Raw genomic sequence first — 72,089 nt, forward strand, 5'->3', positions numbered from 1 at the left:
AAGAGATCAGACGCCACGTGTTAATGTAGTGGTTACATGTCGGTTATACTAATGCTCTCCCACAGATATTTTACTCATGTTATATATATATATATATATATATATATATATATATATATATATATATATATATATATATTCATGTTCATGCCCGTGACCAGGTTTAAGTTTCAGTTTCAACTCTTATCATGTTATTTCATGTACCCTGCTTATTTCATTCAGTACCTTACATACCAGTACATTCAATGTGTTGTCGTTCCTTTTCTATTGCTAGGGGCCCTGCATTTCACGATGCAGGTACAGATTTACAGAACGCTGCTTCTGCTCAGTAGGATTTGCTCGTATCAGCTTGTTGGTGAGCCCCATCTTATTCAGGGTGTTATATTTATTTATTTTCATGTCATGTTTAGCAAGTTAAGGTATGTTGGGGGCTTTGTCCCAACAAGTATGTTTTACAGTTAAAATTCGTGATAGAGGTTTCATAGACTAGTCAGTCAGTCATGTCAGATACTCAGAGTTGTGCAGCCATCTTTGGCTCAGTTTATGATATTTCCGCATTCACTTTCTATACAAGTATTTATTTAAATATATTATGACTTCTCAGGTTTTGTTAAGGCTCATCATGTTTCATGTTACATTCTGCTCATGTTTATGCCCCATGTTGATTTAGCAAGCCATGTGGTTCACTCGGTCACATGCAGTCAGGCACTGAGTGCCGTGTTATGCCCAGGCCATGGTTCGGGGCGTGACAGTTAACCCAGAAGTACAGTAAGAAGGAATTGAACCAATGGAGAGTCATCATTTCCTAAGTGTGAACTACATATGACTGACTTTGGAAGAGGCCCGATATGTAACGAAAAGATTGATTGCTTTACAACATTCATGAAAGCACTTGCCTCTCTTTGGTGGGCCTTTACCTTTCAAATAGAAGAGAGGTAGTCGCGGCAGGAGAAGCACCCTTAAACCCTTGAGAGCACTCTACCCCGAGTTATATATTCAGGAAATTGTAAGCCTACATGGGACTCCAGTGTTAGTCATTCGAGAAAGTATGATCCCAAAGGGGAGATTTAATAACATGTCGTACTCCCGAACTATAGTATAGAACCATGAAAGCAGAAGAGCGAGATTTTTAAAGTATTGTGAGGGAGAGAGAGCTCGATGCGCGAGCTCAAAAGTGAGAGAGGATCTCGCTATAGGCCTCGCTCAACGAGGCACAGGGTACAAAAGTTTTGAAATCAGGAGGGCTCACTGAATGAAGCCCAAAGCGAGGCAGTACCTAGCTATAAGGTTTGCTGAGCAAGCTCCAAAGTGAGGCAGTACCTTGCTACAGGGATTGCTGAGTGAAGCACATGGAGAGGCTGCCCCTCGCTTTGTATATCGCTCAATAAGCCAGCCCATCTCGACCACAATCTTATAAATTCAACACTTAACCTGAAAACTCATCTTTCAGTCATTCTAACTTTGTAGAAAAAACTTTGAAGGACGTTTTCCTCTCCTCTCAACCTTCCACATTAAGGTAAGAACATTCCTACGATTCTTAATCAATTCAAGCACTAAATAGATGATTCTTAAAATGATTTTTAAACGAAAACATAGGATTTCCTAGGTAAATCCTTCTCAAGCAACCAAGTTAGGGTTTTGGTGTTCTTCGTCAAAAAAGCAATCTAGTTCGTTAGATGGAGCGAATACATGTATGTAAGGCTAACTCTCTATGTGTGAGAATGTTAAATTGATCTTGCGCATGCTCGTTCTTCATGATTACTACGAATTGCATCAAAAATAGAGATTATGCCCTAGTTTTATGAAAAACTTCAGCATTTCTATTCTTTAATGACATAGTTTCATAGTTGTTCATGATTTTCATTTCGAAAATCGTAAAATTAGTACATAATCAGTGTATGCTCATGTTTGACATATCAGGAGTCTCTGTCACAGACCACAAAATGCTTATTAATAGTAATAGACAAAATCCCATGAACTATTCATGAATTCATGTCTCAGTTCAGTATAGTAATAGTCAGTATTCCATATCAGAACCTCAGTATGATTTCATATTTCAGTATAGAAATTCTCAGTATCCCATGTCAGTATTACAGTATGACTCTTAGATTCATGTTAAGAACTGCAGAATGATTAACACAATTTAGATAAACAGGCGATTTCCCCATTTATTTAGCAAGGGGAAATTGTCATTATGATTTATATGTTCAGTTCAGTAATCCTTATTCCCAGTTTAGTTCAGTCTTAGTTTCAATTTCAATATCAGTATATTTCATGTTATTTGATTTGAGCTGCCATTTCCCCGAGCACTCCACAACTATTTATTCTTTCAGTTGGTTTTACACATAAGTACAATTCAAATGTACTTACGTCCCTTTTGCCTAGAGCCTGCATCGTGATTTACAGGACGACGGACGTGCTCGTTAGGACTTCATTGTATCAGCTGATTGGTGAACCCCACTTCCTTTAGGGCGTTTGATATTTGGCATAAATATCTAGATTTAGTGTCATTTGCACTTTACTTCTTAGCACTTTAATCGCAGTTTTTAATGTAAATTGTTGTATATGAGCTTATGTTGGTATGCTTGTATGAATAGGTACAACAAGGACCAATGAAGGGTATTCCGAGCAGTTTTTGATTGATTCCGAGGCTGTGCACGCTGGTTGAACGTTAGGAAGGAAGTTCCAACACTTGAAGGCAGAATCAGACCACTGAAGGATCTCATGCGCTGGCCATGCGTCACACAGCCAACGCACAAAAACGCCATCTCTGAATATCAGACAGGCCATGCGATGATCGTGTGCCGAACAAACAAAACACAATGAATGTCATGCACTGGCCATGCGACGAATAGCCAGCGCACAAGAGGCGTCAGTAATCCTAATTTGATCGGGATTGGGCCAACTTATCTCATATTTTCCCTAGCTTATAAATAGTCATTTTAAACATTACGTAGGTGGCTTAGATGATTTTTGAGACTTGTGAAACTCTTTCTAGGTTTTATTCCTCTTCTATTATTTTTCTTTACATTGAAACCCTATGTTATTCATGAATTCTAGCTTCCATTCTTGAATCATGTGTAACTAAACACCTAAATTTTGGGATTGTGGTTTAGCCATGAATATTGACGTTTGACAAGTATTTTAATCTTGGTAGCTTGTTCGTATGCAATTGTTTCTTTACTTCTGTGCTTAATTTCTTGATCGTCTGTGCAACAGTTGAGTTCTATTTACTAATTGATATATGTGCTTTTTTTTCCAAGAGTTCCATCCTTATGATGGAGGAATTAGGCATGACTCCAACTTGTATATTTACCAAAAATCGTAATTACACGGAGGAGGACATAGACCTTAGCCTCATTTACATAGTGGAGGTTGGATAAATCCATCCTACTTCCCATTTGTATACTAATATTAAGCTGAAAGTGCTGATTAGTATTGCCTCTACTGTTTGGTTGAAGCCAACAGTAAAAGGATACAAAGTACATCTAGAGGTGCCACAAAAATTCAAACAAGTCAGCTACCATTCGATATGAATTTATTTCTTTTGCTTCTAAATCTAAAATTTGGGAGCCCATCAAGTTCTAGCTTCATTGAAGCTCTAACCTTAGTAGGAAGGAGGGAAGCTTCAGTGAAGATAGTAGAAGTTTTTGAGTCTTCTCCCAAGTTAGCAAGTAGGTCCGCTGTAGAATTTCCCTCTCTGTATATATGTTTGAACTCAAAATCACCATGTCTAATTAATCTCTGAATCTTAACAATAATCTCAGTTAGTTGCCAGGGTGGTTTTAGCTTTTCTTTGATCATGTTGACGACCATAAGAGAATCAGATTCCACCATAACATTCCGAAAACCATTATCCTTACATATGTTAATCCCTTTCCAAATGGCCAATGCCTCGGCTATATTGTTGCTGCATTCCCCATAAAATTTAGCAAAGGCATAACTCATTATACCTCTGTGATCTCTTATGATGCCTCCTCCTCCAGCTGAACCTGGATTTCCTTTACTATAACCATCCACATTGAGCTTGACCCAATTAAAATTGGGTTTATACCAGTACACTTCCTGAGAGTGAGTTAGGTCTGAGCTTTTCCACCAAATTACATTTCTCCAACCAAGAAATAGGAAGTTGCAGATCAGGGAACTGTGCTTTAAGAATTAAAGAAATAAGATGGTTGACTTGTTGAATAATGTACCAAGATGACATCTTCTTTTCTTCAAACCTGGCCCGACACCTGTTTTTCCAGACTTCCCAGCATATAGCAATTGGTATACACTGAAGAATGCATGAGTGAACTTCATTCTTGCCTTTAGCTATCCACCATTTCATAGTTGACAATCTTATTTATCCCTGAACCAAACCAATACCACATGTATTGCAAAAGAATTCCCATACTTGTTTGGCAATTTTCCCTTCACTCAAGAGGTGTTCAGTGGTCTCTATTTTATGAACTGGACAACAATTACAAATAGAAGGAAGGTAGATTCCAAACCTTTTCACTGCATCATCCGAGGGGATCTTATTTTGTAAAGCCCTCATTAAGAAGAATGAGATCCTAAAAGGAACTCTTCTGTGCCAATTCTTTGAGCTAACAAGTGTTGATTCTCTTTTCCTTCTTACAATCTGCCAAGCAGTTTTGTTGCTGAATTTCCCTGTAAGATCAGGAGTCCAGATAGGCAAATCCTATCTCTCAGTGTTAAACTCAATGGTGATAATAGAGTTGATTACACTTTGAGGTAAAATCCTCCTGAGTTTCACAATATTCCAGGTATTACCCCTGTAGAAATCCTTGACCATAGTTTTTTTGGGAGTTCTTTGATTCTGAACTAGGTTTGCAATAGGACCTAGATCAGTCCAATTGTCCTACCAAAAAGATGTCTCTCCTTTGCCGATTTTCCATAGAATAGAGGGTTCCACCACTTTTTTGCTATCCATGAGCCTCTTCCATATGTGAGATTGTCCATAAGCCCATTTTCTAGCAACATGGTGATATCTTTTGCAGTATTTGGCCTCAAGAAATGATTTTAAGGTAGCATCTTGAGTCCTGAATTTCCACCACAATTTTGCTGAGAAAGTATTACAGATATCCCTAAGGGATCTGAAACCTGCACCTCCTTCACTGATTGGGAAACATAAGTCCTTCCAAGAGCACCATTTTTTCTTCTTTCTGTCTCCATCCATTCCCCAAAAAAATTGGCAATGATCATTTCTATCTGTTACAAAGCAGTCTTGGGAGGATATACAACAGATAATAAATATAGAGGAAGATCCTGGAGCACTGATTTAATAAGGACTGCCTTTCCTCCATAAGAAACAAGTTTTCCTTGCCATCCTTGTAGCCTTTTAGCAACTTTTGTCACCATAGTATTGAAATAAATAATTATTTTCCTCCCAACATAAATGGGGCATCCGAGATAGATCATAGGGAACTGGCAATGATTAAAACCAGTGATCCCTTTAATAATATTGATCCTGGGGTCATCTTCTTTAAAAGTCACATAGAATCCAGATTTTCTCTTGTTGATAAGTTGTCCAAAAACCTCTTCATATTTCCCCAATTTATTCATCAGCAGCTCTAGAGATTGGGGATCACATGAAGAGAATAAGATAGTATCATCTGCATAGCATAAATGAGAGATATTAGGGTCATTCTTATCCATGGAAAATGGAATAAAATTTGATTGAGTTAAAGAGTCCATCATTTTAGAAAACAATTTAGCTCCTATAATAAAGAGAAAGGGGGAAAGAGGATCTCCCTGTTTGATGCTTCTAGTGGAGCTGAAAAAACCATGTCTAGTGCCATTAATATTGACAGAATACCAGACATTAGTGATGAGTCTCCAAACACTGTCAATCCATCTCTCAAAGAACCTAAATTGTCTAAGTATTCTACAAAGATAATCCCAGGTAACCCTGTCATATGCTTTAGTCATGTCCAGTTTAAGCACCACATTGCCATGTGTAGAGGTTCTGTTGATGTTATGAACCATCTCTTGGGTTAACATGATATTGTCTGTGATTGATATGCCTTTGATGAAGTGCATGAGGCAACTGAGTCTTTGATTAACTAATTTTGAAAGGATCTTGACTGAAAAATTACTAAGACTAATAGGTCTTAGTTCAGTAAAAGTCTGAGGATTGTATACTTTTGGAATAAGTATTAGACAAGTATGAGTGAGGGCCTTAGGAATCTGATTACCTGCAAAAAAATCAAGAACCATTAGTACCAAATCATCTTTTATGATTTCCCAACAACTATGATAGAATTTCCCTGAGATCCCATCAGGGCCAGGAGCACTGTGGGAACTCATGGAATAAACCACATCTTTCAGTTCATCCACAGTTGGATTGGCAGTGAGACGATCATTATCATAGTCATTTAGTACTTTAGGAATGCAATTAACACTAGAAAAGTCAGTAGTAGAATTCTCTTTGGAGAATTGATTTGAAAAAAAGGATACAGCTTTATTAGCAATTTATTCATCGCCTTCAATCCAGCTTCCATCTTCTTTCCTCATCTTATTTAGCGATAGTCTCTTTTTCCTGCCTTTGGCAATAGAGTGGAAGAATTTGGAGTTGACTTCTCCTTCCACAAACCATTAGATTCCTGATTTTTATTTCCAATAAGCTTCCTGTTTTTTGTAAGCTTTGACAAAAAGAGCATTAGAATAATTCAGAGTAGCTCTATTACTCTCAGAATTGTCAATGAGGATCCTGCTTTCAATGTCATCCACATTCTTTTCCAAATCAGTAACTTGGTCAAAAATATTCCCCACGGAGTTTCTGGACCATTCAGACAGTTTCCCTCAAGTATTTTTCAGCTTTAGGTGGAATTTCCACATAGCTGAGCCCTGAACTTCACTATTCCAAGCATTTTCCACAGTCTTATAGAAATTCTCCTCCTCGGTCCATAAATCTAGGAATCTGAAATATTTAGTATGATTTCTCTGATTTGTGAGAGCAATAGTTAGGAGAAGAGAATGATCAGACCCTGTCCTTATTAGGTGATCAACCGAGGTCGAATCAAACAGGTTCATCCATTCATGATTAACTAGAACTCTATCCAATCTCTGCCAAACTCTCTTATCCGGAGACCATCCATTACACCAGATGAAATTGGATCCAGAGTATCCTGGATCCACCAGATCACATTCCATGATGCATTGCAGGAAAGAAAGACTTTTGGACATTCTATGAGGAGTACCACCTTGCTTCTCAGCAGGATCAGTAATATAATTAAAATCCCCAGCAATATACCAAGGTAAGTTATAATTTGCAGCAACATCTCTCAAGCTATCCTATAAATCTTCTCTAAGAACAGCTTCACATTTGGCATATACAGAGGTGATAATCAAATTGTTGCCCATCCAATTGATTTTGCAAGTAACTTGTTGGTCAGTTTCTTCTACCACACTACAATCTATTATATCATTCCAAAATAGCCATATTTGACTATTACAGTTGGCATATGCATTAGTGAATCCCAGTAATCTCTTGAATTTGTCTATTTGGTCAGCCTTATAGAAAGGCTCACTAATAGCTATGAAAGGTGGATGTTGAAGCCTGATGATTTGTTTAAGTCTGTCAAAAGTACCATTGGAGTTGATGCTTCTGATATTCCAAAATAAGGACTTAAACATTATAAACTAACTGGAGAGATTCATCTCCTGTGTGTTGTACACAGGCTGTTGTGTGGTGATCCTGCCACCTCTTTCTCTAGCATTTTGTCTTCCACCTCTGTTGTTGTTTCTGCCTCTTCCTCTGCCCCTAGGAGAAATATGAGTTTTGTCTATAATCTTGGCAAATTCTGAAGTAACATTTACATCAACCAATGCTTGAGAGCAAAAGGATCCGGTTAAGATATCGGCATGTTCATCACTGGAAAGATTCATATTGTCATGATTGTCTGAAAGGTCTTCACCATTAAAACTTTCACTGTCAACACTAACATAGTCGTCACTGACTTCAGTGCTCATTTCCTCTTCATAATCCTGATCTTCAGAACTATCCTCTTCTTCTTCCTCAGAAGATGATTCAGATTGATGTCCCTGTTTACTGATAAATATTTCATCACTTTCTTGGTCTTCTTCAAGACTAGTCCCACTGATGAGTTTGAGATAATTATGTTGAGCATCTCCAGGATCAATAGGGTAAGTCTCCTGTTGTGTGTAGTTGTCATCTTGTTTGGTAACTTCTTTTTTTGTTGTTATCTAATTGGTGATCACTTTGTTTGTTCAAAATTTTGACACTTGTTTTGGACTGTATGGTGATTTGGTTCCTATCCTGTGCTTTACTATTGAGATTAGTATCCTTCTGGTTTGTTGTTTTGGTGTCGGTATTGGGCTGTTGGGTGGAAATGTTCTTGTCTTGAGCCTTATTGTTGATAGTAGGACCCTTCTTTATGCAACTGGTTTGCCCTTTCTCTGTATTAGTACTTTGTTTGTAAAATAGCTTGCTTCCTTGGTCATCAATAGCCCCAGTGTGTTTTCTTCTGTTATTCTTCCTCTTTTTCTTTTCATTGACTTTATTAGTAATTTGATGATCACTTTGAGTCATATAATTACCATGATTGATTTCTTCAGCTCTCCCTTTTCCTTTCCCATAAACCTCAGGAAGTTTATTCTTTGTATTTTCCTCAGGTTCATGGATATATGTGCTTGGGAAAGACATTGTTAGTTTAGAGAAGGAGTAAAGAGATTGTGATATGATCATCCCTAAAGTTGGGCTAGGATTTGTGACTAGGATAGGAATATACTTAGTTATCGCAATCAATTACTTACCTTGCTTTTATTGCGTTCTTGATAATTCAAGACCATAGGAATATAGGAGGCGAATTATCTTGAATCGGCGAATAGTGATTCGAAATAATACTACAAGATTAATAATCCGGTTAATTAGCAATTATGAACAGAATTACTAAGGTAGGATGCTTGAATGACTCAATAGGATTGGTGAACCAACCACGACCCTAGAATATCTCTAAAATCTTAATAAAAGCAAATCTCAAAGTTATTCATAGCACAATTCTAGTTTACATTGTTAGTTATTTAGTTTTCAGCATTAAGTTACAAAATAAACAAGACTTTTATTCATTACTTGCATAATTAGTAGCAATAGTTTATTTTTGTAAAAGTATTGGTCATAAGTCTCTGTGGGTTCGACATCCAATTTTATATAATCACTATATTACTTGTACCACCACGTACACTTGCGTGTACATTTGGACGCAACAATTTTTTGGCCCTGTTGCTGGGGACCTAAAAATCAATTATTTTTACCAGAGTAAATTGTATTGCTTTATTTATCCAAGTATTAACGTCTTGATCTTAGCTGCTACTTGATTGCAGGTACTTTAAATCGAATGCGAAGGACTGCGAGTCAAAACAATCTTGAGGAATTCAATCCTGAGCCTGAACGTACTTTCAACCGGCGTAGGAGATGTTATACCCTATTTTAACCGAAGTCAAAATAGTTTACAACATCCCGGTAATTCCGGGGTTAATTAAAGTCAAGGAGTCGCCACCTAATTATTTATGGTGAATTAGGACACCTAAAGTTCATTAAAGTGATTATCTAAAGTTAACTCCGTTTTAAGGTCTACTAACTTAAGCTTCTAGGTAAGGGTTCAACTAATCTAGAGGGAAGGTATTAGGCATCCTCTAAGATCCATTAATAATGGTTAACCGACCGGACTTACGATTAATTAGGCTAAGTGTAAAATGTGAACATTTTATGAAAAAAAGTATGTTGAAGATTTGTTTATAAATATAGTATAGAGTGTAAATTGGTTAACATGATGTTTTAACAAAAGGGCCTGATATGATTTTGAAAGTAGAATTTTGGTTTGGCGAAAAGTATGGGAAGCTAATGACTTGAGAAATTGGATAATGGGGAGTTTTGAAATGGTATTGTGGGAACTTTTAAAATACCCCTTTAAGTTTCCGGGAATAAACTTGAGCTCAAAGTTGGACTCACACCATAAATCATTTTAGAGTTAAAATGTTTGGTTGGCAAATCGTTTTGCAAATTTTAGTCATCGTACACCTATGTAATCAGCCAACTTTGATGGGAACTTCTAGTTAGACTAGACTGGTTTTCTAGATCCTAAAAATATGCTCTCTAATAAATAAATTACTCTTGCTATAAGGCTAAGGAAAGATTCCAAATAATCACGTGAGACAAGGTTAGTAGCAGCTAATCATCCAACTAACAGTATAAGTCACACCAACACATAAACAACATCAAAAAATGTAAATGAGATGATTAGAGCCATATTTGGCTCCCGTAGGAGGACGAAGTTTTCGGTGATTCGCCGCTTGGCTAGCCATTCTCTTTGTTTTCTTGTTCAGATGAGCGTCGAAAGAATGAGAGCTTTGAATGATAGAGTAGGTGCACGTTCAAGCCTTTGCGGGGTGACGTCGAGTCTTAAAGTAAGACTCTTTGACTCCGGTGTGTCATGCAAAAGAAAAAGAAATGAAAAGAAAAGGATTAGCAACGGGAAATTTAATTTCTCAACAAAGCACGATAAATGCCAACAGACAATTAATCCCAAGTTGTAACCTAATAGCTTACTCACGCCTCATATGAACAATGACAAATAGGGAAGGCATCACAGCTGTTGCTTAGATAATCAGTCATATAAAGATAAAGTAAGGACATAGCAACAACTATTTCCACCAGAAGATGGGGCTCTAGAGAACAATAATCAGCCCACTCAAAAGCAGTCCAACCAGCACTCATGGTGCAGCGGTTATTCCTCTAAAAAACACACCATCTAACCTCTCAAAATCCACCAGTTATTATGTTCAAACAACAACTAAGCAACAAGCCAAATAAAGCAGTTTGAAGCTTCAAAATAAAGCAGCAATGTGGCAAAAAAAATTATCCCAGGAACGCAGTTGGTTTTAATTTCAAACGTGCAGCTCAGTTGGATAAAAATGTAGCAATTGACTCAATGACCGAAATCAACTCAAAGTACCCAACATTCAGTAACATTCGGGCTAAAACCGCAGCAACAATCTGCCCTTAAAGGAAGCAACGAATGGCCATACCGCAACAGTCATTTGCCTCAACAACAAACATATTCCTCCAACAATGAAATAGAGTCAAACACAGAGGTATACTTCACAGATTTGAGTCACATATGAACATACTAAGATTGCCAGATATCCATATACATCTTACAGGATGTTTTAGACTGCTGAAACCTAAAACAACACATGATCATCTTGATTCAATTGAATCAGATTCTGTTTTTTTTTTTTTAAAAGACAACAAAATGATGCTGAAAAATACACAAATTGGACTTCTAAATATAATCCTACCAGTAGCTAATAAATTTCTTGCTCCAGATTCATTCTAGGACTACAAACAATAAAACTAATATCTTAAACAGCCTTAGTCACATACAAGCAACACGCTTTACAATAAGATATTTAACAACATTAATAAGCAAGAATTTGACCAAAATAGGATTTGAAGCTATTGCTACTGTATTTTGTCATAACAGGAACTGACTCCTTAAACAGAATTGCAGAGAAATGCCACTACGCAGAGTTTGAGTTAAATGTACACCAAACCAGAACAAAATAGACAACCCATCAATTGAAACGCCTAACTACATGTTGATCCTTGATTAAACAGGTTTAGGCTAACAATACCACACGAAAACAAATCACGAAGGCTCTTTAAACATACTTAAACTCATCAAATGAGAACACATAACCTAAACAGGACTGGTACACATTTCAACTTGACTAACAACACTATCATTATACTGTTCAATCTACATGGTTACATCTGAGAGGGTTAAGAAACAAGACCATAAGTATGAATACATAATCATCTTATATAGATAAGCAACAAGAATGTAAAACCCACAGTATTAACTAGACACAGATATACACGAATCCTATCAAGCTACTAATTAGAATTAGATTAACTAATAACAGAATACACATGAACGAACTAAAATGATTGAAACGACATACATGTGTAAACACATAAACACTTACTAAATTACTAAAACTGAAATTAAACTAGTTAAAGAAGGATTGTTTGCCTTCTGTTGGTGCAGTGAATCGGGGCGCGAAGCCGCGGATCTATCTTCGACTCCAAAGTAAAAGCCGAATTGATAAGAATGAGTAATTTAATACTCCAAATGAGTGCTTCCAGATATAGATATAAAAATATGAATACTTTAAGATGGGTTAAGGCCATCGAAAGAACTCCCCTTTCGGCTATGGACTTAAGGCCATTTTATAGTAGACGAAAAGCTAGGGTTTTGTTTTGAACTTGAGATTTTGGCTCTAAACAAAGTTCAAGGAGCCGTTGTAAGTCAAGAATCGAATCTTTAAAGTTGATTTGTTTCGAAAAATTCAGAAAGTACCTTTGGCCATTTGTGTTTGACTAGATCGTGTATAAAAGGCAAGGCAAAATCTGCCATGGTTGAAAACAAAATGGTTTCTTGTTTGGAAGAGAAAAGAGGAGAGGCGTGGCTGCTTTAATCCGAAAATGGGGGTGGCAAAGTTTGTGAGGGTGAAAGGGGGTTTTGTTCATTGCTGGAAATGGAGAGGAGAGCAGAATATTGTGCACGAAAATGGAATGATTTTAAACCTGCCATTGTTGAAGCAGGTGGAGCTTTGCTCAAAAGAGAAAGAGATGAGAGGGAGAGGGATGCGGCTGATGTTTTCTTTTGGTTAGGGTAGATGATGAATAGGTTTAAAAGAAAGTGGGCCGATCGGGTCGGGTAATGGGTAATCGGCTGATCGGGAGTTAGGGTTAATGGGCTGGTCTCGCCTGGTGGGTGATGGGCTGGTCGTTTGAGTTCAAATATTTAGGCTTCAAATAGCTGAAATTTGTGGTAATTAATTAACTCCTAAGTGATATAACTTGTATAATATGTATCATGTGATTAGTGATTAATATGTGGAAAATAAATACTTAATAAAGTATAATTAATTTAACGAGTATAAAAAAATCCGAAAATAAAATGATGACAAACCATTAAAAATTGTGATAAAACAAGACTAGTAATATTGATAGTAAAATAGTGAGGATGAAAGTAATAAGAGGGTAACAATATTAATAGTAGTAGCAATAAAAATAGTGGTAAAATAAAATATTTAGATTGTTAATAAATTCAGAAACTCAAGGAAATAAATTAGAATAATGGAGGGACGAAATTGGGTGTCAACAGGAGAGACTTGAACTTAGTGCAGAATCCACAGGCTCTAGCCGAATTACCTGTGGTCATGGCTAATAATCCACCAGCGAAAGTGTGAGAGGTTGCAGTACCTCATGTGGTAAATGTAACTTCAAGCATTGTCAAACCCACCATCGAAGGGCATTTTGAGCTAAAGCATCCTATGATTCAGCTACTTCACTCTAGTGGGCAATTCATGGGAATGTCATACGAGGATCCTCAGCGTCACATCCATACTTTTCTGCAAATTGTGGATACTTTTGCTACTGGAAGGGTCACTAAAGAATATGTGCAGCTGACACTGTTCCCCTTTTCTCTGTTGGGGAATGCAAGTAACTGGTTGTTAGCGGAGCCCACAAATTATGTCATTTCATGAGATGACCTGGCGACGAAATTCTTAACAAGGTTCTTTCCACCAACAAAGACAGCTCGACTTCGAAGAGAGATCATGTCATTCAGGCAGAAAAATGGGGAAAATTTGTATCAAGCGTGGGGAAGGTTCAAGGGTCTTCTCAGAGATTGTCCTCACCATCATCAGACGAATGAAGTTCTGGCACACACATTTATTGAGAGTCTGGATGCCCAACATAAGTCATCACTAGACACTGCTGCGGGAGGGCAGGCCTTTGATCTGAGCTATGAAGAATTATTCACACTATTGAACAGGTTTACCCAGAGCACTCCAGACTGGCAAAATGACACAATTAACAATTCAGCTAAGAAGGCACCTGGTGTTTTTGAAGTGGATAATTTTACAACACTGTCAGCACAGATTGATGCCATGCGCACTGAAATCAAGAAGTTAACTACTGCACAAATTGAACCACTGGTGCATGCAGTGCAACAAGCCATCGTCTTTTGTGAAGTTTGTGGAGAAGGTCACGCCAGCGATGAATGCCCTGCAAATCCTGTATCCATATACTTTGTGGGTAATGCAGGCAAGGGGTAAGGAAACAACAATCAATACGAGAATTCCTACAACCCGAATTGGAGGAATCATCCGAATTCCAGGTGGAGTGACAATCAAAGAAATCAGAACAAAACTATCAGCTAACACCTGTTCCTCAAGCCCTACGAACAGTATGGAAGAGATGATGAAAAAGATGATGAGTGATATGCAGAAGATAATGACAGACTAGCAAAGTTTGATAGCAGATAATCAGAATCGCGATTTAGTGGTGCGAAATTTAGAGAGGCAGATGGGACAGATAGCTGGTGCACAAAATACTACACCACCTGGAGGACTTCCAAGTGATACGGATGTGAATCCTAAGCCCTGTAATGTTGTGACTCTTCGAAATGGGAGAGAAATAGAGGAAGTGGCTAAAAAAAAAACCAATCGAGTAGAAGCTGAAAAAGAGAATATTGCCGAGGAGATAATTGAAAAAGAGAGGATAGTCGAGACACCGGTGGCAAAGCAGCCACAAGCAATGGTTACAAAGCCACCACCTCCATTCCCTCAATGTTTGGCAAGATAGAAAGAAGAGGCTACTTACAAGAAGTTTCTTAATTTGCTTAAGCAGGTACACGTGAACTACCCATTGGTTGATATGCTGCAGGGTATTCCAAAGTATGTTAAGTACATCAAGATATTGTTGCAAACAAGACCCGATTCACAGAGTATGCCACTGTTACACTTACTGAGGAGTGCACTTCTCGTATTCAAAACAGGTTGCCCACTAAATTGAAGGATCCTTGAAGTTTCACGATTGAGATTTCTATTGGGAAGCAGATTGTTGCTCAAGCACTATGTGATCTAGGTGCAAGTATAAATTTGATGCCTTTATCTATCTTTAGGAAGCTAGGTTTGGGAGTGCCCAGACCAACCACTATAGTTCTTCAGCTGGCAGACAGATCGTTAGCAAGACCTGAAGGCATTATTGAAGATGTATTGGTGCAAGTAGGGTCGTTAATAATTCCTACAAACTTGGTGATTTTGGACTTCGAGCTAGATCTGGAAGTCCCATTTATTTTGGGGCATCCATTCTTGGCCACAGGGAGAGCACTTATTGATGTAGGTGTTGAGCAGCTCACCATGAGAGTACACGACAAAGTTGAAGTCTTCAATATATACAAAGCTCTGAAGATGCCTGCAATCTATGAGGAGCTATCAGCCATTACTGTTCTAAATGATAACACACGAAGGCCACTCATCACTTCTCATGATCCATTGGAGAGAGCCCTAGTGGGTGATGATATTTTTGGTATGAGATGGTGCAGATTCTAGATATGGCGAGCATTTATATTCGTGAAGGCGAGTTTGAGCCTTTAGACAGAAAAATGGGAGTAACTCTGAAGTTATCAATTGAAGAGCCTCCGTAGCTGGAGTTGAAGCCCTTACTTGCACATCTTAAATATGCCTTCTTAGGCGAGGATAATACCTTGCCAGTGATATTAGCAGCAGAGTTGACCACCGAAGAGGTTAGTGTTTGTCTGGAAGTATTAAAGTCTCATAAAAGGGCATTGGGGTGGCAGATATCTGATATTCAGGGAATTAGCCCCACGCTATGCATGCACAAGATACTCATAGAAGATGATCATAAGCCTAGCGCACATCATCAACGGAGACTGAATCCTGTAATGAAGGAGGTTGTCAAGAAAGAGGTAATCAAGTAGTTAGATTGTGGCATTATTTTTCCTATTTCGGATAGCAAGTGGGTGAGTCCAGTGCAATGTGTCCCGAAGAAAGGAGGGATGAAAGTTGTGACAAATGACAAAAATGAGCTCATTCCTACTAGAACAATCATTGGATGGAGAATTTGCATGGATTATCGCAAGTTGAACGAGGCAACCAGGAAGGATCACTATCCCATTCCCTTCATTGATCAAATGCTAGACAGATTAGCTGGGCAAGAGTTTTATTATTTTCTAGATGGCTATTCTGGCTACAATCAAATAGCTATTGCTCCGGAGGATCAGAAGAAGACCACATTTAAATGCTCATATGGCACATATGCCTTCAAACGCATGCCATTTGGGTTATGTAATGCACCCACGACTTTTCAAAGGTGTATGATGGCTATCTTTTCAGAAATGGTAGAAGATTTCGTAAAGTGTTCATGGATGATTTTTCTGTATTTGGGAACTCTTTCGGGGTGTGTTTGAAGAATCTAGACCGAGTACTTGCGAGATGTAAAGAGACTAACCTGGTCTTGAATTGGAAAAAATATCACTTTATGGTCCGAGAAGGTATCCTCCTTGGGCACAAAGTTTCAAACAGAGGGTTGGAGGTCGAACGTGCTAAAGTGGAAGTCATTGAGAAGCTGCCACCCCCCGTATCAGTTAAGGGCGTGCGCAGTTTCCTCAGGCATGCAGGATTTTATAGACATTTTATAAAGGATTTATCGAAGATCTCTAGTCCGATGTGTAGGTTACTTGAAAAGGAGGTGAAATTCCTATTTGATGATGCATGTATCAAGGCCTCTGAAGGTCTGAAGAAGAGATTGGTAACTGCACCAATAATCATCGCACCTGATTGGAACTTGCCATTTGAATTGATGTGTGATGAAAGCGACAATGTTGTGGGAGCTATGTTGGGCCAGAGATGAGAGAAAGTATTTCATTCTATCTACTATACTAGCAAGATGTTCGACGCTACCCAAATTAATTACACAGTAACTGAGAAGGAGCTGCTAGTTGTGATGTATGCTTTTGATAAGTTCCGTTCCTATCTTGTTGGGACACATGTTATTGTATACACAGATCATGCGGCCATTCGCTACTTGTTCAGTAAGAAGGACGCTAAACCCAGGTTGATTCGGTGGATTCTTCTTTTGCAAGAATTTGATATTGAGATTAAAGATCGTAAGGGAGCTGAGAACCAAGTTGCAGACCATTTGTCTAGATTAGACAACTATAATCATTTTGTGAAGGATGTTCAAATTTGAGAGTCGTTCCTTGACGAGGAGCTATTTACTATTCCTGCTGCCGAAGTCCCATGGTAGACTGATATTGTGAACTTGATAGTAAGTGAGGTGTACCCACCTGACGCCACTTCACAGCAGAGAAAAAAGTTGTATCATGATTCACGGTTTTACATATGGGATGAGCCATATTTGTTCAAGCAAGGGACTGATCAGCTAGTGCGGAGATGCATTCCACAGATTGAGGTAAGTCAAATGCTGGAGAGTTGTCATTCTTCCCCATACGGGGGGCATTTTCAAAGTGATCGTACTGCGGCTAAGGTATTACAATTCGGCTTCTATTGACCCACTCTTTTCAAAAATGCTCATGCATTTGCTAGTAGTTGCGACAGATATTAACGAACGAGAAACATCTCTAGGAGGCACGAGATTCCTTTGACAAACATATTGGAGGTAGAGATATTTGACATCTGGGGCATTGATTTTATGGGGACTTTCCCACCATCCTTTGGCAACAATTACATTCTGCTTTCTGTCGATTATTTTTCGAAATGGGTAGAGACAGTCCCTCTTCTAACCAATGATGCAAAGGTGGTGGTGAATTTTGTGCAAAAGAACATATTCGCAAGGTTTGGAACCCCACTGGCGATGATTAGTTCTGCAACAGTTTGTTGAAGAACCTTTTGGCAAAATATGGGGTGAAGCATAATATTTCTACAACTTACCACCCACAAACATGCGGACAGGTAGAGGTCTCAAATAGAGAAGTGAAGCAAATCTTAGAGAAGACTGTGAATGCCTAGAGGAAGGATTGGACAATGAAGTTGGATAACGCCTTGTGGGCGTATCGCATAGCCTACAAAACCCCTATCGAAGCTTCTCCTTACAGGTTAGTTTACGGGAAGGCGTTCCATCTGCCGGTTGAGTTAGAGCATAAAGCATATTGGGCAATCAAAAAGCTTAATCTTGATATGAACCTAGCGGGAGAGAAGAGATTGCTCCAATTGCACGAGCTTGATGAATTCAGATTGAGGGCGTATGAGAACGTAAAGCTATACAATAAGAAGGCGAAGAGATGGCACGATAAGAATATTCAATATTGTGAATTCGCGCCAGGGCAGCAGGTATTACTCTTCAACTGTAGGCTGCGGTTGTTTCCGGGAAAGCTTAAGTCTCAATGGTCTGGACCGTTTGTGGTAACAAGAACCACACCCCATGGTGCTGTGGAAATACAAACAATGGATGGGGTACGCAAGTTCCTGGTAAATGGATAGCGTCTCAAGCGATATTAGGGTGGTGCTTTTGACAAATAGAAGGAGCAAATGCTCTTTGATGATGAATAGAGAAGGATCTACATCGTGCCGCGACGTTAAATCAAGCGCTTCTCGGGAGGCAACCTGAGTTTGTAATGTAACAATTCAAAATAAAAGAAAAAAATACAAAAAGTGTTGTGCCATGACTATAACCAAGGCGCTGGTTGGGAAGCAACCTAACTTTTGTAACATATATGTCACGTTTGTTCATGTTGCAAGGCTAAAGAAGGAACGAGAACTCGAAACGAGTGCAAAACAACAGGAATTGAGCTCCGGGTTTATATTGTACTGGGCCTATGCGTCGCATGACCATCAAACAACAGGTAAGCAGGCCAAAAATTCGGCTAAGTAAAAGATTCAGAGAAGGTTGTTTTGTGCGTTGGGCATGCATCACATGACCAGCGCACGGGTTTTACTCAGAGCTAAAATTTTAGCTAAGTAAAAAGTTCAGAGAGAGGTGTTCTGTGTGCTGGGCATGCGACGCATGACCAACGCATGAGGTTTAATCAGAGCGAAATTTTTTCTAAGTGTCAAGTTCAAAGAGTGGAGTATTGTGCGATGGCTATGCGGCGTATAGCCAACGCACGGGTCGACTCGGTTAAAAAAAATAGATTTAAAATACGGACGACCCCCCAAATTCCCGCCACTTCTCACAAATACTTTCTCTCTCTCTAAACTCATCCCCAACCGAACCTAAGAACTCAAAAACCTTCCCCAAATCCTCTCCATCCCTCAAGAAATTCGTGTGCATTGTCTCATATCTCAACAAAGGTAATTAATCTTCATAAATTTTCCATGAAATCCCATTCCCTTTTCCCCCTTTGTGTTGATTTTGAGTTTGATGAACTAAGGTTTATGGGGTTATGCGAATTTGGGTAGGGATTTGGTGTTGTTATGTTTGAAATGGTTGTTAGAAGCTAGAAGAATGATTCCCAAACAAAAGAGAGGGTCGGTCAATGGTACAAAGATTTCCCGCTAGCTGATTGATACATTCATGAACGGCCTGTCAACAAGATGGCATTGAAGAAGAATTTCAAGGGGATTTACAACCAAATAGTCAAAATGGGCCGGAGTTCGGTATTTGAAAACCCAGGGCCGGTGAATATTGATATAGTTTTGGAGCTTTATGCCAACATCATTTTGGCAAGAACAGAGGGTGGTGAGCCCCATCCTTATATGAAACTGAGAGACGAATGGGTGCCATTGACAGCATCCACTTTGTGTGCACAGTTGGGAGTTCCTGACCATCCCGTGGAGCCATTGCTCAAGTTGATCAAAAGGCCTAACTACAAGGCCGTTCGGAAAACTTTATGTGGGCCTGATTCGAAGTTCAAGTGGGCTAGATATAGAGAGGACCCGAGGAAGCACAAGACGATGCTAATGAGTGATTTCATAAAGGAGGCCCGAGTGTGGCTAAGGCTACTGAACTACCGTATCATGCCACTTGACCACTTCACTATTGTGCTGAAGGACAGAGTGGCTATTGTGTACTTCTTCTTGACGGGGCAACCTGTCAGCATTGGGTATTGGATGCTTCAGGATATGATTCACATCAGGGAGGGCAAATCCCTTAAGATCAGCATTGGAAACACACTTAAAACATACTTGAGGAGATTGGCCCCTCATTTGGAGAGTAAGTATGACAGGATGCTTGAGTGCCCAGACAATGTGATTGACATCTCTAATGTCAAGTCTCCTGATCAGTGCACTAAGCTCAACTTGACCCCAGCCTAAGAAAGATCAGCCCAATCTACTGTGCTATAGCAACTTTACAAGATTGCGATGATAGCTTGTGATCACTTTGAGTTAGATGTCTCGAGTGTGTTCGCAGAATGCACTCACACCACTTACTCAAGAGTTCTCATTGGAGAGGAGGGAAAGCTGCCAGCTGATGAGAATTTGTGCTCCGCAGACCTCATAGTAGCCGAGATGGAGGAAGGTAGTGAAGAAGAGTCCCACGCACGGGATGCTGATGATGATGAGGAAGAAGATGTCGAGCCGTCTGATGGTGAGGCTGAGTATGATGACTAGGCCCTAGTGGGCCTCATGGAGTATTTCTTGCCTTTGTTTTAAATTTTTCCATCTATATGCTTCGAGGGCAAAGCATAATTTAAGTGTGGGGTGGGAAATAAGTCCCTTGTAACAACATTTTTGAGGTTGAGGATGGTGATCAAGTTGTTGTAGGTTTCTTTTTGGTAGTTTTTGAGTCTTAGAGTCGGAAAAAAAAACTCAAAAAGATTTCTAGTTTTCTTGTTTAGGTTTTCTTTGTAGCTTCTTGAGTCCCTCGTTAGTGGCACACACCATCCACCCCCTTGGGTTTTCTTATGGCCTCGGTTCTTTCCTAAGGGGGGGGGGGGGGGGGGGACCTTTGAACAGGATTAGTTTTTTCTTTGTACTTTTGTAAAAAAAAAGTCATAGGAGTCAAGCCTGTTAGACCACTTGAATGCTAGGTGCTCGGGTTAGGTGGAATGTGAAAACCATGAGCTGTTCTTGATGATTTTTAAAAGCATGCATGAAACGAAGTAACCTCTCTCGAAACACTTTTGTAGTGAAGTGCATTGACTCATGTATGACCCACTTGGCATAATGTGTAATAGTTGCTTGATTTGAGGGCTGTACGAATTTGTTTTGTATTGATTGTGTGTTGTGTGTGATGTGAGGAAACTCTTGTATGATCCATGCTGGATATTGATGACTAGAACTTGCCCGGTGTGTTCGTGAAGCGAAATTGAGTGAGAAGTTTAGGAAGATCTAGGCATTTCTTTGTTATCCGAATTTTGAAACATTGCTTGCCTACCCTATATATATATCCCTAGTCAACCCCGTTGAGCCTTTAGCTTTTTCTTTTAACAACAGCTAATTAGGCTACCCCTTTTGTTCTTATTGACCAATAGTTGATCCCTGTTTACTCCTTAGGCACTTTTAATTGCACATTAATGGAATTGGAGTTAGGATGTGAAATTAAGGGAGGGTTTGTTGGATGCAGTTGAAATGAAGGCTATTAGTGTACTTGAGTGTTTTTGAATGCTAGTTAGTGGGAAATATAATCGTAAACTGAAAGGAAAAAAACAGAGAAAAGAACTGAAAAACAGAAAATAGAAACTTTCTAGTTAATAATTTGCTTTCTTAGTATTGTTTCCCACTAGCTTGACGAAAATAGGATGGTGCTTAAAGTTGAGAAAATAAATGGGTGTTGAGGGGATAGAATGGGTAACTTGTGGTTGAAAGTTATGGTTGATAAAGGATGGTGCAAAATGAACTATGTTGTAAGGTATTAAAAGTGCTTAGGGAGGTTAGTCACAAGTTCCAAAATATATCCTACCCGTCCCTTAGCCTACATTACAACCATACAAGTCCTAAGTGATCCTCAATTAATCTCACTCTTATTTGCGGAACGGTTACACTAAGGGAAAGCTTATGGTTCGTCATGTTTGAGCATTGGATGTTCTTTGTCAGAGTGAGCGATATTGTTTGCATCTTATGTCCGTTGAAATAATGTCATTAACTTTGTGTGAAATATGGACAACTCTGTTTTGGGTGAGGACACATAATCAATAGGAGATAGGTGAAGTACTACTACTCGGTAAAGTAGCATACTCGTTGTGTTTTGAGTGGTGTCGGGAGTCATATGCTTGTTTTTTTTAAATGGATCGTTTCTTGAGAGGTCTGGTTGCTAATGTTTTGAAATGTGAGAAAATGGTTGTTTTGAAGCAGTTGGCATGACTTTTGAGAGAATTGGCTCAATGTGTATGTTTTAATGAGATTTCGAAACTTTCATATCCGCCGAATCCTGATGTAGACCTGTTCGAGTGGCATGGCTGTGTAAAGTACTAGGGAATGTTTGATAAGTGGTTGCTTGAGGGCAAGCAAAGTCTAAGTGGGGGGTGTTGATATTTGGCACAAATATCTAGATTTAGTGTCATTTGCACTTTACTTCTTAGCACTTTAATCGCAGTTTTTAATGTAAATTGTTGTATATGAGCTTATGTTGGTATGCTTGTATGAATAGGTACAACATGTCTTTACTTTTCAACAGTCATGTCATATTAGACAGTCAGGTATATTGGGGGCCTTGTCCCAGTAGCAGTTAAGTATTTCAGACTCATATTAGATGTTTCATAGACTAGTCAGTCATGCCATGTTGAGTATTCAATTATGTTCAGCCTTGTGGGCTACACTATCATGTTTTAAGACTATTTCTGCATTTATGTTTTAAAACAGTATTTTCAGTATTATATGATGTCACATGTTTTATCCAGATTATTCATGTTTCTAATTTATTTTCCGCATCAGTACATGTCCCATGTTGATTTAGCAAACTGTGTGGTTTGCTCAGTCACATACAATCATGCACCGAGTGTCGTGTTATGTTCAGGCCTAGGTTCGGGGCGTGACAGAAGGATTGTGATCTCCGTTTGTACGAATAGTGTGATTCAGACTGGGCAGATTGCTCGTTGACCCGATAATCTCTTACCAGGCGATTTATCTTGCTCGGTCATTCACTCGTGTCTTGGAATACGAAGAAGCAACTTATTGTCTCCCGCTCTTCAACGGAGGTAGAATACCGAGAGATGGTAATGACAGTTTGTGAATTGAAATGGTTGAAAGAAACTTTGCGAAGTTTGGGAGTCGAACATAAGAATCCGGTTAATATGTACTGTGACAGTCAATCGGCATTGTATATTGCCCGAAATCGATGTTTCACGAATGGACCAAACATATTGAAGTAGACTATCACTATGTTTGGGATGAGCTCCAGTCCGGTACTATACCCCTCAGCTACGTGCCAACCGGTGAGCAGTTGGCTGATGTATGTACGAAGGCATTGGAAAAGTCACAGTATGAATATTTACTTAACAAATTGGGCATTCGGGACCCTCATGCTCCAACTTAAGGGGAGTATTATGACTGAAATTAGACCGAACCAGTGTGTCCGGTCACGTCGGTGTGAGAAAACCCCATTTGAAGTATAATATTCTAATTATAGTACAAATGTAATTATGGTAATATAAGTTCAGTGAAGCACCTCAGGAGGCTGGCGTGGAAGTGAGGTTTGGTACCCAGGTCATCCATAAGAAAAGTAGTTTCAAGTATCTTGGATCTATTATGCAAGGCAGCGGGGAGATTGACGATGATGTCACACATCGTATTGGGGCAGGGTGGATGAAATGGAGGCTCGCTTCCGGAGTGCTATGTGACAAGAAGGTGCCACCACAACTTAAGGGCAAGTTCTACAAAGTGGTGGTTAGACCGACTATGTTGTATAGGACGGAGTGTTGGCCAGTTAAGATCTCTCACGTTCAAAAGATGAAAGTTGCCGAGATGAGAATGTTGAGATGGATGTGTGGGCACACCAGGAGTGATAGGATTAGGAATGAGGCTATTCGGGACAAGGTGGAGTGGCCTCGATGGAAGATAAGATGCGGGAAGCGAGGCTGAGATGGTTTGGGCATGTGAAGAGGAGAGACACAAATGCTCCAGTGCGGAGGTGTGAGAGGCTGGCCATGGATGGTTTCAAAAGAGGTAGGGGTAGGCCGAAGAAGTATTGGGGAGAGGTGATTAGACAGAACATGGCGCAGTTACAGCTTACCGAGGACATGACCTTAGATAAGAGGGTTTGGAGGACCCAGATTAGGGTAGCAGACTAGTAGATAGGCTTGTTATCCTTCCTTATTAGTAGTCGCATTATCGCAGTATAATTTCTTGTGCTCTGATTTTTGCTATTATCTGTTATCTGTGTCACTTTGATTTCTGCTATTTCCTGTAATATGATTATCCTATTTTATCTGTGTAGCTTTCGTTATTTGCATTTCCACATCGCTTTGAATTTCTTAGCCTTATCTGACCTCTTTTTATACTTTTTATTGAGCCGAGGGTCTTTCGAAAACAGCCGTCCTACCTTGATAGGAGTAAGGTCTGTGTACTCTCTACCCTCCCCAGACCCCACGTTGTGGGATTTCACTGGGTTGTTGTTGTTGTAGGATTTGTAGTCCTATTAGAAAAGGGATAACTTATTAGAATATGATTTAAGAAGGAGACTAACTTGCATACAGTGGCGGAGCCAGGATTTCAACTAAGGGGGTTCAAAAATATAAAAGAGTAAGAAATGAGGAAGCCAAAGGGATTCAACATCTACTATTTGTACATAAAAAATGATTTTAACCTTGTGTATACATGGTAATTTTTCGCCGAAGGGGGTTCGGGTGAACACCCTGGCCAACACTTGGCTCCGCCCCTGCTTGCATATAAGGAGGTCATTATATGAATACAAGGGTAGAGAAAAATTCTTCCAAAACATTCTTGTTTCTTTACTGCTTTCACGCCACTTTGATTTTAGCAATACCAAACTCAATAGGGGAGATTTTTTTAGCAGAAGCTCAAATCTGAAGATATTCCTTTCAACATCTGTATACCAAGTCATACCATGCTTAACTTTCCCACAAAAAAGAAAAGAAAAAAAAAAACAATAAGAATAACAAAGTAAAAGTGCAAGAGGGGGGTGAAAACTTTTTCATAGTTTAGTCGACTGCTAGTAAGTTGTAGTTGACTTAAAATTTACTTATGAAGAACAGTAAAAGGATTGCAGAATTTAAATTGCAGAACAGTAAAGTGACACGGGATGTTTTTGATCTTAGTCCAGCCCCTTGGTTGCAAGGTGTTCTCTGTAAGCTCTTAAAGTTGTCTTGTACAGTGATGGTGTGTTCCCTACATGTCAAAATCAGTTCTTTTTTTCTTTCTAGCAACACTCCATACAATCCCTCACCAAACAACTTTTTGTCTCTTCACTCTTTTGTTTACACAATACATCACTATTGAAATACAATGTTTGTTAAGAGTAGAATAAAGAAGTTGAGATTGGTATAAGACGAAAGTATTTTTTTTTTTTCTCGTCTTTCACTTGATAGCTTTATCGTCTTCGTGTGAGGCTTGGAGGCTGGAACGATCCTTGATTGAAGCTTTGATTGGATCTTGTACAGAGAAATCAACCCAAGGGATTTGATCCTTGGAAAGATATGAATATACTTTCCAAAAATAAAGTACGAGCTTACTTTACTCGTTTTCCAATATTTAATTCTTGCAGCTTCTTCCTTAGCTTTTTTCTTTGATCTGACCTTGATTGATCTTCTCTCCTTTTCCTGATTTGTGGTTGATGCAAAAATCAGAACTTCTACCTTGATTTGCTGCGGCTGTTTTGCTCAGAAATACGTCTTCCTTGATTCTGGGAATGACATATATTCTTCCCTTAGCAGGTGTACTGGAATCATTTTTCTGCTACATCTTGATTAGGTCACACTTCGAAGTCAACTAAGTTCTTCATCTTTTGAGTAGTGACACTTTGCCCGTTTTTTCTTTTTGTACCTGCACATAATAAGTCATCATTAAAATCCGTGCGCTAACAGAAAGGATGTCAAAAAATGGAGAATGCTTATTGCAATTTTGGCTAACATACGTATTTTTACCAGATTTTCCTTGACCATTCTAAGAAGTCCCTGAGAGGAAAGTGATATAGCTGCTTAGAGAGTTTCTCATTCCTATTCCGTTCATATTCTTTGAAAGTAGATGGGAAAAGCTATGGAGATTTTCTGTATTATGAGAAAGAGTCATTACTAGAAGAATCAGTCAGATTAACAACAAATTTGATTATTAAGCGATGCTTGTATTTTAGGATAGTTCTGCTGTCTATAGGCACCTTTAATCGCCAAAAAAAGAAGAAGAAATTGAAAAGAAGTCAAACTGGAAAACAGTGCTTAACCACAACGGATAAACCACACATCAGGAATACATCCATCATTTGAAGCTTCTACAGGTTGATGTGCTGGCAAACATTTATATGCACTCTGCAAACAAGATTATACTGGTTAAAGTAATTGGACAGAAATATTGAAAAGCAACTTAATGTGCAAAAGAAGTTAATAAATACTCTTTCATTAGCCTTTTTGGCTACGGTTGTACAAACTTCTGGATTTTTTGATAAAATTTATAAAATTAGCCCTAGGCCAAAAGCCTAGTGGACTTGAATTTAAAAAAAAAAAAAAAAAGTTAATAAATACTCACAGAGGTTTACCTGGAGATAAGGACTTCCACTTCACCTCAAGCTTGTCTTCTCCCGTCATTTCTGCAACATATTCCTTTATATTCAGGGCTGAATCTCTTAGTCGAAGGTCCCTCCACACATTGATAGACTTCAATGAAGCAATATCCCCAAAACTGTCCGGAATCTCCTTAAGCTTAAAACATGCATATATTTCTAATTCCTCGAGCACGGGAAAGGATTCCTCTGCATCAACCTTCCATTCAGAGAAAGACACCATATACAACATCAGAAATTTGAGACTCTCGAAGGTGACTTCTTCCAAGTTCCATTCTCCCCCCTGGATGGTTGTGCATTCTAGACTCAGGTGTTGAAGGTTGGGTAGTCTTCCAATTCTTGACATTGAATCGGATGTCAAATGAAGCTCTAACACCTCCAGTTTATTTAAGCTCGAAGGCAAGTGACAATCCCATGGTTTATCAAACCAAGTACCACCAGAACTTATGGAAAGTTCTTCAAGTGCATTAAAGACATCAAATCTGGGAAAACAAAAATCCACTGGGTTTCCAACGCTGAGTCCAAGGGTTCGAAGATTGGGAAACCTTTTGAAGATGTCCTCTGTATTTCTTGGAAAGAAAAAGAAGAGACCATCTAATATTCTCAAATTCTCCAACTTTGAATCCATTGGTTCATCCAAGAGAGAACAATAATTGATTTTCACACATCGTAGCTTTGCAAGACTCCAAATACCAGGTGACAGTTCCATGGTTTCTTTCTGGTTATTCACCACCAAAGTTTCTAGATTCCTGAGGTTCGAAAATGACAGAGGGAGAGCTTTTACCTTCGTCTGAATTTTTAAGCACTTCAAATGAACAAGCATGCCTATTTCATTCAGCAAAGAATCTGTCAATCTTATTTCCCGCAGCTCCAACCTTTTAATAAGCCTCAAGTTTCGTAGGTAAATGTTGTAGGGAAGATGATACCCATGCCAATATTTACTACGAGTCATGTCTACCTTCAAAGAGAGGAGGTGCTTAGCATAATTTCTCTTTTCTAGATTGAGCTGGACAGACTTTTGATTGTAGTGAATCATTCCACGCGGCATCAGTTCCGAAGAAGAAGACGGACCACTTGGACTTATGAAGTCAAACAATTTTTCTTTTCTAGCTTTTACCAAACAAAAATCATGCACAAGATCATGGATTCTGCACCTCGGGCTCCCACCTGTCTCACTAAAAACTACTACCAAGCTACTGGAAATTAACTCATCCAAATAAGACTCCATTACTTCTTCCACACTCTTCATCTCAGTCTGTTCCATGAGTCCTTCAGCACTCAATAAATCTTTCAAATCAGAGGTAAAAATATATTCGTCCTTTGGATAACTTGCGAGGTAAAGTAAACATGGCCTAAGGTGATACGATAAATGGTCATAACTTAATTGTATAACCTTCATCACTTCCACTTCATCCTTGAAAATAAAGGAACTCAAATTTTTTAAAACTTCAAGCCACAAAGCCTTTTTCTTTTCCTTCCTTGCAATGACTCCACAAATCAGATCAAGTGCCAAAGGAAGCCCTTTACATTTTTGGGCTATTCTTTCTCCAACGCCCCTTAGTTCGCGAGGGCAATTTTCTTCTCCGAATACCCTCTTCTCGAATAACTCCCAACTTTCCTCTGGCCTTAGCAATCGAAGGTTAAGAGGATCGCTGTGGCGTTTTCCATGCACAGCCACTTCCTTTTTTCGACTTGTTAAGATGACTCTACTTCTTGTCGGATATTCAGGAAAAGACATACTTAGCTCATCCCATATTGCAGTATCCCACATGTCATCCAAGACAATAAGGTACCTCTTTCCAAACAATTGTCTTCGTAACTTATCAGCAACATCTTCATCTATGTCATCCTTCTCACTGAATCTTTTTACTATCATTTGTCTTCGTAACGTATCAGCAACATCTTCGTCTATGTCATCCTTCTCACTGAATGTTTTTACAATCATTTGTCTTTGTAACTTATCAGCAACATCTTCATCTATGTCATCCTTCTCACTGAATCTTTCTTTCAAACCAATAACTTGATTGTAAATTTTCTGCAATAACCTTTTCACATTACGTTCTTGGTCGACTGTGCACCAAACACGAATGTCAAAATGATCAACAACAGACTTGTCATTATATACTTTGTAAGCCAACGTAGTTTTTCCAACCCCTGGCATACCAAATATGGAAATGACATCTAACTCAGTTGGTCTGAGGGTGAGCTTCCTAATTATCCACTTTGTCTCCTCCTCAAAACCTACAATTATTTGAGCAGTTGTTGGTGACTTTCTAATTTCAACTGGCTTGTTGGGAGAGCTTACGACGAGGCCACTATTCGTGGAGATCTTCTGTTGTACCTCTTCTTTGATAAGCTTAATCTTTCCGATGGTATAGGGAAGTAAGAAGATAAGGTGCAAGACACCATGATCTCTGACAAGAATTGAGTTAATGGCATGTTCTGCCTCATATGCCACATCTAGAACACGAGTCCAGAGATCTCTATTCAATTCTTGGTCAACACTCCCGACGAGGGAGCTTATGAATTCTAGGTCGTCTTTTACCAACCCAATTTCTTCCTTTATTAAAGCTACTGAATAAGCATTGGATCTGAACAAATCATTTAAGTTTCCGAGTAGAAGAGTCATGAAGAGTGGTCCGTCACTCATGGGGAAACAGAGCTGAGATGAGTGTGCAGGGGCTTTTAAGAAAACATGCTTGAGATCTTTCTTCAGGAGTTCGATATTTTTCAGCAAGTCTAGACTTGCACGGCTTGCTTCATTCATATTCTCTTCATTCCTTGAGTTCTCTTCTATGTTGCCAACAAGAATGGATGCCTCTCTGGTATGTGCTCCAATACGTGTCAAGAGAACAAACAATTTGTCATGATTAATAAAGTCCTTGGGAATATCAGCAAGAATAATCAATAGAAACTCTATCATGACATGAATGTTCTGAGCTGAAGTGCTAGCATTAAGACCAGTTACCAAGTGCTCTTGTAGATGGATTAGATGTTCTCTAAGAATGTCTGGACAGGCTTCTTGGAGCTGCGTAATGAAGCGTCCAACTTCTGCTGACTTTGAAGCTTTCAAATTTGTTGAACATATGTGCATAACCTCCAGTTCAACCGGAATAATCTTCACAAGTAGATCAGCTAGCATAGAAGTGGCTTGAGGGACTTCAAGTTTTCTATCAACTTCATCTGCTTCATCAGGTTCGTCTATTTCACCAATTCCACATGTTTCATCAAGTTCATCTGTTTCATCAAGTTCATCTGCTTCACTAAGCTCAAGTGTTTCATCAAGTTCATCTAGTTCATTTGTTACATCAAGTTCATCTGTTTCATCAAGTTCATCTGCTTCACTAAGCTCAAGTGTTTCATCAAGTTCATCTGTTTCATTTATTTTATCCAGATACAACATAAGGACAATACAGAAGTGTCCTACTCTCTCAGCCATAAGTTGAAACTGAGGTAAGACATATTCAACTGTCTCATGCTCAATGCAGCCATTTACTTTCAGCTCATGGAAATCTCTTAAATGGCAGCATACATTCTGAAGAAGCTCATATTGAGTCATTGATAGGAAAAGATGCTTGGGCAGATAATTAAGAACCACGAGGAGGGCGTCCAAAAGTTCAACCAACTGATCCTCACACATGGTTTTACTTGATTCAGAATGATGATCTAAGCTGATATTTTCCTTTAACTTAGGCATCATGTCATCTTGTCCACTCTGATGAAAAATTGACTGAACCAGATCATAAGCAGTCATCAGATCATGAGCCTCATGTGATACACAAGACATTTCGGCATCAGGCTTATCAGAAATGAAATACAAAATCCGTAAATTTGACAACAGAAACGTCAGCTTCTCAATTTTGCCCATGTCAAGAGCAATTTGATCTCTTCCATTCTTTAACCTCTCTATCAAATCCAGGAGATAGTCAATGTCCTTGCGAAGTACAGCAGATGACACCTGCCGAAAGAAAAAATGTTGTATCAAATTTTCAACAACAACAACATACGCAGTGAAATACCACAAAGTGGGGTCTGGGGAGGGTAGAATGTGTGCAGGCCTTACCTCTACCTTGGGAAGGTAGAGAGATTGTTTCTGGTAGACCCTCGGCATAAGAACAAGCAATTCCAAGCAGGATGAAAAAGAAATAATGATCTAACCATGGAAACAAAGTAATACAATAGTCAAAGGACAAGAAATAACAAATAGTAACGGAAATCGACGGGTAAGAAACTACAAGAGTAATATCAAAATTCTAACTTAACAGGCAACTAACGTAAGTGTAGAGGGCTTGAAAGCATCTACAGCGGGAACAGATTTGGTTCAGTTCTAGAGGTTTTACATAAGCAGTATACCATTCTGAGCAACTTCAGTAAATTTTATCTTCAGTTTTTACTTATATAATGGTAATTACACTCAACTTCCAGTCTTATACACTGGTCTTTCAATCTGATTATCGACATTAATTTACATGAAAATTCAGCTTTATGAGGTTATTTGTAGCAAGCTATGGAGCCACAAAATCAAAATTGATTAGTTTGTGAAACACGTCCGCGTGCAATGATCAGGATAAATATTATTATACTCACTATTTAGTAGTAATAAATTAATGCAAGAAAAGGGTAAATATCCTATTTATAGGAGCAGAAATTATGGACAAGTACAAATGTCCATGGCATAATTAGTGGGCTGTATTCTATAATTCTTATTTACAACGAAAATTAGATAATAATGTGGAAGCTTGTTTCTGAATGAAGACAATAAAGTATATGTACATGTATAAATGCAAAAGATGTGTCGTTTGTATTGTGCCAGTTGACCAGGAAAATTGTTCATGAAATTAAAGTTTTTTAAGATGCCCATTGGGTGTCTCCAATAGAATTGAGCATTATGGAATTTGAGTTTGATCTCAGTAGAATACAACTTCCTGTCGTTAACCTTCATCCATATCATTCAAGTAAACAACCAGGTAAAACATTTACACCCAACAGTCGTCAAGTTTATTATATTTTCTATTAAATAACCAAATGTATATACAAATTCTGACAGAATATTACTTAATATACTGTTGGAAGAAAAAATTTACGGACTGCAATTATAGAATTGCACAACATCAACAGAACCAAATTCCGCTAGTTGACATATAATACAACAACTACGCCTAAGTCCTAAACAAGTTGAGGTCACCTATATGAATCCTCACTAGTATACATATCATGAGTAAATTAATTCTAGCCAAATATGTTTTCTTAACAGGTATATAATTGGTCTATGTGAACTAATTATTTTGTAAGCTGGCCTAATTATTTAGCTCCTCAATGTTGGATAAAGAGTTGAATTTTTTCTCTGCATCTGTTATGTACATGAAGTCCCCGTACACCAAAAGTGCAGCTTCTCCTACTCGAAGGTCCAACCTTAGGTGGTTGAGTTATTCATGTGCATGCTTGTAAATATTCTTATTTCTGGAAATATCAGAAAGGAACTTCTAAAGTATAAATCTCACCTCTCCCTAAATTTTCAAAATCATCAATAATGAATGAAGTAAGCTGAATCATGTTGATATGAAAGGAGTGGACTTTAACACATACCGGAACAGATCCTGTCAGTTCCCAAAGCTGGCACATAATTGTGATTCTGCCCTTCAGATATGGAATTTCTCCAAGTATAAATGACTACGGTCAAACAAAATTGAGAACTGATCAGCGCCAAGATTCACAAAATCAAAATGGATCTAACAGAGAAAAACATCAATTTATTCTTTTTTCTTAGATGAAGTAATAAAGTATTATGATGGGAGCATCCAGATGATGCAAAAGCAGTAGGAAAAATGGGAAAATGGAAATTCCTACTCAATTTAAGGAGCTGAGACCAAAATAAGATTGTACTTGCAGCATTCACAAGATCATGTTGTCTGTCACTCTTTTTGCCATCCTTAGAGAGTGCTTGAATACTTCCATAACTTTGAATGAGTGGTAAATTTTCAAGACCTGCAGCAATTACAGGACATATTGCCGCCGAAGGTGTTTTGTAGTAGTGTGTGTATACTGCAAAAGATTTTCCGATAACAACTTTATTATCTTGTTGTTGTATGTAGATGATATGTTGGTTGCAGGACAAGACAAAGAGTTGATTGACAAGTTGAACAGAGATTTGTCCAAATCCATTGACATGAACGACTTGGGACCAGCACAACAAATTTTGGGGATATAGATTGTTCGAGAACGAACAAGAAAAAGTTGGCTATCTCAGGAGAAGTATATTGAACGTGTACTAAAACGCTTCTAGATGAAAATTGATAAACCCGTTAGCACGTCTCTTGCTAGTCATCTGAAATTGAGCAAACAGATGTGTCCTCCAACAAAGGAGGAGAAAGAGAGCATGAACAAAGTTCCTTAGTCTTCGGCAGTCGGGGGTTTGATGCACCAGACCTGGTATTGCATATGCAATTGGTGTTGTAAGCAGGTTTCTCGAAAATCCTAGAAAGAACATTGGAAAGCAGTCAAGTGGATACTTAGGTACCTAAGAGGTACTGCAGGAGACTGTTTGTGTCTTAGAAGATCCGATCCAATCTCGAAAGGCTATACATATGCTGATATGATAGGTGACCTTGATAACAGAAAATCCAGTACGGAATATTTGTTTACCTTTTCAAGGGGAGCTATATCATGATAGTCGAGGTTGCAGAAGTGTGTTGCACTCTCTAAAACTGAAGGGGATTATATTGCTGCAACTAAAGCTAGCAAGGAAATGATATGGTTGTAGCGGTTCCTTCAAGAGCTTGGCTTGCATGAGAAGAAAATGTGTATGTTGTACCGGTCAAAGTGCAACATACCTGAGCAAGAACTCCATATACCATGCAAAGTCCAAACATATTGACGTAAGATATCACTGGATTAAAAAATTGTAGAGAATGAATCTCTACAAGTTTTGAAGATTTCTACAATTGAGAATCCTGCAGATATGCCAACCAAGATGGTAGCAAGGGACAAGTTTGAATTGTGCAAAGAACATGTCGGCGTGCACTCAAGCTAGAAGTTGGTATTACCTCCTTCAGGTGAATGGGTATGGAGGGGGTATTTGTGAGGTCCATCCCCATTAAATGAAGAAAAAAGAATTTTGGCCAGAAACATTTTGATTCGTGGAACCAGATTTGCAACAATGCAAATCGGCAAGTTGCACACAATTTGCAACAAATCCAATCCTTCTGATTGGTTGCAACAAATATTGGCTACTTCTCCTATAAATAGAAGCCATCGGCTTCTCATTTCATCATCACCCAGAGAAAGAAGCAATGAAGGCTTCAAGTAATTATTTCACAGATAGAGAAATAGTCCGTGAGGTAAAATGGAGAGTGTGAACATGTAATAATGAGGTGGGAATATCAAAAGAAGGTTACTTCTTTTGAGCATGCAGAGATTCATGGTGTATTTAAAAGGCTTACTATTTGTGCATGTTCTAATCAAAAGAAAAAAAGTAATTTATTTTTATTATATATGGATAATTTGGTAAATTTTACATTGAATTATTAGTTTCTTAATATGCGTGTTTCTGACTAAGATGACACTTATTATGTGACGGAAAGAGTAGTAAATAAGATAGAATTATACAAAATAAGATAAATCAATGCTGAAATTAACCTCGATAGAAGAATCTTAAAAAGTAAAGATGGTTCTTTTGAGACCACTGTAAATACAAAAGATAGCTTAAGATCCCAGCGATTTCACTTTTTTTTTACTTTTCACTCGGTGTCTGGTATCCACATCGAAGTCATACCATATTCGATCCAGATTCGCGCCGCGTAGGCAGGATCATCTCAACATCATTGGGGGCCTAAAGCTAAATTTTAGAGAGAGGCCCTATTATTTTTTAAAGGAAAGATCGTCATATATATTTTATTTAAAAATTACTTTTTTAGCTTTTTTAGATGCGAAGTCATTAATTACTGATTTCTAATCGATTTGTTCTAACTATTCATTTTCAATTATCCATACAATCTATCTTGAGACATTGTTGATTTTAGATAAGATTTTATCAATTTTAATTTTGAAAATCTTCTTTCGGCTGAGGCAATAGTTGTATATATATAAAATAGATCTTTAAGGAGAAAATGGGGCCCCAACAAGCGATTACCTTATTGGTCTTATAGGCGAGCGATCCCTGCGCGTAGGGCCTCATTCGGAGAGAAGCGCTCCCTATTAAATTGTTTTTTAATATCCAGGATTCGAACCCGAAACCTCTAATTAAGGGAGAAACAGCCTATCCGCTGCACCACATCCTTTGGTGGTCCAGCTATTTTACTTTCTCACACGCAACAACAATAAGGAAAGAATTATAGCCATATTTCCATTTTTCTATCAATCCATGCAAAAAGATAAAGCACTAGAAGATACGGAAATCTAATTGATATTACCAAAACATTAAAATTGATTCTCTCCAACCAACGATCTGACTACTCTTTAATTCATAAAACCTCAGTTTTTTTAAATCGCTTTGGATATTAGATATTGGCAGACAAAAAAGGGAAAAACATCCGATGTAGTACGAGTTAATTCCCTTAACTAGAAAATCATATAAAATATCAGTGTGTAACAACAAATATCTAACTTAATTTTGATTATCCATCTTAGAAGGTTCTAACAGTATCTAATATTTGAATGAACATACATTCAAGGTTACTACATTCAAATGAAATGATCATTTTTAATATAAATTTTATAAAATCGATAGGGGATATACATGCAACGCATGTATTTAGAAACTAGTGTATATAAATGTTATAGTATGGCATACCAATGAGTTGTCTGCTTTCCCTTTCTTTCCTTTTTTCCCTTCATTGTCTTCCCCTCTTTTGACATATACATGTGGTAACGTTTCCCTTCCATGTATTATTGCTTGCAAGTTCTCGAGATCAGGTATGTATATAAAAACCTAAATCGGGAAAAAGAAGTAGAAAAAATAATTAATAAAAGAAACTGAAACAAAAAGAAGTGGATAAATTGACCACAGTACTCACACCTAAGATAATATCTAGGAGTACGTATTGTGACCATAGTGGATGGGCCACAAATTAAATTAGATCATACAAATAGGCAATAGCAATATTTTGATGAATAGTAAAGAGCATCATGGTGCACTAAGTTGCCCCTGTGTGCGGATCCCGGGAAGAGCCGGACCACGAGAGTCTATTGTACGCAGTCTTACCTTGCATTTCTACATTAAATTTTAGGTGCAATTAGTCTCTAACACCAAAAATGTCAATCTTAACCACATATACAACAACATACCCAATGTAGTCCCATATAACGAGGTCTGGGGAGGGTATGATGTACGCAGACCTTAACATATATATTTTATTTTTAAATGAGTTTATAAGATAAAGAAGAAAATATAACACTAAAATATTCAGGAAATAAAAACAAAACCATCATATATGTCTTCCCTAGTCCTGCTCATTTACCATGGCTTTTCGAACAGAGCTAGATATGTACTAGGGGTGGGCACAGTTTGGGCCAACCCGAAATCTGAACTTTTTAAATATTTGGTTTGGATATTTAGATTATGGATTGGACTTCGAATTTTATTTTTAAAATTTATGGATTTTGGATTGGATATGGATTTAGTACTATGAATTTTTGGATATCCAAAAATCCGAAATTTTTATACGTTATATCTAGCCCTACCTATATCATATGTGCCCAATGTTAATAAGTGTAGTTTCTAAAGATCCAATATATTAGTATCTAAGGCCCTACCCATTAAAATATTAAGTCCAATATATAATTCTCTACTAAATCAAATATAATATAGGGTTTTCTTACTTCTCAAGTCTCCAAAGTCTCATGTTAGTGTCACCTACGGCAGAGTTCTTTGTTATTTTTCCAGATGACTTCTTATATTTTATTTTGTTCATTTCCACTTTCCAGAATGCTTTTATTTGGTATGGATTTACTATGATGGACATGACTTGAATTTGTTAATCCTAATTTGAACCGGAAGGCTTTTTTACTGAGCAAGTAAGATTTAGATTTATCTCTGTGGAACTAACACATGAATTTTGTTCCTAATAAGTTTGGCTTAAGTCTTAAGAGTCGAATCCGAAATATCCAAACCGAATAATCCGAAACGAACTTAAAATATTCAATCCAACCCGAACTTGTTTGGATTGGATTTGGATTGTAATTTCTTCAATCCGAAAACCGAATATCCAAACCGAAAATTTTATATCCAATCCGATGGTCCGAACGCCCACCCCTAATATGTACTCGTCGAAGAAATTATTATGTTTGACCTACGTAGGTTAATAGGCAGTAAATAGGATTCTACTGCTCGTCCCTTTCACTGCCTATTAACCTACGTACAAAGACAAAAAAAGGTGAAATTGTTTTCTCAAGAACACAAAATCAAGTACTTCCACTCAAATTATTCAAGATAATACCAATAGATTCAAGTACATTTTCTTGATTGAAGTATTTATTTTAAGTTTTGTGAAATTAATTAAGTTTATGACCCTGAAATTATTAATAGGATTTTATGTTAGATTGTTTATGAACCACAATCTAGAATTAAAAAGGCACAATATATAAACAAGTCCTTAAACTTGGACTCCGCTGGCAAGTATGCCCTCCAACTTTGGGTGTGCACAAATAGACACCTCAACTTGTATAAAGTTGAACACGTAAACACAAGTGTTGACGTGACACATAATTTTGGAGGTTCTAGATGATCGTTTTGTAAGTTAAAGTGTTCAATTGACAAAGTGGAGACCAGTTGAGGTGCCTACTTGTGCACACCCACAGTTGGAGGGCATATTTAAAAAGTGAGACCAAATTTAAGGGCCTATTTATGTACTATGCCAATATAAAATAGCCACAAATTTGATTTCCATAGCAAAAAAATTAGGTCTTTTGCCATAATAGAATATGTTGTGGCTACAATATAAGATTGCTACAGCTTAAAATTAAAACCTGTAGCAATCTTTATATTGCAGCCACAATGTATTCTATTGTGGCAAAAGAATTAATTTGTTTGCTATGGTAATTCAATCTTTGTGGCTAATTTTAGTAAATTAACTAGCAGCAGTGGAAGGCGATGACAGTGGCATAGAAAAAAAAGGGGAAGTGGTGGTTTGATGGAGAAGAAGATTAGGTATAGTAATTTTCTTTTATAGAAAAAGAAAATTACATGGCAAAATTCAATTGGTATAATATAAAATAAAAGAAAAATTATATATACACATGGCGTCTATGTGGATAAATAAGGGCTTCTAGTCAGCAATCCGTTAGTGATAAGGGCAAATGTAACAAGTTTCTTAACGGGAGGGGTAAATATGAATTAGAACTCTAACGAAGGGTAAATCTACACTATAAACGATAGTTGGAGGGTAAATTTGACACTTTTCTAAAAAATATACCTTCATATATCTAGAAAAGGCATCTATAAAAGTGGCATAACATTTTTTTCCACCTCTGGTCATAGTTTGTTCGGAATAGGGCCAAATATATCCTTGTACTATCGGAAAAGGGTCAAACATAATCCTCGTTATACTTTGGATCTAAATATACCCCTGTCGTGATACTATTGGTTCAAATATATCCCTCTTCCATTAAAGTAGTCCAAAAAGGACACATTTTATGAGGTGGATGTCACATGGCATGCCACCTCAGCACCCCTAATAACCCATTTTACCCCTCCTTCTATTTGTTCTTCTACCACTAACATTTCGTCCCCCCCCCCCCCCCCCCCCTCCAACCATTTTGGTAGATGGGTATTGTTCTTTTATTATTTACATTTGGCAATTGTGGTGGAGGGGAAAGGAGATGTCAGTGGTGGAAGAACAAATAGAAAAAGGGTAAAATGAGTTAGGGGTGCTGAGGTGGCATGCCACGTGGCATCCACCTCCTCAAATGTGTCCATCTTGGACAATTTTAACTGAGGAGAATTATATTTGAACCAATAGTATAACGACAAGGGTATATTTAGACCCAAAGTATAACGAGGGATATATTTGACCCTTTTTCCGATAGTACAGGAGTATATTTGGCCCTTTTCCATAGCTTATTTCATCTTCTTCATTGTGCACTAAATTCAATAAACCAGATTCTCTAAAAATCGAAGCATGTGGTTTTTAAATTTTTTAGGTTCAGCGCAAATTTCACATATACCAATACTTGAAAAATTAACATTCGAAAAAAAAGATCTTCAGAATGCATTTTCTTAATAGAAAATAAACTAACATTTCCAAGTCTAGTATACCATAAATCAAAAGAATTAATCAAATAAGCAGAAGCATTAGTTTTTTTCATTCTTAACATGAAAAATTATTGTGTACAAATAAATCATGGTTACAATATTCCATAAAAACATTACTTTTTGTTAAAACAATCTTAATAGATTCAAATAAAACCTTCACTCCTACTTTAATTAATAATCTCACAAAGACCAAATTGCCTCGGATATTAGGAATGTGCAACACTTCAGTTAAAGCCAGTTTTTTTCCAGATGTGAGTTTAAGAAGAACTTTTTTTTTTCAAGAACTTTAGTGGTTCTTGAATCACCAAGTTATATAAATTCTTCTCCTCCATTGACTTAGATGTAAGCCACAAATTATTTTTATTTGCACAAATATGCTTAATAGCACCAGAGTCTATCACCCAATCACTCACATTGGCCGCAATGTTCACTTGAAAAATGACCGCAACAATAATATTGTTTGCTTCATCCAAACTAATTTCTGTCTTAGCAGTATTGTCAATTTTCCCAACTCTTTTCTCAAAGGTTTTATTAATGATTTTGGGCTCGCAACCATGTTTCTTTTCATTAAAAAGAGTAGAGATCATAGTATAGCTACATACCTTAGTAGCATAATTCCAAAAGTTGAGTAGTATAGCGAAGACGATTATAGTTGAAAATATAACAAGAGTAGAACCTCCAATGCCAAACGTTTTACCAGCCAATCGAGATTTGTATTCACAGCAACAACAAATCACGTCACTAATCTTGTACCCTTCACGCTTGAATACACCATAAAGTACAATCATCAAGAATGAAAACAAGGCTTTGTTTGGCAATTCGTTCTCCATGACAACAAAATAACAAGAAATATTCTTAAGATTATTATACAAAACACGAAAACAATCGGGAATTTTTGAAACCTTGAGGTGTGTGTGATACTATCCTTAAGGATATTTCACTCCCTAAGATTTAACAAGTTGTTCTAATATAAACTATGAGTAGAAATAACAAAGCTTATATAATATAAACCCAGCAAAAGAAAATGAGAAGAGGAAGAGATTTTGATTCTTGGTATCACTGTCATTGAAGTGAAGAACTTGGGAATTTATAGCCCAAGATATGGACATATCATCTGATGACTTTTGCCAAAGGAATATTGTGGCTATATATAGCGGATTAATCCCTCAAACAGAATTATGCAAGTTAATGACAATAGAGTCAAAAACTTATTCGTCCAAAAAGACGTTAAGGCAGCTGTCAATTTTCCCCTAATGAATGTCTTCAAGGCAATAAAGTAAAAGCAAACATTAGAAAATAAAAGGCTTAATGCATATGTGGCCCCTAAACTTGCCTTTTTTTCTTCATTTTGACAACTCAACTAAGTGTTGTGCCTATTGAATTCCTAAAATCGTCCTCAAGTGTGTCTATCAAACCCCCTAAATCTGATTTTTATTAGAAGCAGAAATTTAATTGGGAAAATGTCGGTGGAATAATAATTTAGACATGTGGTAAGCTATTCTTCAGGTCATGGATGTGTCAGTTTCTGCTGGTTCAACTTTTCCACTGTTAGCTTAATTAATAACTACTCTTTTTTCCCTATCAATTGCTGCTAATATTAGTTAAAAGATGGCAATTCTAAATTAGAATATATATATTAACATATTGCTAAATTGAAGATGGAATACTATATAAGTCGGACTGTGTTTGATAGACGCATTTGAGGACGAGTTCAGGAGTTCAATATAATAAAACGCTTAGTTGAGGTGCCAAAATGAAAAAAAGGGACAAGTTTAGAGGGTCGCATATGCATTAAGCCAAAATAAAACTATTCTTTTTGGGATATTAAACTAATTGTTTTTCCAACACAATTGACCTTTTTTGCTCTAAATCTTTTATGTTGGCTAATTAAATATTTCTTAACAGTTAAAACTATAAAATTAATCAAGTAAAAGTAACAACCACAACTTCGACAAAAAGTTTGAGAAAATCACGTTTAAAGCAAACGTTTGTACAATCTGCATGCTTAGTTGAGCAAATTGGCCAAGATTAGAACCTCTAATTGCTAGTTTGAGAAATTAAAGAGACAGTTTTTTTTTTTTTTTAAATGGGGGAGGAAATTATAAGATGGCAAATTGAACGCGCACGTAGTCAACTAAATAAGCTACTAAAAGATTCCCCAAAAACAATTTTAGGTGAAGAAAGTAATTAAGCTAGCTATGTGTGATTTTTTCGTTGAGAGAAGTTGAAACCTTTACCCTCTGTTTGGATGGTTGTTTCCCGCGGTTCATTAATGTCCAGTATGGTGTTGTATTGTATTGTACTGTATTAATGAACACAATGTTTGGATAGACTGTATCGTTTGTTGTGGTTTAATAACATTTGTATTGTTTGGGTTGACTGTATGATACTGTATAATAACTTGTAAGTTTACTAAAATACCCTTACCTCTTAATTAGAAATTAATTTATATATATTAATAAAACTCGGGTAAAGAATAAAATAGGAACTTTAAAAAATAAGTAAGTAGTGGGTGGGGGTGGTGGAGGAGTGGGTAGTGTAAGGTGGGTGGTTGTGGGATAAGAGTGAGGGTAGTGGGTGGTAGGGTGGGGGTGAGTGGTTGTGGGGGTGGGGTTGGGTGGTAGCGAGAGGTAGTGGGTGGTGGTGGAGGAGGGGTGGGTGGTGTGGGATGAGGGTGGGGGTGAGTTGTTGTGGGGTAGGGTTGGTGGTGGTAAGGGGTAGTGGGTGGTGGGTATGGGTGGCAGAGGAGTGGGGTAGTTGGGGGTGAGGGTGGGTGGTAGAGCAGGGGTGGCGTGGGGGTGAGTGGTAGGGTGGGGCAGTGGTGGGGTGGGGGTGAGTGGTATGGTGGGGGTGGGGTGGATGGTGGGGTGGGGTGGTGGAGGGTGGGGTATAATGGAGAAATGAAATACGTAACCACGGAAAAAACACCAAATCCGTGGTTTCAAAAACTGGGATTGTTCATGGTTATATAACCATGAAATGAACCACGGGTTTACAACACTATACCACATAATTTTAAGAACAATGGAAACAAACATGATTTCATAGAAAACCATATATTAATGAACCACGGTAAACCACCATCCAAACAGGGGGTTATTAGCTAATCCATCACATGACATTTGCTACTGATTCATTTTGTCATGGAGTCTCGGTTGTTTGTGACGGAGCTATAATTGAAGTTATAAATTCAGTAAAATTCATTAACTCTATATTTTTTACAAACAAATTTATTTACTATATATAAATCTGAGAAATTTTTCTAACATATACAGCCCAACACAATAAATTGTATCTACGTAGCTATATTTTCAATTTATATTTGAATAGCCAACCTTTTCTTTTCTCAACAATGTATAAACACTCGGTACACAGTATTATAAACTTACATTATACAATGTACTAATCTTATATAAAAGTGTATAATAGAATATATGAGGTATTTATATACGTTTTTACATTGTATACAAAATTATACAATACTTTGTATCATTTCAAACGAACCATGAAAATGGGTCAAAACTATAATCAAATAGCTCAAGTCTTTATTGAATAGCTTTAAATTTTATCCATAACTTTAAAAATTACATTCCCGACGGACCCCAATGATCAATGTCAATGATTTCAACAAATCACCGAGCCCATTTGTGAGCTTTCAAGCTAATAAAAATCCGAACAATGAAATTTTAGCTTCACTTTAATTCACACAACAATTTTTAAATATATGATGATAACAAAAAATCTCAATCAGTTTTTAAACATAAAAATGAAAATAATAACAAAGTAAGAAATTATTGTCTTTTCTCTAAGCACTTCAAATTATATACAAAATTAATTTAATAAAGTAAGATATAAAAATATGATTAATTTTGATTATACCCTTGGGTTAAGCGATGTAAAAGAAAAATCTTAAGTTATTCAAAACCTAGCACGTCGTAACTCTGATCGAAGAACTCATAAATTTATGAATTTGTCTCTAATTAATTGGTTGAAGGAAGAGAGAGGTGAGCTAACCAAGACCAAACCACGTGATTAATTAATTTAATTTTGTCTTTCATTGGTTTTACAAACAGAAAAGATAGAGCAACAATCGCATCATTCATTTTGTGCATCCATCTCCAGGTGACCCACTTAAATAGGGTTTAATTGCTTCCCTCTCTTTGCCTATGTACAAAGGGAAAAGAAAGGAAAAATTGTTTTTTGAAGAAAACAAAATTTCAGCTCAAATAATACCAACAGATTCGAATACTTTTTTTTTATTATTTTATTTATTTTTAAATTGAAGTACTTATTTTAAGTTTTGTGAAGATAATTAAGTTTTTTTAGCCTATTATTATTAATAGAATTTTATGTTAAATTGTTTATGGAGGACTCAGATTAAGGTAGAAGGCTAGCAGGTAGTCTACATATCCTTTCATACAAGTAGTCGCAGTTTTGATCTATAGTCTATTGTCCTTTGATTCTTGCTACTATATGTTGTTTCTTGTACTTCAATTATCTTATTTATCTGTGGTAGCTACTGCTTCTTTTCCTCAGACTTCTTAATCGTGACTTTTTTCAACTTCGTTAGTTTCATTTTCATATTGATTTGAATTGCTTGTGCTTATCTGATCTTTTCTCGTCATCTTTTCTCTTAAGCGAAGGGTCATTCGGAAACAACCTCCTTATTTTTCGAGATACGGGTAAGATCTGCATATACTTTACTCTCCCCAGATCTCACATTATGAAATTTCTGTTATAGCTAGTTAATGATTGAAGCTAGCTAAGTTGGTGTGAATGAGAAATGGAGGGAAAAAGATAATGGAAGGAAAATGAAGTTCAAAGCAAAGTTCTGTTGAAAAAGGAGCCTTGTACCACATTGGTGGTAGAAAGGGAAAGTTATGTGCTTATATTAGAAAGCACTTCCTCTAGCTCTTAAAGGGTCAAGAAGAGGGGTTCCCCTCGCGCCGTCGTCGTCGCTCGGCTCGGCTTCGGATTGGGATTGGGATTGATTGGACCAAATTTATTTAAATTCAATTTTCATTTTCTGAAAATGTTATTTCCGCCGTTAATTAATAAATAATTAAATTTTCGCGGAATAAAAATTTAAAGGAAAAAAATTAAATTTCCCAACGTTCTTATTTTTTTTTCGGAAAAGGCATGGCCTTTCCGAACAGCCACCAAGCCTAATCTGAAGAGGCATGTTCAAGGCTATATAAACTGAGGCAATGCCTCAGTTTTCGACTACTGAATTTTTCACTGCATCTGCATTCTTTCACAAAATAAACAATCGAGTCTTTGTACCGCCACTCCTGCGACAGGTACATCCGTTTTATCCTGGGAGGAAATAATCCGCAACCTCGGGTACAGTGAGGGGGTTAAATTCCTTAAGGACACACAGTGTATTCTGTGGTCTCGGATGCTTCTACATTATTTTGTTTTTCCAACAGTTTCTGTTTTCCATCCTCGACCTACTGGTTTTTCCAGTTTCTGATTTTTTTTTCTTCTGTTTTTGAACACGGGAGACAACAAGCTTAAGGAATTTAAACAAATTATTTCTGTGTTCATTAGTTGTTGTTTAGCGATTACAGAACGTTATACGGGAAACAAAAGAAAGGAAAAAAAAATGTTTCTTTATCATAAAACAGTGCTGTCCACAAAATAAAATAAACCTGTTTCTTTCTTGTTTGCATGTAACGAACTTGTATGTTGTTTGGAGATTAAAATCTTCGGATTTCTACTCCTCTTGAGATTAAAGTTTCAGAACTTTCTACTCATTTGGATACTTGATTTGAAGATATAAAAACTTCATCAAGTGTACAACATACAGTTTTCTACATTCTGTTTGAATTTTTTTTTTTTTTGTGTAAACTTGATTCGGTTTGAAGAAATCAAATCTTCACCGTTGTGTATTATGCAGTCAAAACAGATTCAGTTCTAAGTATTTGTTCTCTACAGTAAACTGGTGTTTATTAAATTTTTCTGTTGTTCCTGCGACAGAAATGGGAGAACAAACTCCAAATTTGAATGTTAATGCTACTGCTACTGTCACACCAGCCCCCGTGGTTGGTTCTACGAGCAATGCCGCGTCCTCCAGTCGTACTGCACCAGCACCGGCTCCGGCAGAGAAGCCCGGAAAATTCACCGGGATTGATTTCAAACGATGGCAACAAAAGATGTTCTTCTATTTAACTACTTTAAGCCTTCAAAAGTTTATTAAGGAGGACGTTCCGGTTCTGCCAGAATCAACTCCTGAGAATGAACGTTTTCTTGTAACTGAGGCATGGAAGCACTCAGATTTTTTATGTAAGAATTATATTCTTAGCGGACTGGAGGATGATCTTTACAACGTCTATAGCAATGTGGGAACATCAAAAGAGCTATGGGATGCGTTGGAAAAGAAATATAAAACAGAAGATGCAGGACTAAAGAAGTTTATCGCTGCCAAGTTTCTGGATTACAAAATGATAGATGGCAAGTCTGTTGTTACTCAAATTCAAGAGTTGCAGGTTATCATCCACGATCTCCTCGCTGAAGGTATAAATTTGCTTAATACCTTTATCGAAAGTATTCAGTACACTATTACTTACATATTGTTTGGTGTAGGTTTGGTAATTAGTGGGGCGTTTCAAGTTGCGGCAGTGATAGAGAAGTTGCCTCCTTCATGGAAGGACTTCAAAAATTACTTGAAACACAAGCGAAAGGAGATGACACTGGAAGACCTCATCGTCCGGTTGAGAATCGAGGAAGATAACAAGGCAGCGGAGAAGAAGGCAAATGGGAGATCAACCATAGGGGGAGCACATATTGTTGAAACTGCCTCAACTAATCTGAAAAAGAGGAAAAAGGCATCGGGACCAAGGAACTATCCCAACAAGAAGAAATTCAAGGGAAACTGCCACAATTGTGGAAAAATCGGACACAAAGCTGCAGACTGTCGTGCTCCAAAGAAGGAAAAGAAGAAGGGTCAGGCTAATATGGTTGAAACAAACGATGAAGTTGAAGACTTGTGCGCTATGTTGTCTGAGTGCAACCTAGTGGGAAATCCGAAGGAGTGGTGGATTGACTCTGGCGCCACTCGCCACATTTGTGCTGTTAGAGAAACCTTTGCTTCATATGCTCCCGCCGGGCCCGACGAGACCATTTACATGGGAAATTCTGCAACAGCCAAGATTGAAGGTTATGGAAAGATCCTGTTGAAGATGACCTCTGGCAAGGTGGTGACTCTCAATAACGTTTGTCATGTTCCTGAAATTAGGAAAAATCTAGTATCTACCGGACTTCTAGTGAAGAATGGTTTTAAGTGTGTCTATGTTTCTGACAAGGTTGTAATAAGTAAGAATGAGATGTACATAGGAAAAGGTTACCTTACAGAGGGCCTTTTCAAACTGAATGTAATGGTTGTTGCTAATAATAATAAAGTTTCTGCTTCGTCTTACTTGATTGAGTCAAATGATTTATGGCATTCACGTTTAGGACATGTCAATTATAAAACCTTGCGAAAAATGATTAGTTTGGAAGTATAGCCTAAGTTTGAATGCAATCAATCAAAATGTCAAATCTGTGTTGAATCTAAGTATGTAAAACATCCTTATAAGTCAATTGAAAGGAATTCAAGTCCTTTAGACTTAATCCATACAGATATTTGTGACATGAAATCAATCCCATCTCGCGGTGGAAAGAAGTACTTCATAACTTTTATTGACGATAGTACGCGGTATTGCTACGTCTATTTACTTAATAGTAAAGATGAAGCAATTGAAGCATTCAGGCAGTACAAAACTGAAGTTGAGACTCAACTTAACAAAAAGATTAAAATGATAAGGAGTGATAGGGGCGGTGAATATGAATCTCCTTTTGAACAAATATGTTTGGAATATGGTATTATTCATCAAACGACTGCCCCTTACTCGCCACAATCAAACGGAATTGCAGAAAGAAAGAATAGAACACTAAAGGAAATGATGAATGCCCTGTTAATAAGTTCTGGGTTACCCCAGAACTTGTGGGGGGAAGCTATTCTAACAGCTAGCCGAATACTCAATCGAGTGCCCCATAGCAAAACAAAATCAATTCCATACGAAAAATGGAAAGGAAGGAAGCCCAATTTGGAATACTTCAAAGTGTGGGGGTGTTTGGCGAAGGTGCAAGTTCCTAAACCCAAAAGGGTAAAAATAGGACCTAAAACCGTTGATTGTGTTTTTATAGGATATGCCACTAATAGTAAAGCATATCGGTTTCTGGTTCACAAATCTGAAAATCCCGACATTCAGGTGAATACAGTAATTGAATCAGATAATGCTGACTTCTTTGAAACCATATATCCGTATAAAAAGGAATGTGAGTCATCTAGCAAAGAATCTAAACGACCTTGGGAAGAAACAAAGGAAAATATTCCTGATAAGGAAAATCCAAGACGCAGCAAACGTCAAAGGACGTCTACTTCCTTTGGACCAGAGTTTCTAACATTTTTGTTGGAAAATGAGCCTCGAACTTTCAATAAAGCTATGTCTTCATCGGAAGCTCAATTTTGGAAAGAGGCAATCAATAGTGAGATAGAATCCATATTGGACAATCATACTTGGGAATTGGTTGATCTTCCTCCAGGGAATAAACCTTTAGGTTCCAAATGGATCTTCAAGCGGAAAATAAGAGCTGATGGTAGTATTGATAAATATAAGGCAAGACTAGTTGTTAAAGGTTTTAGACAACGAGAAGGTCTTGATTACTTTGATACATACTCGCCGGTAACGAGGATTACATCTATTCGGGTGTTAGTAGCGTTAGCCGCCGTGTACGGTCTTGAAATCCATCAAATGGATGTGAAAACAGCCTTCCTAAATGGAGAGTTAGAGGAAGAAATTTACATGGAACAACCTGAAGGGTTTGTAGTTCCAGGGAAAGAGAAGAAGGTGTGTCGACTTGTTAAGTCTCTTTACGGACTTAAACAAGCACCTAAACAGTGGCATGCAAAATTTGACCATACGATGCTATCAAATGGATTCAAGATAAATGAATGTGATAAATGTGTTTACATTAAGAACACTCCGAACCACGTCGTCATTGTTTGTTTGTACGTGGATGATATGCTGATAATGAGTAACGACATTGCTAACATAAATGCTACTAAGCGCATGCTTGCTAGTAAGTTTGATATGAAAGACTTAGGAGTTGCCGATTTAATTTTGGGAATTAAAATCCATAAGACTCCTCAAGGTCTAGCACTGTCTCAATCTCATTATATTGAAAAGGTACTTGAAAAGTTCAAGTACTTGGACTTTAAAGTTGCAAAAACACCAATTGATATGAACCTTGCTCTTGCAAAGAATAAAGGTGAAAGTCACTCTCAATTGGATTATGCCAGAGTGTTGGGATGTTTGATGTATATCATGAACTGTACGCGACCTGATATTGCATGTGCTATAAGTAAACTAAGTCGCTACACTAGTAATCCCGACCAAACACATTGGCTGGCAATGAAACGAGTTTTGGGGTATTTGAAACATACTCAAAACTTTGCTTTGCATTATAATAGGTATCCTGCAGTTATTGAAGGATACAGTGATGCAAATTGGATCACCGGTTCAACTGAAACGAAATCCACAAGTGGATATGTTTTTACCATAGGTGGAGGAGCAGTGTCTTGGAAGTCATCCAAACAGACATGTATCGCCCGCTCTACAATGGAATCTGAGTTCATAGCTTTAGACAAAGCCGGTGAAGAAGCTGAATGGCTCCGGAATTTCTTAGAAGATATTCCATTTTGGCCCAAACCGTTGGCTCCTATATGCATACATTGTGATAGTCAAGCGGCAATAGGAAGAGCCGGGAGCGCTATGTACAACGGAAAGTCTCGTCACATACGACGAAGACATAATACCGTTAGACAACTACTCTCTAGTGGAATTATCACAATTGACTATATTAAGTCAAGAGATAATGTGTCGGATCCGCTAACTAAAGGCCTAACTAGAGAGGTGGTTGAAAGATCATCGAGGGGAATGGGACTTTGGCCAAGGACAAGTCATCGTGGCGGTAACTCCACCTAGAAGACTGGAGATCCCAAGATCTAGGTTCAAAGAGATCAAACAAAGTCATTGATGACGGTTCAACATTGTCACAATAACTTTTGTGGTCCATTCTCGTGATGAGACAATGTTCAGTACCAGGATAAAGCATTACGGCTTTTTAATGGTTTCCAAGTTTGATACAGGGTATATCAAATAGTGTATCTACGGGATGACACATTTGGAAATCACCTATGTAAGTGTGAAGTGTAAGCCGCTTCAAGGAGAATTCTGTGAGGCCAATTCTCTACACACTTATGAACCAGGAGTGTTCATGGCTGAAACGAACAAAACAATGAGAACCAAAGATGGTTAAAGGGTTAATTGTGTGACATGTGGTTGTCTAGGTATACACCAAAGCTCGACGGTTCAAAGATATCAAATCTACCGATTGACCGAGTATATCCGACATATGTTCACTACGGAAAGTTCAAAGAGAAATCTACTTATCCAGATGCGATTAATCCTTGCTTACGAATCACACAGTATTTTTGTCATGCATGTTTTTCCATCATATAGCCATTCCCCATTCATGTGGGGGATTGTTAAAGCTAGTTAATGATTGAAGCTAGCTAAGTTGGTGTGAATGAGAAATGGAGGGAAAAAGATAATGGAAGGAAAATGAAGTTCAAAGCAAAGTTCTGTTGAAAAAGGAGCCTTGTACCACATTGGTGGTAGAAAGGGAAAGTTATGTGCTTATATTAGAAAACACTTCCTCTAGCTCTTAAAGGGTCAAGAAGAGGGGCTCCCCTCGCGCCGTCGTCGTCGCTCGGCTCGGCTTGGGCTTGGGCTTGGGCTTGGGCTTGGCTTGGATTTGGATTTGGATTTGGATTTGGATTTGGATTTGGTCTGATTGATTGATAATCTTTTTGGACCAAATTTATTTAAATTCAATTTTCATTTTCTGAAAATATTTTGTTATTTCCGCCGTTAATTAATAAATAATTAAATTTTCGCGGAATAAAAATTTAAAGGAAAAAAATTAAATTTCCCAACGTTCTTATTTTTTTTTCGGAAAAGGCATGGCCTTTCCGAACAGCCACCAAGCCTAATATGAAGAGGCATGTTCAAGGCTATATAAACTGAGGCAATGCCTCAGTTTTCGACTACTGAATTTTTCACTGCATCTGCATTCTTTCACAAAATAAACAATCGAGTCTTCGTGTGTTTTCGTTGCCATATTTGAGTTCGCCGAAGTCGTAGGCGTTTGAGGTACCGCCACTCCTGCGACAGGTACATCCGTTTTATCCTGGGAGGAAATAATCCGCAACCTCGGGTACAGTGAGGGGGTTAAATTCCTTAAGGACACACAGTGTATTCTGTGGTCTCGGATGCTTCTACATTATTTTGTTTTTCCAACAGTTTCTGTTTTCCATCCTCGACCTACTGGTTTTTCCAGTTTTTGATTTTTTTTTTTTCTTCTGTTTTTGAACACGGGAGACAACAATTTCACTGGGTATGTTTTTGTTATATTGTTTATAAACCATAAACTAGGATCGAAAATATGAAAGATTAAAAACACTGAAAAGAGGGAAATAAGAGATCTCCAACATAATCATACCTTAAAGTTGAGCAAACCGGCCAAGATTAAGATGTGATTCTTTGTGAGAGAAGATGAAACCTTTATTAATTAATCCGTCACATGACATTTGCTACTGATAGTACGGATTCCTTGTCATTGTCCCCCACGTGAGGTTTACCTTGGCTGCTGTGAGCCGGAGTTACAATTAAGGGTTGTTTGGGAGTCCGGAATCAAAATGTCCTAATAAAAAACACATTAAACCAAAATATTTCAAAAAGAAAAGAGGCACAAAAATATCTTTAACGCAGTATTTTATTACGTTAAAAAATGGGACAATTACGTATATATACATCTTAAGGAGAAATATTTACGAAACGTGACGATAATTTTATATTTACAAAACATAACATTACAAATCCTATACAAAACATGCTTCTTAAAAATATTTTTTTTTTAATTTTTTTTAAAAAAAATTTGCTCAAAAATTTATGTATGAAAGTTATATGAAATGTGTATATGGCTTAAAAAGTTCTCTCAAAATTTAGTGTATGAAAACTGTAAGAAATGTGTATATCTCGTTCAAGGCTTAAAAAATCCACCCAAAATTATGTGTATGAAAACAATATGAAATTTGTATCTCACTCAAGTCTTAAAATTTCGCTCACATTTTTGTGTATAAAGTTCATGTTAGATTTCTGTAAAATTAATACAACTACAACAACATTGTATACAACTTTGATACAACATTCAAGACTTAAAATAATCACTCAAATTTTTGTGTATAAAATGTGTATATCTTACTCAAGGCTTAAAAAGTTTGCTTAAATTTTATGTATGAAGAACGTATGAAATGTGTATATCTCGATCAAGGCTTAAACATTACGTTCAAAATTTTATGCATGAGAATGGTATGAAATGTGTATATCTCGCTCAAGACTTAGAATTTCATTCACATTTTCCGTATATAAAGTTCATATTAGGTTTCTGAAAAATTAATTCAACTACAACAACATTGTAACAACTTTCATACAATATTCAAGGCTTAAAGTTTTAGCTCACAATTTTGTATTATATTAAAATTTCCGCTCACACATGCACATTTCATATATTTTTCATACAACTTTCATACACAAAAATTTGAGGTAACTTTTAAGCCTTTAAGCAAAATAAAATAAAATAAATTAAAATCATATAAAAATTACTTTTTAAAAAAAAAAATATATATATATATATATATATATATTTTCTGGAAAAAAAAATAAAAAAACGAAAAAATATATGAAAATCCGTCATGTTTCGTAATATATTGTTATGGTTTGTAAATAAGGAAAATATATGAAAATCCGTCACGTTTCGTAAATATTTCTCCTTAACATGTATATATACGTAGTTTTCCCTTAAAGAAAATACCTTCTCTCCTTTAGCGCAGTAAAATACTGCGCTAAAGGACCCCGACATAAAACCCATCGGGTTCCACCACTGGTCCCCTCCACCCTCATAAAAAATTCAAAAAACGCCATTAGAGGCCGTTTTGAGGTGGACCCCACTTCCAAAAATGTCGTTTTCTATTAAAATTTCATCGGGAAAGTTTAGATTCTCGGTATATTCAAGTCAAGGAGCAAGATTCTAAGCTCGAATTTAAAAAAAAAAAAGCGGCGTACAACTCAATTAAAACAACTCTACAACAAACTTCGATCAAGGTATTCTAATACGAACTTTTTTATTACTTTGTTAAATACATTACATCTTGAACATGTTTAACGTTTAATAGTCGTGAATTTCGAAAAGAAAAAAAAATTGGTTGATCTTCGCTGTTGGCAGTAGCTTTGATACTGTTTTTTTTTTTGGTAATTTATTATTTATTAATTGATAATGAATTATTAATTTTTTTAATTGATTATGAATTGTTAATTCTTTATGAATTGTTTAAAATAGTAATCTACTATTACTTGTAAAATATGCCATTATTAATTAATTAGTTCTTAATTGTTGATTATGAATTGATATTTTGTTAATTGATTATGAATTATTAATTTGTTAATTCTTTATTAATTGTTTAATTAGAGAAAAAAAACATCATCAATCCTAATATTTGTTAATTATGGCATTGTTAATTTATTTATTTGTGAAACTATTTATCCCATGTTAATTATTTGTTTATTCCATGTTAATCGTTAAATAAATTAGTTAGTTATTTCTTTAATTGTAGTTAGGAGAATAATTGTAATTAGATATACAACAACAACAACCCAGTGACAATATATAATACAACATAATTCACATATTCCCTATAAATGATTAATTAGTTAATATAATGTCACTTTAATATCAAGAAAAATCAATAATTTAGTTTCTACAGACACGACTCTTTCATGGATCCAAATGTTCACCCGAGGCCCGCTGTTCACCCGGGGCCCGATGATAGATCAGTACTTTCTTACAAGACAATTATAGGTCCGAGTTATTATGGACTGGTGCTATAGGGATAGCGACTAGGCTCCGTCCCCGTAGGCTGCAGAGAGCGTGGGCTCTTTTACGCGAGCGCCCCCATACCCCTGCATCTTAGAGATATTATTTCGGGGCGGTATTTATCGTTGCGTGTTCGTTGGTCGGGTACAGCATGATTGGGCGCTCATTACGTCCATGGTTGAGCGGTGGAGGCCGGAGACACATACCTTCCATCTACGCACTGGTCAGGCCACAATTACATTTCAGGATGTGGAGGTCCTGTTTGGATTGCGGGTAGATGGAGAGCCATTATATAGTCGGTACGAGCCTCCTCTTGGGAGGACATGGGTGTCGGAGTTGACTAGGCGCACCCACTTCGTGCCTGGTGTCGCGGCCCAGGTCTCGGGATTGAGTCGGGTGCAGATTAGTGCACTCTACACTTATGTGCTCGCAGAGCTCCTATTGAGGACTACACTCTTCAAGACATTGTTGATCGTCATGCCCATTTGTATCTGCTTATTATATTCGAGGGCATCTTGTTCCCGAACACATCGGGTGCCTATGTCAGCTTACGATATTTGATCTTCTTGGAGCATCTGGACCGCTTGGGAGACTACATCTGGGCGGTGCTGTTTTGGCGTACCTCTACCGATGCTTATGCCGAGCGTCTATTAGCCGTATCAGCGATGTGTGTAGATTTTTTGCTCTCCTCCAGGTAATATTTTAAGTGTGCGTTCCTTTAATGTAAACAAACCTCTTGAAACGACGACTAAAATAAATCGTATTTTCTAATATCGCTTTGAGTTATGGGCGTGGGAGAGGATACTGCCTTTTCAGCTCGTACCTAGGCATCACCTCGGTATTGACATGCCCTACGCGAGGAGGTGGACGGCAGGTTTTGACCAGGATATGGATATACAACACAATATTCTTTCATTCCGGGACCAGCTTGATCAGATGACGGACGATGCAGTAAAACTATTTAACTTTACATTATTAATTTAATTAAGCGTCTTTTCTACTTGGTGATCACTAATTGGTATCTATATTTTATGCAGCTATTTATATGGACGCCATACGCTGCTATTTTGGATGGGTTACCGACCTTTTGCAGGGCTGGTCAGGCCGTGTGGAGGTCTCGGTGTCCATTGATACACCTAGACATCGTTGAGGACCACATGCCCGCATCTTACGACAGTTTGGGCATACTTATAATAAACCCCCTGACATTCGTCATGAGCTCCGACACTACCAGCGGGACGATCGAGCGACCATCGATGATGCATTTCTGGCTTTCATGGCTGTCCAGCTCCAGCATTGGCAGGACAGGTTGGGGACTTAAGCGGTGATTGATCATGCGACTCCCATCATGGATTACATGCACTGGTATCATGGGATCACATGCCAATTGATTGGCAACCCAGCTTTGCGTCTCGCAAGGGATGCAGGATACGCAGCACTCGCGGGGCAGTACGAGGCGTTGGTAAGTTTATCGTATTTAGATTTTTTTAATTGTATTAATTATTACGTGTTAAAAATAAATATTTTTTTTACTGTTGAACACAAATGCAGCTGGTGTCCGTACAATGATTACGCATATTGGGGTTAGAGCATAAGTCTTACCCCAGGGTTGCGAGGCTTGCGGCGGAGATGGTACAGATATCTGAGGACAGTATCCGGCAAGCAGGAGAGTTTCGGTGCATGAATGATCCTGTTCCAGAGGGTGAGTATCAGGCAACGCGAGGAGGAGGACGCGGTGCTCATAGAGGACGCGGTGCCGCTAGAGAACCTGATGGTGGAGGACACCATCTAGTAGATGAGGCATATGAGGCCGCTCCCATTCCAGAGGTCATTCCCATTCTAGTGTATCTGCAGCCGTTCCAGGCCAGTGGCAGCTCAGCTGGACAGTCACCTACGTTTACATCGGCGCGCCTACTTGAGGAGATACCTGGGTGTTCATATCAGTCGAGCCAGAATGTGTACATAGAGGAACGTGATGACATCGATTTGGCGGCGTTTCGCGCATCATTAGATGATGAGTGGCCAATGAGAAATTTAGACGGTCCCGGGATTCTTGACTTCGATGACTTTTTAATCCCGGTTAATATTTAAAATACTTATTTGATTATTTAAAGTACTTATTTTAAATATATATATATGTTACTTATTATTTCGTAATTTTTTATATCTTAGGATTTGGTGCCAGTGGGTCCACTAGAGCGACCCACTCAGGCGTTTTCTCATGGGCTTGCCGAGCCAGAGGTGTCTTCTCATGAGACTATCGAGCCACAGGTAAGATTTTTATTAAAAATTAATTTTATTCAATATAATGTGAATATTTAAAATACTTATTTGATTATTTAAAGTACTTATTTTAAATATATATGTTACTTATTATTTCGTAATTTTTTATATTTTAGGATTCGGCGCCAATGGGTCTGCTAGAGCGACCCACTCAGGCATTTTCTCATGGGCCTCCAGAGGTGTCTTCTCATGAGGCTGTCGAGCCACAGGTAAGATTTTTATTAAAAATTAAATTTATTCAATACAAGGTAAATATTTATTTAATTTTTTTAACCTTTACTTGGACCTCGAACAGCATCTCGTCCATGAGACTACTTCATATTCTGCACCAGACCCATCTCAGGAGCCTACTCAGGCACCCGTCGATACACAGGTTTGATTATTTAACAAACGTTAATGTATTCAATATAAATAAGAAATGATACTAATTTTTATATATTTTTCAGGTTCATCCTTTGGCGCCTGCAGTGGCATCTCCCGACGAGGATGAGGTCTTGTTTCTAGACCCAGATCAGCCTGAGATACTGAGCGTACCAGCGCGACTAGATCCCAAGAAGAAGCACGTTATGCAGAAGGGTGCAAGGGCGAGGGATGATCATGGCTTAGAACGCTCTCTTATTAAGAGGAAAAAGGGGGATGGAGATGATGGCGAGGGCGGTGGGGATGGTATGAGCCTTAGGCCTAAGGATAGTCTCAGAACCACATGTGGGACCCATTCACGATAGTGTATATACAATTAAGTTGTACCGTTTAAGTAAACATTATATATTTTTTGCGTATCTATTTATATTTATAAATATTATCTTAGTCTTTATTATCGTTTATAGTGTCACCTCCTAAATTGATAATAAAAAAAATCATGACATATTCGAAATAAAGTTACGCATTAATTTAAAAATAACATGAAACCCTAAAACATAAATAACTTAAAGCTAATGACAACAAGTCTTCAAAAAAAAATGAACCTCAAGCACTTTTGCAACCACTAAAACGACAATCCGAAGTTTTGCGTATCCTTGATGTATTGAGCCTACCTTATTAATCGCACAAAAATAAGTAGGGTTCTATATAAACTATTGAAGTTCCGGAGTCTCGAAGTATGATTAATATATGGCTAAAGTAGGTAAAAAAGTGTGAAAATGCAAAAGAAAGAGAGTTTAACCAAAACAAATAGGTCCTATAGCGCAGTATTTTACTGCGCTAAAGGGGTAGGCAATATCCTTTAGCGCTGTAAAATACTGCGTTAAAGGTACTTTTGTGCCTCTTTTTTTTCTGGGGTATTTTGGTTCAATGTGTCTTTTATTGGGCCATTTTGGTTCCGGACTCGTTGTTTGGTTTGAAGACAAGTTATGATGAGATTAGTTATGTTGAGGTTAGTTATACTATTGTGATTATTTGTTGAGATTAGTTATCCTGGTATTATTTCTTATTGATTGTTTGGTTTGCTGTATTAAAAAAAACATGCATTGCAAAAAAATTAAGAAAAAGTTGTTCGTTTACAAAAATATCCTCCACTTTATTTAGTAGAAAAAGGACTTGGGGGGACCTCAGGGCTATTTTTTTTATTTTCATTATTTTATCCTGGGATTGTTATTCCAGCCTCTAGAACGGATAACTTATCCCATTAATACTTTTAATCATGGGATAACTTATCCCAGGATTAGTAACCAAACAAGGGATATGATGGTACTAAATTCTTATTCCAAGACTATTTTTCCTTATCCATACCAAACGACCCTTAAAGTTATAAGCTGGCAGAATTTAGTAATTTTGACTTGTGTTAAGAAATTCACTTAATGTGTATAAATAATTTATTTCATGTGATGGATTAATTAGAAAAATCACTTTCTATTTTGGAGGATAATGGAACGTGGACATTAGAAACATTGTCACCGGATAAGAAAGCACTCTGATGTAGATGGGTGTACAAGATCAAGTACTACTATGACGGCACAATCGAGCGATATAAAGCTCGGTTAGTCATTTTCAAAAATAAATAGGAGGAAGGAATTGAATACAATGAAATGTTTGCTTTGGTTGCTAAGGCAGTAACCAGTCGGACCTTCCTGGCAGTTGCGGCCGCGCGAAAATGAGAGTTGCATCAGATGGATGTTCATATTGCCTTCTTACACAGTGGCCTTACGGAGGCAGTTTATATGAAATTGGCACCGGGATTTCATGTTCTTAATCTGGGGCAAGTAAGTAGACTCCAAAAATCTTTGTATGGTTTGAAACAAGCCCCATGGTACTGGTTCGCGAAATTGTCAAGTGCTTTGATGAAATGTGAGTTCAAATAGACGTACTCAGATTATTCTTTCTTCACGATGCACCTGAGAGGTATGCAACTTAACGTCTTAGTCTATGTGGATGACTTGATTATCTTCGAAAACGACCATAGTACCATTGAACGTTTCAAAGACTATCTCCGCACATGTTCTCACATGAAGGATTTGGGCCTCTAAAGTATTTTTTGGGTATTGAAGTTGCACGTGGACCAACAAATTATTTCTCTATCAACGGAAATATGCCTTGGATATAATATCTGAGTCCGGATTATTGGAAGCTAAACCAATCAATACTCCCCCATGGAACACAATCACTGTTTGTCGTTGGCCGAAAGAACCAATTTGGGAGATCCGGAACCTTACCGACATCTGCTCGGTAGATTGATATACCTCAATTTTACACGACCTGAGTTGTCATATTGGGTGCATGTTCTGTCCCAATTCATGCAGCAATCGAAGGAAGCACATTGGAATGTGGCTCTCCGTGTGGTGTATTACTTGAAGAAGAACCCAGGATAAGGCATTGTGATGAGAAAAGATTGTGATCTCCAGTTGTAGATTCGGACTGGGCCAGATGTCCGTTGACTCAAAATCACTTACCGGTTGGTTTATCTCCCTGGGGAATTCACTCGTATCATGAAAAACCAAGAAGAAACACATTGTCTCTCTCTCGTCAGCGGAGGCGGAATATCATTCAATAGTAATGACAGTCTGTGAATTGAAATGGTTATAGGGAATTTTTCATAGTTTAGGCGTTGAACATAAATCTCCAGAGAAAATGTACTGTGATAGTCAAACATTATTGTATATTGAACGAAATTCGGTGTTTCATGAACGGACTAAACACATTGAAGTTGACTGTCACTATGTCAGGGATGCACTTCAATTCAGTATAATACTTCCAGTCATATGTCAACCAGTGAGCAACTGGCCGATGTATTTATTAAGGCTTTGGACAAATTGCAGCATGAATATTTGCTTGGCAAGTTGGGCATTCGAGATCGGTCACGTCGGTGGAACCCTATTCTAGTCTAATTGTAATAAGTTTGGTCTATTTATGGTGAAATTGTAATTATGGTAATATATAATGTGTAGTTCTAGCAGAATAGAGTTACTTTATTAGGCTAAAGTAAGGAGGATCTTACTTGCATATAAGGAGGGCATTATGATGAATACAAAGCAGAAAAAAAAATCTCATTATTCTTGTCTCGATAAATTCTCGTCCCTGTCTCGCTTTTAACAAACTTGAACTACTAGTCAAGAAAATTAAGAAACATGTTCTTTTAAGATTAAGAAATCAAAGATTAGGACCAGCCTTAAACCCAGACTGACTCAATGACTAGTACTTCAATCTAATACAATTAACCTTTTGTGTTAACTATACATAATCTCATGAGGTTGTATAAGTTCTAGCTCCAAACTCATGTATGAGATTGGTCTTCCTTAAATATAAATCAATAGGTATATTATTGATCCAAATCTATAACATGGGAAGAAACTTTCATCCCATTGAACACTTAGTCAGAGCAATTGAATTTCAAACTCAGATGTGCATTATTTTCTTCTGGTTCATACAAAAAAGAATTGCTCTTTATATCAAGCTTGTCTTCTCCAGTCATATCTGCAATATATTCCTTAATCTTTAGGGATGAATCTTGCAGTTGAGGGTTTTCTGACACTGTGATAGACTTTAGTGAAGCAATATCCCCAAAACTGCCCGGGATCTCTATATGACAGTTTTCTATTTGTAATTCCTCGAGCAAGGGAAAGGATTCCTCTGTCTTAACTCACCATTCAAAAAAATACACCTCATACATGTTAGAAATGACATCTAGCTCTGCTGGTCCACTGCTGAGCTTCCTAATTATCAGGTTTGTCTCCTCCTCAAATCCCACAATCATTTGCGTAATTAGCTTTGTTGATGACTTCCTTTCTACTGGCTTGTTGGGAGAGTTTGCAACTATGAGGACCTTGTTCTTGGAGATCTTTTGTGGTACCTCTTCTTTAATAAGCTTGATATTTTTATGGTACCAGGAAGTAAGAAGATAAGCTGCAAGAGACCGTGATCTCTAACAAGAATTGAATTAATGGCATGTTCCGCCTCATATGCCACATCTAGAACACGAGTCAAAGATTTCTCATCAATTTTTGCTGAGCATTCCTGAAGAATGATCTTATGAACTCTAAGTCTTCTTTTACCATCCCAATTTCTTCCTTTATCAAAGCAACTGAGTAAGCATCGGAATTTAACAAATTATTCAAGTTTCTGAGTGGAAGAGTCATGAAGAGTGGTCCATCACTCATGGGAAAACGGAGCTGAGATGGGTCTGCAGGGGACTTTCAAATAAACATGTTTGAGATCTTCCTTCAGTAGTTCAATACTTTCCAGCAAGTCTAGACTGCCACATCTTGTTTCATTCCTATTCTCTTCATTCCTTGAGTTCTCTTCTAAGTTGTGAACTAGAATGGATACCTCCCTAGTAAGTGTCCCAACACGTGCCAAGAGAAAAAATAATTTGTCATGATGAATAAAGTCCTTGGGTATATCAGTAGGAGTAATTAATAGGAACTCTATCATGACTTGAATGTTTCGAGTTGAAGTGCTAGTTGTGATAGTAGTAACCATATGCTCTTGTAGATGAATAAGATATTCTCTAAGAATGTCTGGAGAGGATTTTAGGAGTTGCTTAATGAAGTGTCCAACTTTTGCTGACCTTGAAGCTTTCAAATTTGTAGAGCATATGTGCATAATCTCTAGTTCAGTAGGAATAATCTTCAAAAGTAGATTAGCTAGCAGGGAATTGACTTGATCGAGTTCATTTTCACTTACCGTATAAGTTTGATAAGCCAAAAGGATAGAACAGAAGTGTCCTACTCTCTCAGCCATAAGTTGAAACTGAGGTAAGATATATTCAACTATCTTATGCTCAACGTAACCAATTTCAATCCGTGAAAATCCCTTATATTGCCACATACACTATGAAGTGTTATACCCCATTTTAATCGGGTTAAATTAAGGTACAATATATTGGAGATTCCTAAATTAATTAACTAACTTAAGGAGTCGCCACCTAATTAATTTAGAGGTGAATTAGGACACCTATCAATTACTTAATATTAACTCCATTTAAAGTCTACTAAACTTAAGATTCTAGATAAGGGTTCAATTAATCTAAAGGGAAGGTGTTAAGCACCCTTTAAGATCCGTATTAAAACGGTTAACCGACCGGACTTAAAGTAATTAAAATAAGGCTAGGAAGGTCATGAAAACTTTATTTGCTAAAATGCAAGTTATGTTTTGAAGGAAGAATTCAACCATTGAATTTAGAGACATGACTTTTGAAAATACATTTGAAACAAAATTGGTGATGGTTTTAAAAACGTCGTTTCCCGATTAAAGCTAAGCTTTGAGCTTTTGACCAAAGAAAGCTTAAGACTTGTTTAAAAATATTCATGACTCAAAGTTGGTGAAAAGAATTACCACATCTAAATTATAAGAACTAGTTTCAAGGTTTTGAAATGACAAAATAAACTAACATACTGCAAAAGCTATTTTTTATGGTTATTTCATGCATTGCTAATCAGTAAAACTTGTTATTGGTTATTAAAGCTAAGACACTATCCAGAATTAATTAAAGGATTAATTAGAATGCTTATAAAGGCCTTTTAGTTAGAACTTAATCGTGGAAATAAGGCACTATTTTGATCCTAAATGAGACGAACTGAATGCGGTAAAATCTTAAAGCAAACAAGGACAAACAATAATTAAATGGTAATGAAAATAATTAAAGCAGATAAATTGTTTCATCCGATAGCCAAAATGAAGACTCTCGCTATTCCTTTACTGCTTATGCAGTGCAAGGGATCAAGGGAAATTCTAAATAGGGATATGCAGCGGCATTGATTGACTCCATCATCGGGTTGAGGAGAGTCTTGTATTAAGACTCCATATTTTCTCCGAAGTGTTCATGCAAAAGAATGGACAGAGATAAAGATTAGATAACTTAACCTTTAATCGAGACTATTATTTCATATAATGAAAAAGTGACAATAATCTATAGCTATGATAAAAAAAAAACAAAAAAACAATAATCTGTAGCTCATGCCATTTACTATTTAAACAACCCCGAAGATCCAGTGGCTCTGAACAAAAGTAAAATAGCTTATATAGGTTCAGGGAACATGGTGATAAGCACTAACACCTAAAACAAAAGCTATTATATTCAACTAGAGATTTTCATGAACTTAAGAAAGTTTTTTGGTATACACCTTTATATTTAAGTATTGGATTTAGAGTGATATTTATCTCTTAACATTAAACAAAAGATATGACAAACCAAAATTAGGAAAATTTTAATAGTTTGTTACATACAAAATCCGAGGATCCTATTGGCAATCTCATGATTACTAGCCCAAAGTCTAATGACATCTAACCAAGGAAAACTAGGAAACTAGATCTAAACTTTAATATAACAATACTTTGACGGGTAATAAATCTATAAGGAATCATTTTCTTTTACGGAGGCGAACAAGTTAAACATTTAAACGGACAGTGACACAAAAGGAAATAACACTAGTCATAGTAAATTAACAATGCAGACTTTTGTTAATGAGATTCACATAAGTTATTTTTTAACTCAAATGAAAGAAAGAGAGAACCAAAAAGTAATGTCTACAAAGTACAAACATCTTAAAAGTGTGATATTGAAACATGGAGATTGGAGACTATAATTTTAACATAATAATCCTCTTTTGGCACTTAATAATTTATTCACAGATCCAAACAAATGAAAACTAATACGTGGTTTAAACTACACGAAAAAGAAATACCCTAACATAAGCATCAGATCTTGTACTCGGGTTGTTAAAAAAATGAATAGATCTAAGACATGATTTTCTGAACAAACACACAATATTAACAGGAGAAGAAGTAAAAGAATGGTTTCAGATTATTACCTTCCACGAGAGCAGTGAATGGGGCTTTGAGGTCTTAGATCCACTACTACTCCACTAACAAAATGAGAACTACAACTTGTAAATAACTAAAGTAGATAGACAAGAGTTGAGAGATTTTTATGGTTTCAAAATTTCGTTTTGGCTGGGGTACTAAGAGGAGTATTTATAGGCAAGGAACTATTTAACTCTCATTTTTTGGGTGGGTTTTGAAGAACAAAAATGATCGTTTGAATAGATAATCAAATCTCTGAAAATGCAGATTTTCTCCAGAAGTTTTTTGGATCTTTTCGTTTGACCAAATTTTGTGACAGAGATGAGAGAGGAAAATTTTAAAGAGTTCCACCAAAATGGAGCTACAGATTTTGATTTAGGAATGAAGAGATTATTTTTTGCTCATAAGAGGAAAGAGATGGGGTGGCTGCTAGGTGAGTGAAAAGGGTTTGACTTGATATTAGGTTAAAGGGGAATGGGCTGCTCATTACTTTGAGCCGAATTAATTATGGGCTGAAAGTTTGGGGCTAAAATTGGCTGAAATGTACCCCTTTCCTCCCTCATCTTTGGACTTCGTCATCATATAAATATCATAATTATCATACACATTATTTCACTATATATAACCAAATATAAATATTATACGCTAAAGAAATCATATAAAATATTAATGAAGTGATAGTAAAGTCAATTATAATGGTATTAATTAGTATAATGACTATTATAGTAGTAATAATACCAAAAAATAATACTAACATATAGTGGGTGATAATTAATGTAACTATACTAATGGTAATACTATTATTTTATTATTAATAAGAGTAATGATAATATTACTACCAATATAATAGTAGTAGTAAAATAGTAATAATCATAATAGTAGGTAAAAATACATTATTAATGACTAGGAAGCGTTAAGAAATTAATTGGAGGAAAAGAGGGACAAATTTGGGTGTCAACAGCTTGCCCCTCTTTGACCGAAAATGATGAAAGAGTTTTCGGGCAAAGAAGTTAACGTATTAGTCAATTTTATCCCGACCAACATATATAGGCTTGGAAGGGTCATACTGACACAGATGTTGGAAAGGTTATGTGATAGAAGGTTATGAGAATGTTATGAGGTAAAATGGGAAGTTGGAAAAAGTTATGGCCAAACTTCGTTTTCAAATCGTTTACGTATTTCGGGTTCTATAAGGATCAGGTAGATATGGCGTTGTTGATTTCAAAAATTACCCTAGTGTCGAATTACAGAAAGATTGTGCTAGGCGATTAAGAATTCAGAGAAATGAACATGACTGAATCCTCCTCTTGAGGTTGGTAACCTAGCCTAAAACCATACAACAACAACAACCCAGTGAAATCCCACATCGTGGGGTCTGGGGAGGCTAGCCTAAAACCATGCTCATGAGAAAAAAAATGTAAAGAATTTGAAATACCTACGTATTCACGGATTTGTAGAAATGTAGTGTGTGTGTGTGGGGGGGGGGGGGGGGGGGCAGATCTTTGACCTCTTGCTGACGAGCTTAACTCAACTTTTAGCAATTACCCCAGTTCACTGCTTAAGATTATGATCCACGAGTTGATGTGCGATGCTAGCTATAATCTTGTCATTTTCGAAAAGCCACAAGCTAAAAACAATTGTTAGCGATAAAGAAATATATGTGAATAAGACAGGGTTGAGGAAATTTACACTTGTAACCCTGTGTTTCGGAAGTTGAATCCACATCATACTTCGGAGGTGAATTGAATTTATGGCTTCCACTTGAAGAAGAATTAAGTCGACATCCACATTTACTTTAACGAAAGCTAAATCCACATCCACATCTCCTTTTTAAGGAAAGCTAAAACCATGATGACATCCATTTTAAGGGGAGCTAATTTATGACCACATTCGAGTCCATATGTACAAAAATCATAGTGCATAAATATTAATCCACGTCCTTATCCACGAAATCCATGCCCGCATCATAAAACTCATGATGTAGGAGAAAATGATTTCGCGTTCACATCCGCAAAAATCCATAATGCACAAATATAAATCCACATCCACGTCCACATTCCACGGTACCAAAAAAAATATATAAATCCACGTCCACTTCCACAAACTTTAAGAGCAAAGAGATAAATCTACTTCCATGTCCACAATATCTACAATGTAGAAAAATAAATTCATGTCACAAAATTCATAGTGCTGAAATTTAAATCCACATCCACTTTAACAAATTGTATAATGCAAGAAAGATAAATCCACGTCCACGTCCATAATGTTCATAATGCAGAAAGACAAATTCACTTCCACATCCACATCCACAAAATCCACAGTGTGAAACTATAAAGCCACGTCCACTTTCAAAAATTGTATATTGCAAGAAAGATAAATCCACTTCCACGTCCACAATGTTCATAATGCATAAAGATAAATCCACTTCCACGTCCACATCCACAAAATCCACAGTGTGCAAATATAATTCCACGTCCACTTTCACAAATTGTAATGCAGAAATGTAAACCCACGTTCATGTCAGCAAACTCTACAATGCGGAAAATTAAGTCTACGTCCACGTCCACAATATTCATGGTGCAGATGTCACGCCCCGAACCATGGCCTAGGCGAAACACGGCACTCGGTGCCTTACTGCATGTGATCGAGCGAACCACATGGCTTGCTGAATCATCATGAGGCATAACATGAGCGGAATATAACGTGAATGCATGATGAACTTTTATAAAACGTAGTAAGTCATAATACTTAATAAAAATACTTGTTTAAACATGAGTGCGGAAATAATATGAATGAGCCAAAATGGCTATACGACTCCAAATGTCTGACATAACATAATTGACTTGTCTAGTCTATGAAACCTCTATCATGAGTCTGACTGGAAAACGTACTTACTGGGACAAAGCCCCCAACATACCTTAGATGCATAACTAATCATAAAACAAAAGTTGACTAAACCCCGGATGAGATGGGGCTCACCAATAAGCTGATACGAATGTTTTCCTACTGAGCAGATGTTTCGTCCTGTATTTCAGTACCCGCATCGTGAAATGCAGGCCCCCGGGCAAATAAAGGGGACGTCAGCACATTGAATGTACTGGTATGTAAAGCAACTGAAAGAAATAACATGGGACATGGAATAACATGATAAGAACTGAAACTGAAAACCTGGACATGAGCATGAGCATGAGCATGTGTACACATATTTATATATATATATATATATATATATATATATATATATATATATATATATATATATATATATATATAACATAAGTAAAACATGATAAGTAGGGAGAGCATTTCATAAACCGACACATGATATCACCACGTGGATACGTGGAGTCTGGTACCTCGCCGGACCAGCAGAGCCCTCATACCTTGCCAGGGTATGAGGTGGTAACGTGCCTGCTGGATCCATTCAGTGTAAAATTAAGGTATCGTCCTAACTGGGCGAAGCGGTCCTTGTCCTATGGTGGCTATATAGTTTTAGGCTATCTGATCCTTCTCGGTAATTCGTGCTACTCCCAAAAACATGAACATAATATAGTTGGCTAAGAAGCCCATGATTTTCGTGAATTAACTTGTACTTATCTTGTAATCATGATTTCACGAAATAACTTGTAAACATGGTTTCATAAAATAACTTGTAAACATGGTTTCATGAAATAACTTGTAAATATGATTTCATGAAAGAACTTGTATTTAGTATGTATGTATCTTGTATCATAGCATGAAAGTAATTATATAATATAGTTGCATGAAAACTTGTAGACATGTAGGATATTCATGAAGTAATCATTTTTATTTAAAAAACATGCATGCAAGAACCCATGGAATACGAGATATGAGTTTTCATGGATTACGGACTGATTCTCAATAATCATATGGAGTTATTAAGAACACAATGATAGAATCATAGCAATTCATACATACTATAATCATGGACATATATGGACCTAGGGTTATCATGAGCATAGTATAGAATAGAAACCCTAGTTTTGTAAAGTTTAATACTTTATGGATTAGGAGGTGTGGGAAGAACAATGATGTTCCCACACGTAGATAGTAACTCTACATACCTTAGTCGCTCCAAAACTTGAATTAAAGACTTGAGCTTTGAAGAAGATTTCCAAAATCTTGAATTCTTGAACCTTGAGATGGGTTTTCTTGAAAACCCTAGTCTTGGAATGATAACTTCTTATTTAGATTACAAGGATAGGTATTAGAATTGAGTTGGAATAATTAGAGTAGGCTTACCTTGGTGTTCTCGATGATGGGAGAGGGTAGGAAGTCGTTCTAAGGCTTGAAGGAATGAAAAATAATGATTTGAACTGATATGGACGAATATATACTGTTCTGGAAAAATTAATTTTTCGGCCCAGTTAAATACTGGCCGTATTTCAAAATACGGGCCGTATTTTGAAATACGGACAGCACTGCCTCTCTTCAGTAAAATGGCCATAACTCTTTGGACAGATGTCCGTTTGACCCCCATAATATACCGTTGGAAAGGTATTTCAAAGCTCTACAACTTTCATGAAGGAAGTTTTCCCAAATTCCAAACAAGTTTTGAAATACGAGCCATATTTTGAAATACGATCCGTATTTAACCATTTGACATCAAATTGCCAAATTCCAGAATGCTCAGAAATCCTTGGTTTCAGTTTACGATTTTAAATACGTATACTGAAATACGGTCACTGTTCATGGGCGTAAACCACCATCTTACAACTGAAGAGGAAATTTCCAATTCCCACATTCTTTATCTGGTTTTCTAAGTCTAGGATCATGGTCAAAGCTTAGATTAAAGGTACGGGGTGTTACAGTAGAAATATAAATCCACATCCACTTCCACGAACTTCATAATGCAGAAAGATAAATACATGTCCACTTCCACAAAGTCCACAGTTCGGAAATATAAATCCACGTCCACTTTCGCAAATTGTATGGTGCAAGAAAGATAAATCAACGTATCCACGTTCACGATATCTACAATGCAAAAGATAAATCCACATTCACGTCCACATATTCATAAAGCAGAAAGATAAATCCACCTCCACGTCCACAAAATTCACAGTGCAGAAATTCACGTTCACTTCCACAAGCTTTATAACGCAGAAAAATAAATCCACATCGATGTCCACAAAATTCACAGTGAAGAAATATAATTCCATGTCCTCATTCACGTCCCCTTCTGAAGAAATCTAAATCTACGATTACGTCTGAAACTTTGATCGTGCCATCTTATGAAATACCTATTCATAATATATGACCACGTCTGTATCCACTTTGAAGAAGATTAAACCCACGACCATGTATTCATGATCCATTGGAGATGCCATAAGCTAGAAACAAGTGTTAGTAGTAAAAATATTTAAATAGTTGAATTTGAGAGAATTTACGCTCCCATTCCTGGGTTGAGGAGATAAATCCATGTCCACGTCCATGATTAGATTTTGGTGAAGGGTTGAATATCTTTCATGTTTAGATCAATCTAAACCCACATCCATATTGAACGGGCTAGATCCACAATCACAATCACGTCCACATCCATATTGAAGAAGATAAATCCACGATCATATCCACAAAAGGCCACAACATTAAAAAAAAAAACAAATGTTAGAGATGACAAAATACATAAATGTGTTGGATTTAAATACTTTGAAGCCAGTTGAATCCACGATAATGTCCATGTCCCCATCTGCGATGGAAATTTGACGAGAAGTTGAATATTCCTCAACGTTCATTTTGAAATAAGCTAAATCCATGTATATATCCATGAATTGGTGTATGATGTGAAGTTTTGATCCTGTCATCTAATGAAATACCACATGCTAGGAAAATTTGTTAGCGACTTTGAATATATGAATATACATAAAATAATGACGAAGTTGAAGAAGTCCAAAATCATAATCTACGCTTGAGAAGCCACGTCTATCACAAGTTGAAGTCGAGTAAAATATGCATCTATATTTGCTTTTGAGGAAGCTAAATATATGATCATATCCACGTCCATGTGCGCAGGTTGAAGTTGAGTTGATAGTGCACCACGTTCATATCAATTTGAGATTTTCTCATCAAAGGAAATGTGTGAGTTTAAAGAAAATTGGTTGACTCACACTGAACATGAAGTCTTGACTTTGAATTTGTATTTTATTTTTAAGATCGGTTGTTGACTGACTAAGAAGGCATTTGACTTGACGTATGGGATTCTGGTTTGCTGAACTATGAGGATTCAGTTGACAATCTGCCCCAGTTTTGGCTGGAAAGGTCATTTAACTGAATTGAAAGAAAATCTGCCCAGTTTTTAGCCTTGGAGGTGTTTGGTTCTGCATAGTGGGAAGTTTAGAGATTTTGAAATATCGAGGAAGGTTACTCTAGTTTTCTATTTCTGAAGGCGCTTGGTTTTGAAAAATGGGAAGATCGAAGAAAGACGATTTGGCTGTATCAAAAGAAAATTTGCCCCAGTTTCTAGTTTTGATGGCAGTTGGTTTTGAATAGCGGAATATTAGAAATTTTGAATGCTTGAGAAAGCTTTTTCTTTAAATTGATTCAAAATTTTACCCTAGTTTTCGTTCTTGCGGACATTTGGATTTGAACAAAGGAAAGACAGAACTTTCATAGGGCTATCTACGTATCAAGAATCAAATCGAAGCTTAGTTTGACACAGTGAAGGATTGGAAAGAACAAAGATATTGGGATTTTTTTTTAAACAAATGGACCGAACCTATGTGTGTTGCCTATGTATCTGAGAGGAATCAGGCCAGACGTAGTTCTGAATATATACGAAGTTGATTGAAATGGAACAACGCGAGAATATGATCATTTTGTGATGAACTAATAGCTTTTGGAGACCACAATATACATATCAGTAGGACAGAAGAGTGAAAGTGACCGAATTTGAATAGTGTAGAAAACTATTGATGTGTTGTTGAAAAAGTTGACAAAGTATAGGCCAAATATATGCGAGTAAGATGCCACGATTATGGATGGATAACCATTTTAAGGCTGGCGTGGATTGAGAAGCATTATGCGAGTTTTTTTTTTTTTTGAAAATTTTACGGATTGATTCTCAAAATTTGAAAGATGAATTAGTTAGAGGGATAACGGGTATGGTAGATCTAACGTTCGCTTTGACTGAAAAGTGAGAATTCGAGAGTATATCCTATAGCGTTTTTAAGATGAAATTTGAATTGTATTGACCTAATAGGGATTGTATCACATCTAAATAAGGAATGGAGGAACGAAATAATAGAAGACCGCACTCGTTGAAGTGATGGAAATTCTACGTAGTTTACGCTTAGCTATCGTCGGGGTATGATGTCATAAGCATCGAAGAATGCCAATACTAGCAAAAGTTGAAAGGAAATGTTTTGTTTGAAAGTGGTTGGAAAGGTAGGTGCTTGAGGAAAAGCCTACTAGTATGACTATAGGACGGAAGTAAGATAGAGCGGACTGAAAGTATCTCATTGAGAAAGATTAAGCTCATTCAAGAAGAGTTGGATCAACTAAGAAAAGTAAAGTGAGAGTAGGAGGTCCGTTGTCACAGATTCGTAGTCAGTTCAATATTCAATGTTAGTCAACATTTTTATTTTGGAAATAATTTTTTAAGAGAAAAGAAATGGAGAAAGAAAAAAATTAAGAAAAGAAAACAGGTGAAAGAGTTAGTACGTGGAAATAAAAGATGTATATAAAACACATATCAGATAAAGTAATTAAATCGTGCTCTATTATGCAAAGGACCTTTTTGTGCTAGAGGTAGGCCTAACGAATATTTGAAGGACAAACATGTCTTTATGTATCATTCCATAACTCTCCCTAAAATTATTTTACAAGAAAATGAACATACTCTAATAGAAATTTATTACATGAATAATACAATTCAAAGCTAATCTAATCTATTTAGTGCTTCATCTCCCCTAATTCCCTTGATTGTCTTCAAACCTTAGTCACCAATTGTATGCTCCACAGCAACCTGCAACAAAATGTTAGTTCTCCTAAAATATTTATGTATATAGTACTAGGTCCACATATTCGACACATTTGTCCTTCAAATAATGCACATAAATCGTGAATAGTGTCACTTTGAGTCGTAGACTCATTTGAACATTTGATAAGTTTGACTAATGAACTCAATACGCCAAGGGTATTAATCCTCCTAGATTTAAAATGAAGCATGTTTCTTACAAGGTTTTGGTTTCGCTCTATGCTAGGTAGACTAAGAGTGGGTTCACTAGACACACTGTTCTCGAGCGGACTACTCGAATGAGAAGGCTACGCGGTCACACGAAAATCGGACACCCCGCGCATATGCCAACTCTCCTAACTTGGGTATATTGAAAGAATTTCGCGGGTGCGCAGAACACACCTAATGTGCACGTGTGATTGTGTGAATTTTCAACAGTGGAGAAGCGAAACGGTATGCCAGTGTATATTAAAACAATAACACATAACAGTTAATAGCACATATAAAAGTTCATAGTAAAAGCAAAGTAAGTAAACTCACAAAACCTTAAAAATGATTAATTAATCCCGTTATGGTTAGAAGCTAAGTATTCCCAGCGGAGTCGCCAAGCTGTTATACCCCATTTTAACCGGGTTAAATTAAGGTACAATATGTTGGAGATTCCTAAATTAATTAACTAACTTAAGGAGTCGCCACCTAGTTAATTTAGAGGTGAATTAGGACACCTATCAATTACTTAATATTAAATCCGTTTAAAGTCTATTAAACTTAAGATTCTAGATAAGGGTTCAATTAATCTAAAGGAGAGGTGTTAAGCACCCTTTAAGATCCGTATTAAAACGGTTAACCGACCGGACTTAAAGTAATTAAAATAAGGCTAGGAAGGTCATGAAAACTTTAATTGTTAAAATGCAAGTTATGTTTTGAAGGAAGAATTCAACCATTGAATTTAGAGACAAGACTTTTGAAAATACATTTGAAACAAAATTGGTGATGGTTTTACAAACGTCGTTTCCCGATTAAAGCTAAGCTTTGTGCTTTTGACCAAAGAAAGCTTAAGAATTGTTTAAAAATATTCACGAGTCAAAGTTGGTGAAAATAATTACCACATCTAAATTATAAGAACTAGTTTCAAGGTTTTGAAATGACAAAATAAACTAACGTACTGCAAAAGATATTTTTTGTGATTATTTCTTGCATTGCTAATCAGTAAAACTTTTTATTGGTTATTAAAGCTAAGACACTATCCAGAATTAATTAAAGGATTAATTAGAATGTTTATTTTAAAGGCCTTTTAATTAGAACTTAATCGTGGAAATAAGGCACTATTTTGATCCTAAATGAGATGAACTGAAGGCGGTAAAATCTTAAAGCAAACAAGGATAAACAATAATTAAATGGTAATGAAAATAATTAAAGCAGATAAATTGTTTCATCCGATAGCCAAAATGAAGACTCTCGCTATTCCTTTACTACTTATGCAGTGCAAGGGATTGTCACGACCCTCCTAGAGGGCCATGACGGATACCCGGAGCTGACTACCGAGCACCACTCATCATACTACTAATCATACTCTCACACTTCTGGTCATGGGGAAAACCATTTTCACTTTCAAACATATCTACATTTATATACATAAGCCCTTCGGCTATCAAAATAATATATATTACGCAATAGGGTCATCATGGGACATCCACTGTCACACGTACGTATCTACGAGCCTCTACTAAAGTAATAGACATAAAGACGGGACAGGACCCCGTCGTGCCCGAATATGTACACAAAATAATAAATCAAATGGCACCTCCGTAATAATGGAGTGCTCTCGTGACTCTGCTGATCAGCTC

General features: G+C 37.1%; 4 protein-coding genes and 1 non-coding gene across 9 annotated transcripts; 1 reads left to right on the forward strand and 4 right to left on the reverse strand.

Annotated features, from left to right (window-relative positions):
- Window positions 1–5,217: 5,217 nt before the first annotated feature.
- Window positions 5,218–8,671, reverse strand: LOC132639246 (uncharacterized). The gene is made up of 7 exons (XM_060355709.1): window positions 8,249–8,671; window positions 7,682–8,160; window positions 7,390–7,612; window positions 6,842–7,299; window positions 6,693–6,784; window positions 6,201–6,386; window positions 5,218–6,089 (listed from the first exon to the last, which is right to left on the reverse strand). The coding sequence occupies exons 1-7, from the start codon at window positions 8,669–8,671 to the stop codon at window positions 5,218–5,220; spliced, it is 2,733 nt and encodes a 910-aa protein (XP_060211692.1).
- Window positions 8,672–13,635: 4,964 nt separating this feature from the next.
- LOC132642997 (small nucleolar RNA R71) lies at window positions 13,636–13,742 on the reverse strand. Its single transcript, XR_009583461.1, has one exon. It is a non-coding gene; the product is annotated as a small nucleolar RNA R71 (small nucleolar RNA).
- Window positions 13,743–17,886: 4,144 nt separating this feature from the next.
- LOC132639248 (uncharacterized) lies at window positions 17,887–18,342 on the forward strand. The gene has a single exon (XM_060355710.1). It carries the CDS (start codon window positions 17,887–17,889, stop codon window positions 18,340–18,342), a length of 456 nt encoding a protein of 151 aa, XP_060211693.1.
- Window positions 18,343–24,601: 6,259 nt separating this feature from the next.
- On the reverse strand, window positions 24,602–33,717 carry LOC132640565 (putative late blight resistance protein homolog R1B-8). 5 transcript variants are annotated; one of them, XR_009582283.1, is made up of 6 exons: window positions 32,354–33,717; window positions 32,057–32,140; window positions 30,534–30,623; window positions 26,447–30,428; window positions 25,842–26,219; window positions 24,602–25,740 (listed from the first exon to the last, which is right to left on the reverse strand). XR_009582283.1 is itself a non-coding variant. In XM_060357190.1 (5 exons), the coding sequence occupies exons 1-5, from the start codon at window positions 32,360–32,362 to the stop codon at window positions 26,209–26,211; spliced, it is 4,176 nt and encodes a 1,391-aa protein (XP_060213173.1). In that variant the 5' UTR covers window positions 32,363–33,717; the 3' UTR covers window positions 25,835–26,208. The 5 variants fall into 5 exon arrangements, 1 of the variants encoding a protein (XP_060213173.1); XR_009582285.1 differs by having other exon boundaries at window positions 32,318–33,717; XR_009582284.1 differs by lacking the exon at window positions 24,602–25,740 and having other exon boundaries at window positions 25,835–25,964; window positions 26,072–26,219.
- A 1,432-nt stretch (window positions 33,718–35,149) lies between these two features.
- On the reverse strand, window positions 35,150–39,755 carry LOC132642333 (uncharacterized). The gene is made up of 2 exons (XM_060359567.1): window positions 39,320–39,755; window positions 35,150–35,396 (listed from the first exon to the last, which is right to left on the reverse strand). The coding sequence occupies exons 1-2, from the start codon at window positions 39,545–39,547 to the stop codon at window positions 35,220–35,222; spliced, it is 405 nt and encodes a 134-aa protein (XP_060215550.1). The 5' UTR covers window positions 39,548–39,755; the 3' UTR covers window positions 35,150–35,219.
- Window positions 39,756–72,089: the final 32,334 nt, after the last annotated feature.

This window comes from Lycium barbarum, chromosome 5, assembly GCF_019175385.1.
Source record: "Lycium barbarum isolate Lr01 chromosome 5, ASM1917538v2, whole genome shotgun sequence".
In the NCBI taxonomy this organism is placed as follows: Eukaryota; Viridiplantae; Streptophyta; class Magnoliopsida; order Solanales; family Solanaceae; genus Lycium; species Lycium barbarum.

Bases quoted from the DNA above. Each gene is read 5' to 3' on its own strand.
- LOC132642333 (XM_060359567.1), bottom strand. From the start codon at position 39,547: ATGGAGAACGAATTGCCAAACAAAGCCTTGTTTTCATTCTTGATGATT. The intron at 35,397-39,319 runs GTATGTAGCTAT...TTCCCGATTTAG, and splicing joins TTTGGAATTATGCTACTAAG to GTTTTTATATACATACCTGA.
- LOC132640565 (XM_060357190.1), bottom strand. The intron at 30,624-32,056 runs GTATGTGTTAAA...TTCCATGGTTAG, and splicing joins AACTGACAGGATCTGTTCCG to ATCATTATTTCTTTTTCATC. The intron at 30,429-30,533 runs GTAAGGCCTGCA...TTCTTTCGGCAG, and splicing joins TCTACCTTCCCAAGGTAGAG to GTGTCATCTGCTGTACTTCG.
- LOC132639246 (XM_060355709.1), bottom strand. From the start codon at position 8,671: ATGTCTTTCCCAAGCACATATATCCATGAACCTGAGGAAAATACAAAG. The intron at 7,300-7,389 runs GTTACTTGCAAA...GAAGATTTATAG, and splicing joins TAGAAGAAACTGACCAACAA to GATAGCTTGAGAGATGTTGC. The intron at 6,387-6,692 runs GTAATAGAGCTA...GCATTCCTAAAG, and splicing joins CCTCATTGACAATTCTGAGA to TACTAAATGACTATGATAAT.
- LOC132639248 (XM_060355710.1), top strand. From the start codon at position 17,887: ATGAAGTTGGATAACGCCTTGTGGGCGTATCGCATAGCCTACAAAACC.